This window comes from Mixophyes fleayi, chromosome 9 (genome assembly GCF_038048845.1).
Source record: "Mixophyes fleayi isolate aMixFle1 chromosome 9, aMixFle1.hap1, whole genome shotgun sequence".
NCBI lineage: Eukaryota > Metazoa > Chordata > Amphibia > Anura > Limnodynastidae > Mixophyes > Mixophyes fleayi.
In genome coordinates, this window is record NC_134410.1 from 126,624,599 (window position 1) to 126,696,168 (window position 71,570).

Below are 71,570 nucleotides of genomic sequence, written 5' to 3' on the forward strand. Positions count from 1 at the left end.
TCAGCATGTCGTTGGTGCTTCTTCAAATAAATATTCAGAGAGGACAACATAAGAATCTCAGAAATATATTCATCCTAATTCATATCATTCTGCCTACTCAAGGTATTCTGATTTCCCCACTGAAGTAGGTCCATCTTGATGGTTTCAAAGATGGATCCAATATTTAAGGGAGCATTGAGGGACGTGACAAAACGCAGTTCACGCACCTGGAATACTGTGTACGATTCTGGAGACCATATCATCAAAAGGACAAAAAAACTATTCAGTGATAGGCTTCTAAAATAGTGCATGCGCTATATAACAACAATTATCAGGAGAGACTACATGCTAAATATTATACTGCTTAGAGGACAGAAGGGAGTGATAGAAAAGTAAAGATATTAATAGTTCAGGATGGCCGTATTCTTTACAATAACAGAATTTCTAGAATAAGGCGACACGTTTGGAGGGAAAATGACTGAAATGTAATATAAGGAAGAACTTTTTTTTACCAAAAGAGTGATAGATTAATGTAATAATCTTTCATCATTTATGGTAAGGAGTCATACCCCACTCCCCCAGTCGGTACAACCCTATTTCTGTCTCCCCCTTTCCTTTAGTATGTAAGCTCTCACGACCAGGGCCCTCTTTCCTTGTGTTCTCCTTCTACTATTCCATCACCCCCTGTACCTCTTGACCTGCTTCCCTAGCCCTGTTTTCTTAAGCTTAGGCCTACACCCCGCTCATTACTACCATCACTCTCACTCACTGCCCCTTAAAATAATTTGATCTGCATTATCATGTTACCTGTATTTTTTATTCAATCAGTATGTTTGGTCGTTATATTTTGTTCTTCATGTATCATGTTATGTGTTATGGATCACTGCTTTCTGTATATGTCCTGGACGGCGCTGCAGATCCTTTGTTGTGCCTTATAAATGAAAGACAATAATAAATATAATAATAATAATAATAATAATAATTTGGTGAAATGTTTAGTATGGTATTCAATAAAGAACTTGGGCTAACAATTTAACATTTCTTTCTTGTATATTTGAGCTTATAGAGGACACATGATCCAGCTAGAAGACTCTCTTCTTCTGGAAATTCAAAAACGTAATAACCAGTTCCTACTCCCGATAATAGATAAACGCTGGCTATCCTATGGACTCATGAGTACTGTTTAGAGAGGCAGTGTTTAGGGGCACAGTCTTTGAAACGAGTATATCTCCAGGAATCCAGTGGATAAGTACCAAAAATACCTCACTTAGGTAAGGGACCTATAAGCATTACCTTCTAGGATGTTATGGAACAGGACACATTCCCAGAACTACTATGTAAGCCTGTAAGCGTGGACAGGAACCAGGCTCTAGTATCTTCTATGACCCAAGGTTTAGACTTAGCCCTCATCTATCTTCCATCTCTTCCACCAGAAACCATTTTCTACTTTTCTGCTGTTTCCACTTGTCTGTGATGCTGGTTTTGTCATGTAGGTTGAAAGCTATAGGGAGATCAGAAAATGTATCACTATTCAAATAAAAGCATAGTTATGACACAATCAAACATTAGAACTTCAGTCCTTATGTTTGCATGTAGTAAAAATTACACAGAAAAGCAGCATTGTTTATAATTCATATCATCAAATGTCTGCTGTATATTTTTATAATCAGGACAGATGGGTATATCAATGATATTGATTTTAAATATCAGCTAAAAAGCAGAAATGACTTTTTTCTGTGTAATGGTTTCCATGTGTAATAGGGCCACTGAGAGTCTGGTGAGGCTGGTACAGAGTACCCTGGACCCGAGCCTTGTTTGGGAGCCCGGCGGTGGCAGATTATAGTGGATAAAGGCCCCATTCGCTGAGCAAACTGTCCCGATTTAAGTAGGACAGGGGACTGTCCCACAGATCAGGACTTTTGTCCCATGATGTATAGAGTAAAATTAAAAAATCTTTATCGCCAGCAAGCACTTCAATGTTTCCAGGTAATAATAGGCATTGTACGTTTTCATATATCTGCACCTTAGTGCATGCTAAATTTTCAATGACAAATCCACCATTATTGGGGTTTTTAGAAAGATTGTAGCGGCGCCTCCGGCTTAGCAATATGGTGGCGAATGCCCAACATTACCTGATAGCAGCACCACATGGAAGCGGCACCCTCGAGCATTGTGCCCACCTCTGCTACTTCTCACCATAGCCCGGTCGGAGGTGGGGGCAGCATCCGCGGATACTCAGACTGGGAGTGGCTGTGACATCATAGCCAAGTGCCACACCCCCAGTGCAACACTGGAGCGGGGGAGGTGCCGCTTCATATGTAACAAGCTACTGGCTGCTTCTCCGTCATCGCTTCACAAGCACAGACGTACTACTGCACCGTATCTATATATTATCACAAATGTATTTGTTACAATTAACAGGATCGCCCAGGCTGCGTATTTTCATCACGGAACTCTATCGCAGTTTCATAAGTTTTGAAAGAGGAGCTACCACTGAACTATGCACTGCGACAATTGGATTCTCAAGAACAGGAGAGAGTGCGGTGCACTGAACTACAACTGATATCAATAATAATTAAAATAATCTTTATTAATTCACTGGTAACTCAATTTCCCTTAGGACAAGGTCAAAGAAATTTATATTACAAATCGAAAATATATATTTTTTAAATATATTAATAGGTGTTATAATAAAAATGTTGAAATCCATTGATTAAATTAAACTATATGATTATCACTTAATATTTATACAATATAATTAGAGGAAACTTTCCTACTTATTTACAGATCGATTAATTGTGTAATTCACACATATAGAGATTGTGGTTTTAATAGACCAGCATATCTTTTGTTAATCCTCCTAAAATCTTTAAATAAATCTCTGTTTTCGGTCATTTGCCCTCTAGTGGTGACTGAATAAGTTCACACATTGTGTGATCAGAACTGAGATTATGTTGCAGGGATAATTTTATATTTCACTTGGAGTTTTCAAAAAGATCACAATCCTATTTAATTACAGGGATAATTATAGGGAATCTATTTCTACTATTATCTGTTCATCAGAATTATCTGATCTTTTTATGCCCTTGATTTTTAACTATTATCTGTCAATTAGGTGATACAGAAGTTGATGTTGGTAAAAAGAGATAAGGCCTCAGTAAAGAGACAGATTGGGTTGTGGTATGACCAGATATGGGATTGTGACTTAATTTGTCCTGATTTTCCAATTGGGAATGTTAGGAGGCATGTCCGGGGACCAGCCCCAATATAGACAACCCCTTCAGATGAGTTGTCCACTTCTGGACAACTCCAAATATATAATATTACCACTATTGAATTCCTTTTACACAACAGGAAATAGAGTTGGTTGAAATATGGCAACACTCAGTTTGCATCACGTTTCGTCTGCCTCTTGCAGACTCTCATGTTGTTTGTAATTAATATGTTTTTTTGTTTTATTAGGTAATACACGTTTTCAATTATATTAAATAAGGTTAAAATTATTTTCTTGATTTAGTGAATTTATTATGATATGTGCATCATTTGCGCAGTTCAATTTTGTCTTTTAATTTTGTTATTTTTAAGGAGGACTTGCACTACCTCTGCTGAATCTGATGCCTCTTTTATTGTTTTTTTTTTTTTGTTTAATCAAGCACATGTACCTATTTCTAGTGCCCGAGATTATGCAGTGTTCTTTGGGGATTATAACTTTTAACCCAATTTTTTTTTTCCGGTGTGTGTGGGGGAGGGGGGGGGGGTGTTGTGAAGTTTTTCAATCTAATATCTATTAGGATGATTCTTATGTGTGTTGGCACTTACCCATGTTACATGTTAATCCAACGGCTCCCCAGCCCTCCCGAAACTGTGGAGACAGGCCACTTCATTCAGGTTCCAGGCTGATTTGCAAGGTAAAATATGTTTCTAATGTGGTTTATATCACACTTTTTAAATTCTCTAACATCCAAAAAATACAAATGTTGTTTGGTGATGAAAGTAAAGGCATGTTTCCTTTTTCTAAACATATACAAATGCATGAACCAGACATTTTTGACTGAAAAAAATGTTTACCTTTGAAATCTGCAATTATTTTCTAATCGGGCTGTAAGGGCTGCCTCTGCCCCTGCTGAGAATATCAGAGGTGAGTTTTCTAGCCATAGCACTTATAAAAATAATGTTGAAAGTTGACTGTTAGAGCTTAGCTGAAAAAAGACCAAACTAAAAGCTTTCATTGATGTACTACCAGGTCTTAGCTGGGACATGTCTGCTTCACCTGAAAAATAATCAGTAATCAACCATAGTCGGTGTTAATCATATATCTGACTCACTATGTGAATGTTCTTTTCTGCCCAGGTAAAGTACAAAAAGTAAGTGTTGTGTCTGTTTATTGATTTGAAGGCACCTGATTTGTCAATGTGTTCTAATGGAGATACCTTACATTACCTTTCATTTTGAGGATAACTGAGAAACAGACACCATTTTAGTAAATAGCTAAATGTGTGTAATTTATTCCTACAGACTTTATGACCCAGCCTTCAGCTGGAGCACAGGACTTGAAGGAGTTGCCTTTGTAAGCATGTAAGTATCTATAGTTAACAATGTTAGTCCTTTTAGGTTATTGGGGGGGCTCTGTTACAGTTAAGGCATCAGAAATTGTTGATTTTACAGTTGGAAAATACAGGTGTGTATAAAGTACACACAGTCAAGTAATATTTTATTTCAAAATGGCCTAAGGTTGATCTCTTTTTCTATAATATTTTAAACAGATAAAGAAGACAGTCATTATGGGTTCCAGTATGACCTGCCTTGCAACAACTCTAACCATTGGATAAAACCAACATTCACGTGTTTGTATTTATTTTTTTTATTATTAAAGGATTTTGTATGTACAGTTTGTTTTTAGTTTGTTTTATTTGAATAATGAAAAGGTGTTTATGAATAAATATAAATATTTGTAACTTCTCAATACTCATTCACCCATAACTCTATGCTGCTTTGGACACTGTTGAACACCCTCTTCTGCTAAACAACCTTCACTCAATTGTCCATCGTGACACAGTTCTCTCCTTGTTCACTTCCTACCTCTCAAACCGCTCCTGTAGTGTATCCACCTCTGGCACATTCTCCCTTTCACTATCACTCTCTATTCAGGTCTCATAAGGCTCCTTTTTTTCTAAATGTTGTACTTTAATATTGTACATCTCTTGTCTTGGGGTACTAATTTGCTAATTTGGCCTCCAATACCACCTCTACGCTGAGTACACCCAAATGTACATTGCTTTCCCTGACCTTTCAGTACTATCTGTTGTAAACCTCTGTCTTTCTGCATTCACAACATGGAGCCCACCAAAGAGAGTTGGTGGAGGAGGTGGAGGAAGCAGCGGAGGAGGTGGCAGAGGAGGCAGTGGAGTAGATGGCGGAGGTGCAGGTTGCTGAGGTGGAGGAGGAGGAGGGGGTGACTGATGCTCCTGTGGCTGCCACACAGGCGGTGTTGGAGGAGGCGATGGTTAAATGTAAGTATTTCCATTAAACCTTTGTCCTATCTGTATTCCTTTTGAGGCACATTGTAGTTGACAAAAACCATGATTAACCACATGCCATTTTCCCAATAGCTAGTTATCCATTCCATAGTTTTCACCCATGATGGCCATAATACTAATTTTTGGTGAATCAAGTAACCCCCCCCCCCACCCCTCTGGCAGCCACACAAATGTGTATATATAAATACATCTGCCACCCAAAATATTAATCCTCTGCTTAGTACTGTGTTTAGCATACCATTAACCTTTTCCGACAATGTAAAGTTATGTCATGTTATGTTATGTCAATGTAAATCATGCCTTTGCTGATCCCGTCAATGGGGTAAACAAAATACACATTTTGGAAGTAATATATGTTTGAAAAATTACCTAAGCATGCTATTTATTTATTTTTTTTTACAGCTCAAGAAGACACCCATGCTGTGGTTGACAAACCAGCCTCCAAAGAATACATAATGCATAATTTAGTAAAATATAAAAAAAAAATAAAAAAAATATTCTAAATTAATGAATAAAAAAATTAAATCTTTATAAACAATATTATTTGCAAAAAACAAATTTAAATATTTTCCTTTCAACTTTTCATGGTAATATATTTATTATAAAAAAATAATGTGTGTGTGTGTCTAATAATTAGATAATAGCAGTTCTGCACAATACACTCCGATTGTGTTTTTAAATGTGTAAACAAACCCTTCGCACCTCCCACATTTTCCGTTACGTAACACCATTTTATGTTTAAATAAGAAACGGGTATTAAGAAGCGGATCATCTTAAGATGAATTGACTGCTTGAGATCCGTTGCATCTTATTAAATGTCTTAAAATAGGGTGTCTTTGAACTTCCGTTCCTTGTTGAATCGCTACTTTCTTATCTCCCTATTTGTTCTTAAAATACACATTGTAACTTCCGCAGAAGATAAGATCACTAATGAATCAGGCCCAAAGTGTCACAGTGGACACATTTCCCCATAGCGGTGCCCATCATAGCATCCATATCTTACCGTCATCTGTACAGTTTAGATTTATGTGAAATACATGCAATACTAATCCTAAATAATCCTGATATAGATAATAATAGAACAACATATTAAGGCTGTTTAAGACTTATAATTTGTAAATTTGTGAAAATTTATAGTGCAGTGTGGTGGTTAAGGTTAGTTTAATGGTTTATAACTGTTTTTTTATCATTATCTAAAGTATTATCATTAATCTTAACTCATACTTCTATCCCAGTGTGATTAACAATGTAAATGCTTTCATACCTGAAATGTGGCCTTAAACTGGTAACTTAGCGCACCCATTGCTGTCCCATTCAAAGAATTAAAAAGCTGCTTATCTTTTTTGTTTTTATTGCATATAATTATATTTATATAATTTTTTTATTAAATTAGACCTGTCATTAGCTCTCAATGGCTGCAAACATATTTTGGGGCTGGATCATGATGAATTGAAAAGGGGCCTATGAATTCATTAAGAACTAGTGACATCGCTGAGACACTTTGCGCGGTGATATCACTAGATAACTGTGAATTGAAAGCCAGAAACTATATGTAGGTGACGGGTCCACTTCAATGTGGTTTACCCCACCATCAAAGTCAGTATAGATGGAATCATGGAGTAAAGGCCCCGAGCCAAAGTCAATGAGTTTGATATCTCCCGATATGGTGTTGACCAAGAGGTTTTCATTCTTAATGTCTCTATGGATGACTCCTTGGGAGTGGCAGTGTCAGACCGCCTCCACCACCTGCCAGAAGAGGCTACGCGCCACATCTTCTTCTAGGCGCCCCTGCTCCGTGATGACATCAAACAAATCCCGGCAGTGATCTGGCACCTCCATCACCAGTAGAAAACTTTTGGGTGTGTCAAACCAATCCAATAGTTCGATGACACCACGGTGACCTTTGACCTTGAGCATCAGATACACCTCCATGGGCACACGGGAGAAACTGCTCTGCAATTGCTAAAGTTCATAATAAGAACAAGAAGATGAACAGACCAAGATCGGGGTTGTGGAGGGAGAGTGCAGAGATACAAAACGCATCAAGCAGGGAAGAGAAAACACAGATTCAGGAAGTCAGTAGATACAATTAGGCAGATGTAGGATCATAGAATGGATTTTATAATGTATTAAAAGTGCTCCCATCACCTACACCGAGTGGGGGAAGCTGTTTTGTGGGCGGAACTAGTATCCAGGAAAATTCAGGCTATCAATCATGGTTGCCAAACATAACAAGATTTTACTGACAGTACAAAATGAGACCCGTTTTTACTTGTCAGTAAAAAATATAATGGAGTCCAGTAGGAAATATGGCAATCTCTGACTCTACTAAATTCCACATAGCATTTATAAAAATTAATGATTTGGGGTCAGAATGGTGTTATTAGCTCCTTATTTTCACCCCCTGGACCCCATTCTCCTACAAGATGCTACTATTTTCTCAAAATTGAGAAATGTATAAACAATATGACAATAAAACATGTCACATATCAGTAAATCTTTCTACTACACTCTGTAAAGAGTAATTTTAAGGGATGCAAACCTGCGATCAATTCATCAGGACATAGTGACATCACCGTACAAAGTGATGTCACACCTCCCTGATAAACTGATTGGCTGCATTCCCACGAACATTGGTTTAGACCATTTACTGGCTGCCTCCACCGTGTCCAGGCAACCGGTGTGCTCTAATGAGAGGAAATCCTGAAGCACAAAATAGTATATGAATAAAAAGTAGTGAATTAAAGAAGTAATGATAAGTAGCATTCTATAAAATACACATTTTTAACTCTAAAAATAATTACAGAGAAACATAGATAAAAGTCAGCGGGACTAAATGTAAAAGTCTTACCAGATGAACCCAGTCCATCACACGACTCTTGCTTATATGTTTCACAGCCACCTGGGGGAGCCAGAGAGCAATTAGAGCCTATCTGTACAGAGAGACCGTGAAAGAACAGCAGCCAATTCCTGCAACACTCACCTGCATGTGGTCTGTCAGTCTCTGTGCCCCGTACACCGTGCCAAAACCACCGCGTCCTAGCACAGCCCCCAACTTGTACATATTCCCGAAACATGCCTTGTCCTTACCTACAACAACATGATAAACCACATTACACCTGAGGTGTGCGGAAGCTGGATCTGGAAGATTTCTCAACGACGACACAATGAGCCATTCTGCAAAATTCATGGTTATTGCAACTATACTTCTCTAAATAGTAATGTTACCCTTAGAACCTTAAGTACTATAGACCCTCAGGGACAGACTTCTTGTGCTTTGCAATAGAACATGAGCAATTTATGTCTTTACGTACAGGCCTATTAATTAGCAATTCTGAAAGGCTGAACATAAATGCAAAGAACAAACACTATTGACTGTCGGTAGTCACGTGGACCCTCAGGCATGGGATATGTGAATCTTTTTTACTTTTACTTCAGTAACATTTGTATTATTTATTGCATTAACTCTCTTAGAGCAGACTGAGTTATGTACTTAAAGCAGCAACTTTCTCACAGCTGATCAAGTGATCTAAGCATAGAGGGGGGTATGCATCAACCCCCCCCCCCCCCTCTCCCCAAGTACGGACCTGGAGAACTCCGCACATCACTATAGGAACAGACTCTTGATGGCCATGTCTGTACGTATAACATTCTCATTTTAAAGTATCCAGTGTTTATAACGTTTGAGGCTGCCAACACGCAGCTTTTCTCCATCCACCCCTTACTAAATGTTACTTCTCCATGTTTGCTAATCGTCTCACCCTCATTAAGGTTTTAAAAGCAAAACTATGAAACTGAAGAGCTTCCAGAATTATAAAGTTTCCTAGTTTGTCCTGATTGAGAAACAATTGAGATCGGTTATTACCCTTTGTGGGTGTTGGTCTTTCTTCCGGCTCGGGGTCTTCACCAAAGACTTTGCTTTGTCGTCTCCTGCTAAATTGCAAAAATAATGAGAAGCTGTCATTGGACAATGGTGCACACACCGCAACCGGCAACTATTGTAGATTATAATGTCTCGTAAACCACCAGGACGGTAACATCAGTAACTTAGAAGATAAAAGTATAATTATATCATTGTTAGAACTTTATGCGGCTTCTGTGAGTTGCTATTAAGCTCAGAGCTATTAGGAGGCACGGAGCGTATATTTATGTATAATGCCTCTATTCGTCCCCCGGGTGTATCAATTCCCCCCATGCTGAGTAGACTCTTATTGCGTGACTCTGGGGCGTGACGCAACAGCTAAACACATGACTTCACAATACCGCTTACTATCACATCATACTTAATAATGACATGAATTAGTATGTGCATATTAATGTGCCTCTGCTATGTAAAGCACCTGGACGGCACAACGGGCGTTCTAGAGAAAGTAGGGGCCGAGCTCTGATTACCGGCAGCTCCGAAGGTGGAATAATCATCTACCTGTTTGGTAACTAAAAAGGCTCCATAAACACCCTGTAAAGGTGAAAGCCTCCAAGATTGCTCATTCTCCACCCCTTGAAGTTTATTAGAATATTTTGTCCTGTTAAATTATATCTTTAATTTGTATTTGTGGTTATAGGTAGGAGCACAACTGTCATCACCGATGTTATCCATGGACCATACTGATCCATACATAACCATCCGGCTCCTCTCATCATATGGAACAAACATTCCTTCTCCTCACTAATGACTCCACCTTACCGCACTAAACCACGCACATGTCCGTACCACCAAACACAACTGGGCAAGAGAAGGTGCAAGATGTCACACAGGAAAGGAAGCCGTTATTGTGCCGCACCGAGGCTGTAACAGTCTGGAGTGTAATAAGTCATACTTACCTACTTGTTGGATCTCTAAGGGGCAAATGCAGGAGGGAGACAACGTCATCGCGGCCACACCCTTCCCTGCTGTGCAATGCTGCAATTCCTGCAATTATACAGCAGGAGGCGATGATGAGATCTGTAAGAGCTGCCTCCTCTTCTGTGAAACGCGTGAGTCTCCCGGACAATCAGGAAGAGTAGGCGAGTATTAAAATGACTATCAGCACAGTGAACAAGACTATTGACCTAGTCCTGATTTCTTGATTGGCTGTTCAGGAAAGAAAGAGAATTCCGTATGAGAGAAGCAGGTAATAAACTATTAGATGTTTATGTAGAGAATGCATATGAGAGAATATAACATTATGGAGACAATTCATAGGTGTAATATTGGGATGTGTGTAAGGATAAAGGTGATTACACCGCTGTGATAGAGCAGCAGATATAGGGCAATTGCCGGATATTGCCGCATCGGTGGCCTCAAACAGCCGAGTGTCCCGATAATCATCCTATTATAATGAATAGTATAATTACCAGCCGTGGTGGAAAGTGTGAAGAGACGGCTGTCGGCCTGTTGTGTGTGATAATCTTTGACCGCGTTAAAATATCTCACTGACACTGGAAGTGGGAGATGAAAGACTCTTGTCCAATTCCAAAACTGATTCATAATCCTGTCGCTCAGTCAGATCTGTGTGTGGGTAACATAAGATGCCGGGCATAGCACTCCATCACCGGCATCATATTAACATTTATTAGGGTTCCCACAATACAGGTCATCAGCCCAAGGCTCCTCAGTTATTCTGAGCATGTTCAGGGGAGGGTGGGACTGAAAGTCCAAATGGGTCTACACTGTACCGACCCCCACACATGCACAGAAGAGAAAGGGTCTGGGAGTAGATGGCCTGGCATCTCCGCCCCCCCCCCACCCCCTCACTGCTTGGCCCTATAACCACCACACTCCCTGTAGTTCAATCACTGCCTGCAAACTCAGATGTCAACTCTGCAGTATTAGAAGAGCGTGTCCAGGTCGGGGGTGAGTCTAGCCAGGGCCGGTGGAAGGTTTATGGGTGCTGCACCCCTAACCCCGACCCCTACCACTTCTTACCTTACAGGCGGGAGGTGGGGGTGGTATTTCTGCTCCTCAGACTGGGATCGTGACATCACAGCTCAGCGCCACACTCCCAGCCAATCACTAACATAGAGGAGCATCACAGGTATGATGCTGCCGGCTGGATCTCCTCCATGTCAGCGGCGGCCACGTAGTGCGGAGAAGCCACAAGGAAAATGAAAATACTTAATTGGTGACATTATGACGCTCACTCAGTGTTTAAGATGACCCATAAACTATGGCGTCCTCGGTGACTACCTAAGTTCCCCTAACGGAAGCCTAAGAGAGAGAGAGTAACACAGATTGGGAATTTTTGCTTTGATCAATATAGAGTTACCAATTTCCTGCATCAAGCGATCATTATAGACCTCAGGTGTTACATAGTCTGCAAATATAAATACATTCAATTTAAATGCGTCTTCTCCAGCATTGAGCAAGTGACCTAGACCTCTGACTCAGCTCCCCCAAATTTTCATCATTCATAACAATCACAACACAGGAACATGGTAACACAATACACATACAATACAAACATAAAAAACATGTACGATGGAACTGAAACCCAGATTTGGCCTCTCAGTTGCATTATTTAAAAAAGGAAATTGTTCAAATAAAGTATTAAAAAACCCACACTGACGTACTCAACATTCTTTATAATCTTTTATATAATGTACTCTTAGCTTACATTAATAAAATTTGATTTCTCTATTTTAATAATTAAACAAAGCATAGTTTAAATTTAAATAATACTTAGTTTTTTTATGTTTTTTTCTCTGGTAACTACATCCTGAAATGACATTACTGGAATCCTGAGGCCAATTCTACTATGTCCCAGGTAATATATTGTATGCTGCAGGCATGTGCTAGCGCTTGGATATACAATGTAAGCTATATACCTCTGTAAAGAGACACTAATTACACTACATTACAAATACAATCAGACATGTGGGATTAATGTAATCAACTAAACAGCAATTGTCCCGGAACAAAGTTCCATGACTTGAAACTTTGGCTATATATATATATATATATATATATATATATATATATATATATATATATATATATAGATATATATATATATATATATATATATATATATATATATATATATATATATATATATATATATATACCTATATATATGTATATATATATATATATATATATATATATATATATATATATATATATATATATATATAAAAATACATATATACACACGTAGACTTACCCTTCCCTGGCAGTACGATGGAATCTGCAAATAAAGATATATTGAATTTAAGCACTATTAAGCACAAACAATGATTGCACAACATACATAAAATACATCTTATACATAATGTTTTGTTCAATTTAATGGCAACATTTGAAGACATTAAAAAAAATGTTTTCTCTACTGTAATAATGAAATCAACATAATTGAAATAGTACTTTGCTATACAAATGTGGGGTAAGATTGTTTCGGTGAACAATAAACATTTGCAGAAGACAGACTCGACATGCAGGTCTAGTTGGCTGCGTTGCAAGCCGCTGACAGGACTTCAAGAGTCCTGTCAGCTAGGTGAAGAAGCGACGGTGGGTTAAGACCGCCATCGGATGGAAGCGCTCCGCCGGGGGAACAGGGAACTAAAACATTACATTTTCTGTACTAAACGGGCTAATAAAGTAAAGTCAGGCATCACTGAGATTCCCCAGAGATTCCCCTCAAGAGTAACTTACAAATTACACTGTAAATTTAATGCTACGCCAGCTCAGCGCTAAGAGAAGCGGGTGACGTGCGGGCAACGGAATTAACAGTGAAAATGGCGCTTAGTCAAAGCAGCAAAAGAGGAATTGATCTCAGATCAACAACTTTTACCTCTGAGGTGATTTATAAAAAGAAAGTCAGAGAGATCAGTGGGCACAAGACTGGTATATCAGTATCACAAGGTGGAATAGCCCCTTACTAAGCAAAATTACAACCAACATCTAAATATCATCTACAATACTTCACATCATCCTGAAAACTTATATTGTATTCTAATAACATCGTTAACAGCTTTAAAATCTGTGGCCCGGTAATGTCTAAAGGAAGAGATGGAAAACTGACATTTAATGGTAACAAAAGCTTATGATTATGGAATGACTGACATATACTGTTATATTTGCTATAATGTAATGTCTTTGTTTTAAATATACAAAACAATTTTGGCAAAAGATAGTTATCTCAAGATGGTGGTTAAAGTGCAAGCATACAGATTATTGCCCACAGCTAAAAAAAATAAATATATATATATATATCATACTTGCCAACCTTTAAAAACTTAATTCCAGGAGATCCTGTGCAGGGAGGTGTGGTTGGAGGGTGGGAGGGGTGGGGCGCGGTGAATCGCAGCATTTTGGCCCCGCCCCCGCAACAAAATGCCGTTTTTGTCGTAGGGGCGGATCGCGCCATTTTGACAGCAAGTTGCCATTTTCGGGATATTTGCCTGCTCTCCCGGGAGTCCGGAAGACCTACCCGAATTTCGGGAGTTTCCCGGACATTCCGGGAGGGTGGCAAGTATTATATATATATGTATGTGTGTGTGTATATATATATATATATATACACAAGATGAATGTAATTGTATATTCACGTCCCAAAACAACCGCTTTGGGGAGGATGTTGGGTGTTTTCTATACAGCACTATCCTGCAGCCCTAAAAGAGGGACAATTCGGAGGGAATGATAGAAGCAGGGATTGGGGTCAGGACCCTGCAGGACAGTGACAGTTGGGAGCCGTACAGCGTAACTTGTGTCACAATGTCCGGCAGCCATTTTGTGTTACACGGCGGAGAGATGATCCCAGTGTGCAGCGTCCTGACCACCCTGCTGATGTTATCACAAGGAGTTCTTTAATTACCCCTTTACTTCCCCTCACTCTCCTCTAAACGTCTATGTGTTTTCTCTGCACCTGCATTTATTTTATTTTAATAGCAGTATAATACCTGTGCTCCGGGGTTCAGTTAGTTTTAAAATGGCTGCTGCAGAGATAGATGCCTCTGCTCCAGGGTTAAGGTACTTCCACTTTCAAAATGGCCGCAGCAGAGATAGATGGGAGCTTGTGGTGATGTAGTATCTGTACAGGAATAATAATGATGATTCCTGAGGTGTCTGTAGCCTGTACATCTGCTGTCAGTGTAGTTGAATTTAGATTTCAGTCATCTGTGCAAAAGATGGCGTCACTAACTGTAAATTTCCTGACATCTTATAGGAGTCATGTTTCTTGTCAGTAAAATATTTATTTGGAGCTGTTTTGGATATGGGTAAAATTACATTCTATTCACCAGGGGCACCAGGGCAGCTAATCACACTGCTGCAGAAACTGAATATATGCATCAGATAAGAATACAGCAATATAAATATACAGAAATATAAATATAGGGACAATACAGCTCTGACTGGAGGGAAATGCTTAAGACAACGGTCCTACAGTATTAAGATGTTTTAAGTGCAAGAAACGCTAAATGAGTGTAAAAAAAATAAGCAACATAAAACGTTAATTTAGCTGCTATTCATATTCTAAAACCATTTACAACATCTTAACATTTAAGTATTAGGACATGTAAGTTGAAATGTGTGAGGTAAAACGCGTGCAGATCATAGTAACTCATAAAACGAAAGTCGTTTTGTAAGTGATGGCGCACGGTTTAAGTACAAAAAAATAAATAATAATAATAAATACGCCAAATACAATACTTTGTAATGAAAATAGCTTACACCGTTGCAATAAAAGCATAAAACAACAGGGGAAAAAATTTACTATTTGTATTGTATTCAAATAGTTTAAAAAGAAACAAATTATAATGCCGATGAACCGATAAAACAGCTTTTTGAATGTAATTCACCACACATTTTATAGAAGACTTTCTTATTATAGAAAATAAATGTTTAACAGCTTTTTCTATGTAAGTCATCTTTATGTGTTTCCCTAAAATTCATAAAACAGAGATTTTATCTAATGATAGAAATTAATGTACTCCCCTTTATGGTGACTACTAGTGTGGGATGCGCCCATTAGGGGCGTGGCATGTAGTACCGCCCCTGGGGAGGGGGCGGGGTCTAGTCAGTGTCACAGGCATTGCTGGGTGGTGTAACTGGGCACAGTACACTGGGGAGGAGGGGGTGTGATCTCTCCCAGGCATGAAGTGTCAGCTCTTGGGAACTAACATCAATGTACTGTGGGTTTTACTGCAGCTTCTCAGCTGGTGCAGGAGGGGTTTAATGAAGGGAAATTCCAGCAAAAGCCCAACATTTCCCCTTATTATTTTTTTAATATGGCAGCAAGTAGTGACCCAGGAGAGAGGAGACACTGGATTTCCAGATACATCATATTAATGCTGTGTTTATTTCTTCCTGCACATTCAGGAGCCAAACAACCGCTGTGAGGAGGATGTTGGGTGTTTTCTATACAGCGCTGTCCTGCAGCCCTAAAACAGGGACAATTTGGAGGGAATGAGAGGAGCAGGGATTGGGGTCAGGACGCTGCAGGACAGTGACAGTTGGGCGTAACTTGTGTCACAATGTCCGGCAGCCATTTTGTGTTACACGGCGGAGAGATGATCCCAGTGTGCAGCGTCCGGACCACCCTGCTGACGTTATCACAAGGAGTTTTTTAATTGCCCCTTTACCCTCCACCAAATTGATTTGTGTTTTCTCAGCTCCTATGCACCATTTTTTAATACCAGTATAACCAGTATATACCAGTATAATGCCTGTTCTCCAGGGTTCAGGTACTTCCACTTTCAAAATGGCTGCCGCAGAGATAGATGGGAGCTTGTGGCGATGTAATATCTGATCAGGAATAACAATGATGATTCCTGAGGTGACTGTAGCCTGTAAATCTGCTGTAAGGGTAGTTGAATTTAGTTTTCAGTCACCTGTGCAAATGACGGGGGGGTTCTTTAACTTTTCCCAGTGGTGGTCCCCCAAAAAACAGACAAAAAATCCCAAAACAGACAGATCTGGGACCAGCCAGTTAAATTAGAGCAGGGTGATCCGAGATCAAGTCCAAACCACCTGGGCTATTATTTTTATTATTATTATTAATAATTTTTATTTATAAGGCGCCACAAGGTGTCCGTAGCGCCGTACAGGGACAAACAAATTACAATACAATGGGAGACAGCACAGTACAGTAAACAGTAAGCACAGTAACTCAATAAGCTCAATGCACAGCTAGAGAGGGCGGGGAAGGGGGAGGTTATTGGTGTGGGTTTGCCAAGGGTGACACGTCCAATCTTTCCTGTGGTCCTTTCATGTGGCGTAGTTGTCCTGCAATGGTTCATTGTGAGACGTTACCTTTCTCTGTAATTATCCTCTTGTTTCTAACGTATTTCGCTGCAGTCCTGAGAGGATTTTTTTTTAGTGTTTGTTTTGATTTTCCATCTATATGGTTACATTTACATCCTACTTACCTGTTGCAGAAACTGAACATATACATCATATAAATATACAGAAATATAGATATAGAGACAATACAGTTATGACTGGAGGGTGATGCTAAAGACAAAGGTCCTGCAGCATTGAGATGTTTTAACACGATTGTGGAAAAAAGCCACAAATGGAGTAAAAGTGACATAAAACGTTAATTTAACTGTAATTCATATTCTAAAATAATTTACAACATTTCATAAGTTTTAGGACATGAAAGTTAAAACGTGTGAGGTAAAATGTGTGTAAATTTATAATAACTCATAAAACTAAGTAATATTATAGAGATGGTGCACAGGTTAAGTAACAAAAAATCATAATAAATCATCAAAATAACTTTCACAGTTGCAATAAAAGCATTAAACAACAGAAAAAATAAACATTTGTATTGTATTGAAGTAGCTTGAAAAAAAACCAAATTTTTTTCTAACAAAAATGAACTAAAATCAGGGTTTTTTTAATGTAATTTACCATATATTTTACAGAAGACTTTCTCATTATAGAAAATAAATGTTTAACATCTTTTTCTATGTAAGTTGTCTTCATGTTATGTTTTTCTAAAATTTTAACTCTATAAAACAGAGGTTTTATCTACTGGCAAAAATTAATGTAACCCCCCCTTATGGTGACCACTAGTGTGTGATGCCCCCATTAGGGCGTGTGGAATGTAGTATCGCCCCTGGGGGGGGAGGAGGGAGTCAGTGTCAGGGGCATTGCTGGGTGGTGTAACTGGGCACAGTACACAGGGGAGGAGGGGTGTGATCTCCCCCAGGCATGAAGTGTCAGCTCTTGGGAACTAACATCAATGTACTGTGGGTTTTACTGCAGCTTCTCAGCTGATGCAGGAGGGGTTTAATGAAGGAAAATTCCAGCAAAAACCCAACATTTCCCCTTATTATTTTTAGATTTTTAATATGTCGGCATCCACTACATTTAGAGCAAGTAGTGACCCAGGAGAGAGGAGACACTGGATTTCTAAATACATTATATTAATGCTGTGTTTACTTCTTCCTGCACATTCAGGAGCCAAACAACTGCTGTGAGGAGGATGTTGGGTGTTTTCTATACAGCGCTGTCCTGCAGCCCTAAAACAGGGACAATTTGGAGGGAATGAGAGGAGCAGGGATTGGGGTCAGGACGCTGCAGGACAGTGACAGTTGGGAGCCGTACAGCGTAACTTGTGTCATAATGTCTGGCAGCCATTTTGTGTTACACGGCGGAGAGATGATCCCAGTGTGCAGCGTCCTGACCACCCTGCTGATGTTATCACAAGGAGTTTTTTTAACTACCCCTTTTCTCCCTCACTCTCCACCAAACATATATGTGTTTTCTCAGCTCCTATGCACCATTTTTTTTATACCAGTATAATGCCTGCGCTCTAGGGTTCAGGTACTTCCACTTTCAAAATGTCTGCCGCAGAGATAGATGGGAGCTTGTGGTGATGTAGTATCTGATCAGGAATAACAATGATGATTCCTGAGCTGTCTGTAGCCTGTGAACCTGTTGTCAGTGTAGTTGAATTTAGTTTCAGTTACCTGTGCAAAAGACGGGGGGGTTCTCTCCCTTTTCCCAGTGGTAGTCCCCCAAAAAACACACATAAAACCCCAAACAGACAGAACTGGGACTAGCCAGTTAAATTAGAGTAGGGTGATCCGAGATCAAGTCCAAACCACCTGGGCTACTGGTGTGGGTTTGCCAAGGGTGACACGTCCAGTCTTTCCTGTGACCCTTTCATGTGGCGTAGTTGTCCTGCGGTGGTTCAGTGTGAGACGTTACCTTTCTCTGCAGTCATCCTTTTGTTTCAAACGCGTTTCGCTGCAGTCCTGAGTGTTTGTTTTTTTTGTCTTTTTTAAATTAAATCATATGATTACATTTATATTCTACTTACCTTTTTTGCAGAAAATGAACAGATGCATCATATAAATATACAGAAATATAGATAATCAGATAAGAATACGGCAATATAAATATAGGGACAATACAGCTATGACTGGAGGGTAATGCTAAAGACACAGGTCCTGCACTATTAAGGTATTTTAAGTGTCAGAAGCACTAGATGATTAGTAAAAGTCATTGGGTGTTATTCTATAAAAGTGACTTAAACCACAACTGGAGTAAAAGTGACAGAAAACATTACTCTAGTTGTAAGTCATACATAATATATACAGGATTAGAACCCACTTATAATGATTCACAATTTCATTTAGGGTACAAACACAGCGTTCCTAACACGTCTGATGACGTTTTATAACCGATATTGACACTTTCTGATATACCTGAATCAATAAGCTGAATCTAATGTGTTTCTTCTCTTTGCAGATATATATATTTAATAATGCATTTAATATAATGCAAAGCATATATTATAAAATAATAGATTTATATACATCATTCATATTTAAAAATAATGTATACAAGATAGTGTAACATGAGATATGCATATCCATGGCTACAATTATGGCTTTGTGTACCAAATCCTACTTTACTGCTCTTATGATAGACACTGGACCATGTGTTTTTGGCAATGCTTTGACTACTATCACTCTATATTTAATTTACCTGTAAACCGGTGAGCAGATGAGTCTTCCAAAACTCCAGCTCACTAATGCTTTCATTGAAAAATAAAGTTTATGTCTTCTTAGGAAATGTAGTTATTGAGTCCTTCTCCAAACATGACAGCCGGTGTTCCTTGGTGATGGGTAGAGGGCCTTTACTTTCCCAATTATACCTATTCTGTCCAGTGTAGAAGAGACAATACTCCCATGTCTCAGCTTATACGATGTATGAGAATAATATACGATAATAGAACTGACCAAACATAGGATGTATATTTCCTATCATTTAAGAACACCATTGTAAGAGATATATATATATATATATATATATATATATATATATATATATATATATATTTCATAAATACACCTTTTGGATAACGATTTTAGTTGCAATTTATTTGGATGCAAAATTGATTTAAAGGTGTTTATTATGGGATCATACACAAATGGGATTTTGAATAAAACACAATATTGTCCGTAGAATATATGGATAAATGTGTATAAGGATATAAATAGTATGAAAGACGGGAGAATACACTTAGTATCATTACAATCACATCTTTATTCTTTCTTATCTTCTTTGTTTGAATCTAATGAGACAGATTATTTAGCTCAGATTCGGCTGCTGATGGTGACGTGAGTGTCACAATTGTTGATGATTTGGAGACACTTGTTGTAAGAATTCTTATCCTGTGAATGAATAAATCAAAGTAATGATAAATCAGTGGACAAACACCAGGAATATTAAATATAAATGGTAATAAAGCTATTATTAAAGATATAATGATATAAAGCAACCAACTGATGATAAAATATTGAACAACATACTGTAATAAATATAGACAGTAATTTATGAGTGGTGCTTTAATCTGTAAGAATCCACCATTAAATGAGGAGATGATATATAGTTGTTTGATTCAACGATTTGGATGATATAACTGGGATTTATCTCTGAATCAGTGGCTGTAAATATATTTAATGAAATGTATCTGTATACTTTGCTTCTCTAGACAGAAAACTTACATTTTAATTCCTATAATGTGTTTTTTATCATTTTCATTTACTAAACTTTATTTTAACATTTAGCAATGGCTATAATAATAACATTCTATCTGTAGGTACTTTCCTGTTATCTGGAGCCATTTTTCAATTTATTTTCCAGGGACCAGAAAATTTTAACTGTGTTCAAAAGTGACTCAAATACGTTGTCTTCTCCGACTTCCAGTCTCCAAATGAATTTGGCCAAATACAACTTGAAATGCTGCTACATTGTCCCTCTAAGTAATTTATTCCGCCATTTAGCGGATCCCAACATTTGTTCAACGCTCTGAGTATAGACATCAAGAATGACAAAATTGTAACGATGATTTACTTTGAAATGTTGAAATCCAACCTTTTCCAATTCTTCCGTCCTGCAGGCACGCCAACTATCCAAGTAAATTATAAAACCTCTTTTGATATTGTCCAACATCGCCGTCATTAATGTTTCCGCACTACGATCATCCACTTTTACCAAAAAGTACTTGTGCGTCTCCCGACAGAGTCCTCCGAAGATCCACTGCTGAGAGCGCACTCGGCTGGCATTGTTCTTACACTTAGTAAACAAGCTCTCGTTGATTTCTACGATTAATCGTTTGTCTCCAATCTTCTGTTTTGGCTGTTGATTGAGATACTCGGCGCAAATTTCTGAGATGCAGTTGTTTCATTCGATGGTTGTGTTTTTATTAATGCCCATTCCCTCTTTACACAACTTGATCGATGTCAATTCCTTGGCCCAGCAATAGAATAAGCGAACTGCTGTCACGAATGGTAGACGACTGTCTGTGAACCAATTTCCTTTGCCGGTGTTGACTTTCTTTCGACAAGTAGATTTTCTACAATTCCACGAACCAAACCAGAGCTTCATTTCCTGATTTCTTTGACACAGCATCCTAGCTGGCAGTAGTCCTTTCTTTTGCAAAAATGCCACAGCCTCTCTTTCGGTAGAAGGCAGAGTGAATAACTTCATTTATATATGTTGGTTGTATTTTTTTTTTCCAAACGATAACAGGAAAGTACCAATTTTTATCTTTTCATTTTTCTTCTAATTTTCATTTCATCTTCATTTTAATATTTTGCAATGGCTATAAAAATAAAATTATATATGTATCTGTAGGCATGATATTTTAGATGTAATTAATAAAAATTTGGATTTTAATATTTTATTCAGGTGGATCTTTGGTGTCTCCATTTGGAATATTCTGTGTTATTGTGGTGTTTATGACTGCCCTGTATCTCTGGTTAAGACAATACAGTTGATTCATCCATTCTGTCACTGCAGAGCTGCTGGAGTTCCGCCCCCACACCCACTCATGACACCTCAGCCTGTGGAGATCTCCCAATCTCCATCTCCAAATAACTGGTGACCCCTCACCCCGCAACCCTTGACCTCCCCTGCACCAGAGGCACAACCCAGTCTGCTCTTCTATATAATGTTGGCTTTTTTTTAACTTAAATTATAAATTTGAAAACGTGAAAATATTTTTCTTTCTCTATTTTAATAATTAAATAAACATAATTTAAAAAGTACCTCATGTTTTTAATGTTTTTGTTCTGGTAACGCCATTTTGAAATGGCATTACTGGAAGAGACTTCATGGTGGTACAAGTACCACCGCGATAAATAGACTCTCGCATGCATAAGGATAGAGGAGTCTTTGGCGGCAACACTTCACACCGGTGGGTAACCATTTTGATAGACAGAGCTGTTTTAACCAGTAGTGGGGATCCTTGCCATTGATAAATACTCCCCTAAACCTAAATAAATTGGTTTAGCACTATTTACTAAATAAAATCATACAGGTAATTGTTCCTCACCTTTCTCTGTGCTCCCAGAGTCAGGAACGGTGTGTGTTTGACAATGACTACAATCCTTCCTGTAATCTGCATCTCTAATCTCTGTCTCTCATTATCGGAGACTGAAACCACAGGTCAGCAGCCTAGATATATAACAACAACCCAGTATGTACTACCGTATATATAGCCGGCCAGTCTGAAGTGGTCTCAGTATATTTATTTGGCTTTAGAATTTCTGACAGCACTAAATTTATTGGTCACATCCATGTCCTACATTTTAGCTGAAAGTTGCTTGAATATAATTACCTACTGTCCCCCCTCACTTCCAGGGGGTATGAAAAGAAGAGGTGGGCGTTATTAATGATATTGGATGGATGGTTTCTAAGGCCTAGTACAGCGTATGCCCAGGGTCCTAATCTTCAATGTATTGAAATATAACAGGACGGCCAATGTAGGAGATGCTTTATGAGAACTTGTTGATTGATTATTGATAAAAGCACGATCAATCAGTTTAAATTCAGAAACGTCTTTTATTTACAACAACAGGACGAGTATGGGGTCTCCATACACAGACCTATTCATACAACAACAGGACGAGTATGGGGTCTCCATACACAGACCTATTCATACAACAACAGGACGAGTATGTGGTCTCCATACACAGACCTATTCATACAACAACAGGACGAGTATGGGGTCTCCATACACAGACCTATTCATACAACAAATTGATCATTTGTTGCTCTTGAGGCGTCTCACATGTAACAATTCCATATATACCTATCTTATGTATCTAGATGAGATCTTCATCAGACGTATAAAGGGCTTTACCGTAATTATGGGAGATGTTAATACATTTCTTCCTCCATCAACTGTGAGTTGTCTATAAGTGATGACAGTATGAGGAGTTTGGATGTGTTTGTCTACTGATTTATATATACTGACAAAGGAGCCGCTAGAGGGGACAGAGCTGAAATAATGGGCAACTATCTCTAGCTGCCGTCCACATGCCAACGCCTCTGTATCAACACCAGCACTGAATGACCTGGAAAAGAAGCCTGATTTCTGGCAGGGAAAATGGACTTGAACTACTGTATTGGGGGTATGGCCACAACAAATGGGGGGAGTCAGGGGAGGGGCTTTGTAGATGGGGGGTGGCCTATTCGGTCCCATTTTGATCACTTTGGAGTGTTTGAAACATTCTCTTATCCTGACCATTTGATGGGATCCAGGACTAGAGTCACAATATAATGTATACTCCTGCCAGGGGAAGTCACGTTGTCTGAAAGCATCTCGCTTGGAGTCCCATGTCTTGAACACACAGATTTGAGTTTCATAATGATAGTGTGTGATGTTTTATCTGAGGTTTAGGATTTCTGGATGTTTAGAAACATTATCCACAGTCATCAAAACTGCATGTCCTCCAATCAAAAATTCCAGTACACAACAAGTGCCAAGGAAGTGTTAGCACATCATGTGACAACGTAGTATCTTATTGGTTGGATGGTGTCTTCTTGACAGACTGTGCCACCATTGGTTTAGTGTCCATGGATTACTCTGACCATAGCAGCCCCCCATTACGTTTTAGGGTGCCAAATGCATGATGGGGCTGTATTTGTTCCAAGACTCAAGGTCCTTCCAGTTGATAGAAGAAAAGGCTGAGGTGTTGCTGGATGTTGTCTAACTGTAATGTGTATATTTAGTTCCATACGGTTCAGACGTGTAGCAGTTATTATTTTATTGTTAACTAATAGCATAATTTACACACATTTACATATATATTCCAATAATTGCGTGTGTTTGAAAATATAACTTTGAAAAATATAACTACACATGATTTATAATGATTATTGTACACTACACATAGAGCATGCAATGTCAGTTTTTAAATTCTAATACATGACATGAACAATTAAATTATGTCACAGAGACCTGCTGGTTCGTAGAGCACTCAGCTTGGATACAACAAGCCAATCTGCGAAATACATGGTTATTACATTAGAACAAACACAAACAATAAATGTGTGCGGGGATTAAGGGTTCCTGTTCCCCGCACCAGCCGCGTCGGTAAGTCTGCAGTGGGACTTAGGCGGTGTTGGTGGCCACGCTGCACAAACTGATACCTTGGATAGCTGGCTCTCTCGCTCTGAGACGTAAATAGCACAATGTCCGACCGGCACCACAGCCAGGAGCAGCCGTCAGCAAGGCACTGTCTGTGTACCGGCGGCATGGAAGGTGAAGTGCTAACTGTGGGTGCAGCAGGGTTCTCCCGTCACCGCTTTCCACCAACACGTCCCTTCCCACCTCCCCCGCTCCTGTGACTGGTCACTCCTCAATAAGCGATTGCAGTAGGAGTGCAGCAGCGTACAAACGCTGCCTCTGGTGGCGGAATGGGGCAAAACACCCCTGTATGAGAGCAGTATATAGGAGTACAACATACAGGGGGCAGCAGATGGTACTCAGGTTCACTTTATCCCGTCACAACGTGGCACAAGAGATACATAGATCTGATGAAGCAGCCTACATGATTTTGTTTGGTCAATGTCACCAAGTTGACCAATCATTGAACTGTGTGTGGACTTGTCATACTCAATCTAAATACAATCCAATAGGATCACATTTGACCTGGTGTTGGCATAAAGTTGGGTTACAAGACAATCACAACGCTGTCAGTGTTCCACGTGGGAGTACAGGTGGCCATATCTGCATTCTGATTAAGTCATTTGATGCGGAGATGAAAAGCTGGATCCGTGCAGTTTAGCCAGACAACATGCGCCAACCAACCAGACTGAAATGTGTGGGGGAGGCTTGAGGACAGCTGGGTCCAGCAGAACATCTAACTACTTTGTACCACCCGGTATGGAATCCAATCAATGTAATCACACTAATCAATCAGTCAAATTATGCTAATGAGACGAGCATTGCCCCAGTTCTGATTTCTTGTTTAGCTGTTCGGGATAGAAAGAATATTCCGCTGGAGAGAAGCAAATAATAAGCGGTTAGATGTGTATGGAGAAAATGTAACATAATGTGTAGACAATGTTAGTAACTTACCGCATGAGGATACAAACTGCATAAACCCGCTGCCGGACCACTGATGGATGCTGCCATGATTGACTTCAGCAGAGTGGTCAGATTTGGGATATCTGGTCAGGAAAGAAAGAGAATTACGGATGAGAGAAATAATGTTACTTCTCCATGTTTGCTGATCGTCTCACCCTCATTAAGGTTTTAAAAGCAAAACTACGAAACTGAAGAGCTTCCAGAATTATAAAGTTTCCTCGTTTATCCTGATTGAGAAACTATTGAGATCGGTTATTACTGTTTGTGGGTGTTGGTCTTTCTTCTGGCTCGGGGTCTTCATCAAAGACTTTGCTTTGTCGTCTCCGGCCAATTTGCTAAAATAATGAGAAGCTGTCAGTGGACAATGGTGTACACACCGCAACCGGCAACTATTGTAGATTATAATGTCTCGTAAACCACAAGAAAATAACATCAGTAGCTTAGAAGATAAAAGTATAATTATATTATTGTTAGAACTTTGTGCGGCTTCTGTGAGTTGTTAATAAACTGAGAGCTATTGGGAGGCACAGAGCATATATTTATGTATAATGCATCTATTTGTGTCTATTCACCCGGTGCTGAGTAGATGCTTATTGCGTGACTGTGGGGCGTCACAGAAGTGTCACCAAAGAAAATATTTGACTTTAAAGTGCTTTTAAAATGTGACATAATGTTAGTAACTTACCACATGAGAAGTAATCTAACTGACAGCGATAATGCCAGTGCCTCTGCTGTGGAAAACAGCAACGCTTTGATTCTTGCGTATATATCTGTTCAGGAAAGAAAGAAGATTCCGGATGACAGAAGCAGGAAATAAACTGTTAGATGTTTATGGAGAAAATGCATATGGGAGAGTATAACATTATGGAGACAAATCATAGGTGTAATATTGGGATGTGTGTAAGGATAAAGGTGATTCCACCGCTGTGATAGTGCAGCAGATATAGGGCAATTGCCGGATATTGCAGCATTGGTGGCCGCAAAACAGAGTGTCCCGATAATCATCCTATTATAGTGATTAGTATAATTATCAGACATGGTGGAAAGTGTGATGATGACGGCTGTCGGCCTGTTGTGTGTGATAATCTTTGACCGCAGTAAAATGTCTCACTGACACTGGAAGTGAGAGATGAATGACACTTGTACAACTCCAAAACTGATCCATAATCTTGTAGCTCAGCCGGATCTGTGTGTGGGTAACATAGGAGACCGGGTATACAATGTAAGCTATGTGCCTCTGTACAGAGCCTCTAATTACACTACTTTACTAATACAATTAGACATGTGGGTTACATTTAATCCAATAAACTTTGAATCTTTGCAAATATAGACTTAGCAATTTCCTGCATCAAGCGATCATAGTACATTTCAGGTGTTACATAGACTGCAAGAAAAAAAAAAAAAATTTGAACACTGTTAATCACATGTGTTCTCCAGCATTGAGCTAATGAACCAGACCTTTGACTCAGCTCCCCCAAATCCTCATCATTCATAACAACCACCGCACAGAAACATGTTAACACAACATACATAAAACACACACACGTCCGTGTTCCATGGATATGAAATTCAGATTTGGACTCTAAGTTACAATATTTACAAAAGGAAAGCGCTATGATAAAGTAATAAAAAGCAAACACACCCACACATAATCAACATTCTGTATAATATACATCCTAAACAATGTTGGCTTTTTTTTAACTTAAATGAAATAATTGAAAACATAAAAAAAATAGTTTAATAATTAAATAAACATAATTTAAATTGTACCTCATGTTTTTAATGTTTTAGCTCTGGTAACGCCATTCTGAAATAGAACTACCAGAATAGACAGCATGGTGGTGGTACAAGTACCACCGTGATAACTAGGCTGCCCCATGCATAAGCATAGAGGAGTCTTTGGCGGCAACACTTAACGCCGGTGGGTAACCCCTGTGATAGGGCTGATTTTCGCAGTAATGGGGCTCTTGGATATTGATAAATAGACCCCTAATCCTAAATAAATTGGTTTAGCACTAATTATTAAAATAAATTCTTACAGATTAATTGTTCCTCACCTTTCTCTGTGTTCCCAATCAGAGGTAGGAACACTTTAAAAATTAGAAAGTTAATTTTTGCTATTAGATATATATTAGCTATATATAGTTAGTCTCTCCCAATCTGAGACTCAAAGGTCAGCAGCATTAATATATAACAACTACACCAATCCGCTATGTAATCAGGAGGTATATAGTCAGCCAGCCTGGGATCATTATATTTATTTGGATTTAAAATTGTTGACAGAACTAAAAATATTTGTCACATCCATGTCCTAAATTTTAGTTAAAAGCAGCTAATGGTAATTAAATAGTCGCTTCTGTCCCCCCCTCACTTCTGTAAAGAGGTGGGCGATATTATTCATGTTGAATGGATGATTTCTAAGGTCCAGTATAATGTATGTCCAGGGTCCTAATCTACAAATGATGAAATGATCACAGGGTGCCCAATGTAGGAGGCGCTTTATGAGAATGTATTGATGAATTATTGATAAAAGCACTTACAATCAAGTATTTTAGATTCAAAAATATTTTTTATCTACAACATGGGATAAGAATGGGATCTATTTATGCAACATATTGATCATTTATTTTTCTTAAGGCATCTCATACATAATAGTCAGTAGAAGCTGTTGCTGGATGTTGTCTAACTGTAATGTGTGTATCTAGTTCCATATGGTTCAGACGTATTGCAGATGTTATTTTATTTTTAACTACTATCATAATTGGCATATATAGTCCAATGATTTATTGTGCTTGAAAATATAATTTTGAACAATATAACTACACATGATATCAAATAGTTATTGTACAATACGCACAGAGGATGTAATGTCAATTTATAAACTATAATACATAACATGAACAATTAAAATGTACATATATTATGTCACACAGACCTGTGGTTGTCATATAGATTTACACCCTGGTATTGGTGGATCCGGTACAGCGCTCAGCCGGGATACCACACGTCATTCTGCAAAATACATGGTAATTACATTGCAACAAACACAAACAATAAACGTGTGCGGGGATTACGGGTTCCTGTTCCCTGAACCAGCCGCGTCGGTAAGTCTGCAGTGGGACTTAGGCGGTGTTGGTGGTCACACTGCCCAAATTGTTACCTTGGATAGCTGGCTCTCTCGCTCTGACACGTAAATAGCACAATGTCCGACCGGCACCACAGCCAGGAGCATCTGTCAGCAAGGCACTGTCTGTGTACCGGCGGCATGGAAGGTGAGCTGCTAACTGTGGGTGCAGCAGGGTTCTGTTCTCCTGTGACTGGTCACTCCTCAATAAGCGATTGCAGTAGGAGTGCAGCAGCGTACAAACGCTGCCTCTGGTGGCGGAATGGGGCAAAACACCCCTGTATGAGAGCAGTATATAGGAGTACAACATACAGGGGGATGCAGATGGTACTCAGGTTCACTTTATCCCTTCATAATGTGGCACAAGGGACACAAGAGATACATAGATCTGATGAAGCAGCCTACATGATTTTGTTTGGTCAATGTGACCAAACTGACCAATCATTGAACTTTGTGTGGACTTGTCATACTCAATCTAAATACAATCCAATAGTATCACATTTGACCTGGTGTTGGCATAAAGTTGGGTTACAAGACAATCACAACGCTGTCAGTGTTCCACGTGGGAGTACAGGTGGCCATATCTGCATTCTGATTAAGTCATTTGATGCGGAGATGAAAAGCTGGATCCGTGCAGTTTAGCCAGACAACATGCGCCAACCAACCAGACTGAAATGTGTGGGGGAGGCTCGAGGACAGCTGGGTCCAGCAGAACATCTAACTACTTTGTACCACCCGGTATGGAATCCAATCAATGTAATCACACTAATCAATCAGTCAAATTATGCTAATGAGACGAGCATTGCCCCAGTTCTGATTTCTTGTTTAGCTGTTCGGGATAGAAAGAATATTCCGCTGGAGAGAAGCAAATAATAAACGGTTAGATGTGTATGGAGAAAATGTAACATAATGTGTAGACAATGTTAGTAACTTACCGCATGAGGATACAAATTGCATAAACCCGCTGCCGGACCACTGATGGATGCTGCCATGATTGACTTCAGCAGAGTGGTCAGATTTGGGATATCTGGTCAGGAAAGAAAGAGAATTACGGATGAGAGAAATAATGCTTTTAAAATGTTACATAATGTTAGTAACTTACCGCATGAGAAGTAAAATTTGTCTGACAGCGATAATGCCAGTGCCTCTGCTGTGGAAAACAGCAACGCTTTGATTCTTGCTTATATATCTGTGCAGGAAAGAAAGAAGATTCCGGATGACAGAAGCAGGAAATAAACTGTTAGATGTTTATGGAGAAAATGCATATGGGAGAGTATAACATTATGGAGACAAATCATAGGTGTAATATTGGGATGTGTGTAAGGATAAAGGTGATTCCACCGCTGTGATAGTGCAGCAGATATAGGGCAATTGCCGGATATTGCAGCATTGGTGGCCGCAAAACAGAGTGTCCCGATAATCATCCTATTATAGTGAATAGTATAATTATCAGACATGGTAGAAAGTGTGACGATGACGGTTGTCGGCCTGTTGTGTGTGATAATCTTTGACCGCAGCTCCCCCTAATCCTCATCATTCATATCAACCACTGCACAGAAACATGGTAACACAACATACATAAAACACACACAAAAAAAACACGTCAGTGTTCATTGGATATGAAATCCAGATTTGGCCTCTAAGTTACAATATTTAGAAAAGGAAAGCGTTATGATAAAGTAATAAAAAGCAAACACATCCACACATAATCAACATTCTGTATAATATACATCCTAAACAGTATTGGCTTTTTTTTTAACTTAAATGAAATATTTGAAAACATAAAAAAAAAATAGTTTAATAATTAAATAAACATAATTTAAATTGTACCTCATGTTTTTAATGTTTTGGTTCTGGTAACGGCATTCTGAAATAGCACTACCAGAATAGTACAAGTACCACCGCGATAACTAGGCTGCCCCATGCATAAGCATAGAGGAGTCTTTGGCGGTAACGCTTAACGCCGGCGGGTAACCCCTGTGATAGGGCTGTTTTTTGCGGTAATGGGGCTCTTTGATATTGATAAATAGACCGCTAATCCTAAATAAACTGGTTTAGCACTATTTACTCAAATAAATTCTTACAGGTTAATTGTTCCTCACCTTTCCCTGTGTTCCCAATCAAAGGTAGGAACACTTTAAAAATTAGAATGTTCATTTCTGCTATTAGATATATATTAGCTATATATAGTTAGTCTCTCCCGATCTGAGACTCAAAGGTCAGCAGCATTAATATATAACTACAACAATCCGCTATGTAATCCGGAAGTATATAGTCAGCCAGCCTAGGATCATTATATTTATTCGGATTTAAAATTGTTGACAGAACTAAAAATATTTGTCACATCCATGTCCTAAATTTTAGTTAAAAGCAGCTAATGATAATTAAATAGTGGCCTTCTGTCCCCCCCTCACTTCTATAAAGCGGTGGGCGATATTATTCATGTTGAATGGATGATTTCTAAGGTCTAGTATAATGTATGTCCAGGGTCCTAATCTACAAATGATGAAATGATCACAGGGTGCTGTGAGAGACATCAATGTTATGAGCTTTTGAATAATGCATTTTGTATAATTTAAATGCTGTATGTGTGTAAAATAGTCTGCAGAGCTGCAGGCTATTTCAGACATAATATGACTTATGCTATCTTATCTTCTGCTTCTTTCAACATGTTTCTTCTCAAGAAAATGTGCACATCAAGCAACTTCTGTTCCAGGAACCCACACCCCACAAACCCCCACCTGAGGCCTACGTGACTGAGATAAGGACATCTGCTTTTTGGAATGACCACAAACTGCTGACATGTACAAGCTGCTTTCACAAACCTTGTACTCTTATCTTTTTTCCTGTTTTACTATGTATAAATAAAGTTACTCTGACTAAGGGCTGGTCAGAACCAGATTGAGCTTCAGCCTGATATCTGAACTTGTCTGTCTCTCTATCGATCGATACCCACAAGACATAGCAGCCGGAGTTCAGGAGAAAGGACCCATTTAGGTCATCTCTGACAGTGCCCAATGTAGGAGGCGCTTTATGAGAATGTATTGATGAATTATTGATAAAAACACTTACAATCAATTATTTTAGATTCAAAAATATTATATATATACAACATGGGATAAGAATGGGATCTATTTATGCAACAAATTGATCATTTATTTTATTTTCTTAAGGCATCTCATACATAATAGTCAATAGACGGTGTTGCTGGATGTTGTCTAACTGTAATGTGTGTATCTAGTTCCATACGGTTCATAATTTGCATATATATAGTCCAATGATTTATTGTGCTTGAAAATATAATTTTTAAAAATATAAGTACACATGATATAAAATAGTTATTGTACAATACGCACAGCGGATGTAATGTCAATTTGTAAACTATACTAAAATGTACATATATTATGTCACACAGACCTGTGGTTGTCACATAGATTTACACCCTGATATCGGTGGACACTGGATCCCATTGTATTATTATTATTTCATTAAACAGTGACAGAAATATCCAATGGTTTTCTATGGCTTCACATATAAATCACAGTGTGAGCTGATGTATTCCACAGGGGCATCCAGCTGTGGAGGGCGGAACTACAAGTCCCAGCATGCCTAGGGCTACCACTGACAGACTGTGAACGCAGAACAGACCGCAAGGCATTGTGGGAGTGGTGGTCTTTCCCGCCCTCTCGGCGGATGGCAAGAAACTACAACTCCCAGAAGCCCGTGGTGCCGCCTGTGACGTCACGCGGGGTTAGGGACGTCTCGCGAGAGCAGCCTGTCTTCCCATCATGGCGGCGGCCATAGAGGAGCTGCTGGCTGCCCTGTCTGGCTCTGGAGATCCCATAGAGGAGCTGAGGACGCTGAAAACAGCGGCCCTGGCTCTGCCCCTGAGCGCCCTGAGAGAGAGGGGCCCCCAGCTCCGCCTGGGCGGCATCTTCTCCCTGATGGACGTGGCTGACAGGTGGGAGATTCCCCATGTACCAGAGACATGACAGCTCTGTGCAGTGATCTGATACATGACATGTCTGTGTATAGTGATCTGACACGTGACATGTGTGTGTAGTGACCATATAGATGTCATGTCTGTGTGTAGGGACCAGATACGTGACACGTCTGTGTGGGGACCTGATATGTGACACGTCTGTGTGGGGACCTGATATGTGACACGTCTGTGTGGGGACCTGATATGTGACACGTCTGCGTGTAGGGACCTGATATGTGACATGTCTGCGTGCAGGGACCTGATATGTGACATGTCTGCGTGTAGGGACCTGATATGTGACATGTCTGCGTGTAGGGACCTGATATGTGACATGTCTGCGTGTAGGGACCTGATATGTGACACGTCTGCGTGTCTGGACCTGATATGTGACACGCCTGCATGTAGGGACCTGATATGTGACACGCCTGCGTGTAGGGACCTGATATGTGACACGTCTGCGCGTAGGGACCAGTAATGTGACACGTCTGCGCGTAGGGACCTGATATGTGACAGGTCTGCGTGTAGGGACTTGATATGTGACAGGTCTGCGTGTAGGGACTTGATATGTGACATGTCTGCGTGTAGGGACCTGATATGTGACACGCCTGCGTGTAGGGACCTGATATGTGACACGTCTGCCCGTAGGGACCAGTAATGTGACACGTCTGCGCGTAGGGACCAGTAATGTGACACGTCTGCGCGTAGGGACCTGATATGTGACATGTCTGTGTGTATGTGTAGGGACCTGATACGTGACACGTCTGTGTGTAGGGACCTGATACGTGACACGTCTGTGTGTAGGGACCTGATACGTGACACGTCTGTGTGTGGGGACCAGATACGTGACACGTGTGTGTGGGGACCAGAAATGTGACACGTCTGCGCGTAGGGACCAGAAATGTGTCACGTCTGTGTGTATGTGTAGGGATCTGATACGTGACATGTCTGTGTGTAGTGTATGTAATGCGCTCACGTGACCTCTATGTGTACCTCTATATCTCATGTAGCTGCCCCATGTGTTTACAGAGAACAGACTGCTCTGTGTGTGGCCATATTGGAGAGATTCTTCCAGGCTCTGGAACCAATTCACATCGCCAGAACTTATAATGAGGAACTTCGGAGGGGATTGTATCATACTGACGATTCTGTGAAGCTCCTAGCCATATCACAGGTATGTGCTGGGAGGTCATTAAATTGTGACCACATAAATACATTTCTTTGGAATATCTGGGAATCCCAGTAGCAGTTTTCTGGCTTTGTATCTTTCCAAAATCCAGCTCTGGTGTAGGACAGGGCAGCTCTGTGTGCTGGGACTATGGCAGAAATCTACATATTCCATAATGCATTACAAGCGTAAAGAAGTATTTGTCTCTCCTCTGTGACGTCATCTTGTGGTTGCCTGTGCATCTGCTAAAGTTGAAATCCTTCTGAAAGCTGCAGAGAATGTAACAAAACGGAGTATGAAGAGACAAAAACACCCCATTAATGGCTTACCTGGCACTTTCTGCTAGAAATAGAAAGTGAGTGAGCGTCGGATCCTACATATATCTGTGTTGGCGTGTTCTGTCGCTCACTTAAGTTCCTTCCGGCCTCAAAGAGATAGGCCATACCTTCTACTAGCCTTCAGCATCTCTAAGTGGGCCACCTGGCTCCCTTACACACGCCACACTGTCCCCTCTACAAGTGCCTTATCCCTTGACACCCTCTTCCCTCCTAAAGTGATGAGAAATAATGTTGGTCTCTTACTTGATTGTAGCAACTTGTTTAAAATAAAAACAGAACTGACCCCAAGTTATATAGAGTTTTTAATTTATTTGTATTCAATTAAGCAACAACCAAATAAACCTTGAAAACTAAAAATGCTAATAATTTATCATTTCTTTGTACATGATCTTTTTATCCTATATGAACAAATCAGGGCTCATGCAGTTATTGTCTCGTTGCATGGCTCATCTCTAAGATAACTAATCCTGACCTCCTGTCCTGTAGGTTGGGAGAATTGTGGAGTGTCCAGAGGCTATAACAGCGATACTGAACAGCTTGGACCTGCTGAAACAGATCATCCTGTGTATTGGAGGGGACAAGATTTCTGTAGCTAAGGAGGTGCGTTTTCTATACACAGCTTCGCTGTATCAACATCATGTGATATTGCAGCTCTGGAGATTTGTCAGAGGTATCGCCGTACCTGTTGGGTTGCTCAGATAATGAATTATTGGGTTATGGCTTATACACCAGTGACGCAGATAGCGGGAGATGGAAATATATTGGAGAATGCAGACGTTTGGTGTCAACAATCTGCCGCAAAACAGTAGAAAGAATATACGGTGGGTCATACACCTTGTAGGTGAAAAGAAAGTAACGTAACCACTGTGGGGTAAAATCTAATTGGGACCCGTTCCTGCACATCTTATTGCACAGACATTATTTGTTTGCAGAATTTACCAGATTGGAAAAGACAACAGTGGGCAGCTCAGTGGTTAGCACTTCTGCCTCACAGCATTGGGGTCATGAGTTCAATTCCCGACCATGGCTTTATCTGTATGGAGTTTGTATATTCTCCCTGTGTTTGCTTGGGTTTCCTCCCACACACCAAAAACATACTAATAAGTTAATTGGCTGCTATCAAATTGATCCTAGTCTGTGTGTGTGTGTTAGGAAATTTAGACTGTAAGCTCCAATGGGGCAGGGGGTGATGTGAGTGAATTCTCTGTACAGAGCTGCGGAATTAGTGGCGCTATATAAATAAATGGTGGTGGTGATGATGACATGTGCAAAATTTAGGTACCTGTCGGTCAGTACGTGGTAAACATTTTATCTTCCCATAAGACATCTCCTTTGGCTGAAATCACATCTTCCAAACATCTCTTGGTCCTAGCTAGTACCCTTGTTAGAACTCTTCTAGTCCTCACAGATCTGTAATAATAGTCTGGGGACTGAGAAACATTCGAAAGCTGTAATCTTTTTTTCCTGTACGTACTTCATGGTTGAATTTGAGGTTTGTTTTGCTGAAACATCCATCCTCTTCTCATCTTCGGTTTCTTCGCTGGCTCTGGGCATTTAGTTTCCAGGATTTGTGGTTCAATCGAATTTTCCTTCCACTCTGACAATATTTCTTGACATACTATTATTCTGCTTTGGTATTTGCTTCTCCTGCATTGGTTTAAGGCCTGTTGAGTTGGGCTACAGTAGTTTTTAGGTCTGTAAAAAAAAATGAGAGCACACTATAACTGAATATCTCTTCAGCAAATCTACAGATGGCTTCTCTTTAAAAGCATATTCATCTTTACTAGAGTTTGCTTTCATGGAAAGGGTGGACACGGCTTCTTTGATACATAGATAAAAGATTAAAAATAATTTGTTTATTTTCAATTTTAAAACAATGTTTTCATTTGGTCTTTAGGCGATTAAATCTCTTTCGAAAATCGCTCATACCACGAGTGGGTTAGATGTGCTGTTTGGGACCAACTTGCTGACGGACTTAAAGTCTGTTATGACGATCAGTGATATTGTACGATACAGAGTGTATGAGGTAAGATTGCTGGACGATTACGTATTTATCAAACCATTGTGGTGACTGATTATTGCTGGCTGTGATGGTTATTCACTGAATTACTGCGGTTCTGCCATTTATCTGCCGTGAGGTTTATTATAGCAGAGGGGTAAATCAATCATATAAGTTATAATTACTAAAATCAGCGTGTGTGGCCATCTAACAGCCCGTAGTCACACCGTCAGTGATCCAACTGCTCGGCCCAAGCGTTCAATGACTGTATCACATCCGATTCTCTTGAACGATGAATGGACCTTCAGGTTAGATCTGTCTCATACCTTACCTTACTATGACTCCCCATTGTATCAGAAGCCGTACATCCCTACTGTGAGCCAGGGTGTGATTTGTGCCTCATGTTTCAGCGATGTCACTGGCTCCTAGTAAGATAGGCTGCATGGGTATGAACATTGATTCTGTTCTCACAATGGTGGGTGACCGGTCCACGTTTAATATCTACGATTGACTTATGTTTCTTCTAGTTATTGGTTGAGATTTCGTCTGTGTCTGCAGAGTCTTTAGACTTCTGTGTAAAGAGCGGGATCTTACCTCAGTTACTGGAAGAACTGACGGGAGACGACGTTCTGCTCAGGTGAGGTCACAGATCTGCTACATGGTATATAATATCCTGACTGCCACACATTCACTTATATATCACTATATTGTTAATATCTATTAAGACTGAGCTCTTTCACTGAGTTTAAGCATCTGCTGACTTCATGATGTAGACAAAGTACAATTTGGTCAAGCATAAAGGCATTATTCATCGGTTTGTTCGAACATTAGCAGGAAAGTCTAGTGTGTAACATAAAAATGCTCCCACCATGACTTTATCTGAATCATCTTCTGTACTGACATAATCCTGAATTAAACTTACTAGTGAATGTCTCAATGAAGTAACCTATATTGCTTTAATTTTACCATAGATGCGGGGCTGGAAGTGGGGTGGTATGTGCCCGTTTGATATAGCAGCACTTCTTGTCCCCATTTCTTTGAAGTGGGTCACATACTTTTACCTGCAGGGAATGTTGAAAATAAGACTAAAAGACGACGCTCTCTCATTTGTCTACAATGTAGTAGAACAACTGCCATTTTCTTGTAGCGCACCTGTAGCAATGTGTGCTAGAGTGGCAGCCATTTTCTTGTAGATCTGTTTCCTGATGGATAAGTATGTCACTGAATAGAACATCCAGCAAATCGGTGTTGTGTAGAGGAGAAGTCCTCACAGGTATAGGGGATAGAGCAGTAATGGGAGAGAGAGTGGGGGCAGCAATAACCAGACACAGGAGAGCTGGACCACAGACAAAACACAAGTAGGAATGAGTGGTGATTGGGAATGCACAGACACAGATTTAGGGGGAAATCGGGAGGGGACTGAAGTATTAAAAAAAATAAAAAAATAGAAACTGCTGTGTTGTAAAACAGTAGGTGGATGTGTTCTCACCAATTACCTGATAGTGTTGTTTATATATCAGAGTATCTGTGAATAGATCAAGAGATGTCTCCAGGTGAGACTGACTGCTGTGCCAGTAAGGAGACCATGCCCTAAACACAGAGATTCAGGTTATAGGACAACACCCGATACACAACTACACGTATGGAGCAGGTATACGGCTTGTCTGATTTAACATAAAATCAAACTTCGATTGTAGTGGGACAGTGCCCCCCCGTGGTCATAAATCAATATCAATGGGAGCAAATTTAGGCTGCTTTTGGACATTAGTACTCTTTCGTATAAGATCTCTATAAAACATATTATTAAACTAAGCAGAGTTTGTCATCTGTAACTTTTAAAGACCACATTACATTTTTATACAGTATCTACAGAATAATGCCTCATTCCATATTATTTTCCTGTATTGATAAGTAGGTATTTTATGCAACAGTATGAATGGTATTTTCTGTCTCTTTGGTAGAGTAACCTGCACAGAGACGGTCACCATGTTGGCTGGCTCACTCCACGGGCGCCAGTACCTGGCACAGCAAGGAATCCTCGATAAAATATCCAATATGATCCTGGGGGCAGACTCTGATCCCTTCTCGGGCTTATATTTGCCAGGTGACCCTCTCAACTTTAACAATTAAAGTGTATTGTCTGTTATCGACAGTTACCAGACTTCTAATACACAAACTGTTCTAGTCATTTGTAAATATATTGTTTTTTTTTTATTTTAAGACACTGTATTGAATGTTAGGGGGGCACAGACTTTTATCTGCTGCCATAGATGATTAGTATGATGGCAACTTGTATTTATCTTTATCTGTGAAAATGAGGGAATGGCTGAATTCAGCTGGCAATTTAGTAATCTTAAAAGGAAGCACAATATGCCATTGTCCTCAGCACGGTGGCGTAGTGGTTAGCACATCTGCCTTACAGCACTGGGGTCATGAGTTCAATTCCCGACCATGGCCTTATCTGTGAGGAGTTTGTATGTTCTCCCCGTGTTTGTGTGGGTTTCCTCCGGGTGCTCCGGTTTCCTCCCACACTCCAAAAACATACTGGGAGGTTAATTGGCTACTAACAAATTGACCCTAGTCTGTGTGTCTGTCTGTCTCTGTCTGTGTGTGTGTGTTAGGGAATTTAGACTGTAAGCCCCAATGGGGCAGGGACTGATGTGAGTGAGTTCTCTGTACAGCGCTGCGGAATTAGTGGCGCTATATAAATAAATGATGATGATGATGTCCTCAAAATACTAATTATGTGATTGTGTTTTTAATAGGATTAGTAAAATTCTTTGGTAACTTGGCTATTATGGACAGTCCCCAGCAAATCTGTGAGCACTACCCCGCGTTCCTCACAAAGGTCTTTGATATGGTCGAGGGCCACGAAAACACTCTGATAGGGGTCGCCGTGGACACACTTGGAGTTCTGGGCTCTACCATAGAAGGAAAACAAGTTCTGCAGAAGACGGGTACATTCTACTTTCTGAAAAGTCACTTACTAAAAATGATTCCATTGATCAATTAGTAAGAATGTGCTTATTTGTGATAGTGTTGCTCTCTCTGTTTCACTTGCGCCCTCTATTTCGCTTGCTTGCTCTTTCATATCTAATATTTCCATCGCTATCACTGTATAATAAACCATTGACAACACCACACTTGCCTCCGTCTCCCAAGACCGCTGCCTTGGTGTCGCCCTTCACTCTGCTTTAATGCTCAAATCTGGTCTCTCACGGTCTTGTTGCCTCCACCATCAGAATATTACTATTGGCCTTTTCTGGTCCAATATGCAACCAAAACGCTTAATCCATTCTCACCCCCTCTCGCCATAACTTCTGCAACCTTCTCTTATCTGTCATTTCTTTTATCTATCTGTCCCCTTCATCCTATCCTAAGTGCCCTGACATGGTTGATCTTCCTCCCTTGCTGCTCCACATCCACTGTTCATCCCTACACTAGCTTCCCATTTCCTTCAGAATCCAAATTACTTGCCCTCAACAACCCTGCCTTTTCATACATCTCAATCCATCTCTCTGTCTCCCTCGTACCATCTGAGATTGGCCACTGACCTACTCCTCGCCACCTCTCACTTCTGCCAAGACTCTGCCAGTCTACCTCGTTACTACAGCCTAAACTACTTCCACCTCACACTGTTGAACACCCTCGTTACTGTCCCCAATCTTCATTCTGATCCCCACTCGCTCCTCTTGTCTTAGTGTTGCCTCTTTCCCACTGGATTGTGAGCTCTCTCATGGCATTTAGTTCTTTTCCCAAAATTTGTTTCAGGGTTTAGATCATTTTGTGAATTGTTTCTGTAATCTGTAACATTGTTTCCTTTTCCCGCAGGGATCAGATTTAATAACGTTTGTCGGAGAATCGGACAACATGCAAAAAATGCCCCCACAGAGCTGAGAGTCCGATGTTTAGATTCCATCTCCTCCCTCATGTTCCTGCCAGTAAGTGTCTCATAAACTGGTTTTAAGAGAGGTCACTCGGCTGTGTTTTACAGAAGTCAAAGTCCCCCGAAACTTCTGTTAATACACTCTAAAGTTTTGTGTGTTGGTTCGTTGACCGGTGTCTGTTCAGTTGTGTTTAGAACTGGCTTGAAGGCTTCAAGCATTTGTAGACTTGGCCAACACTGGGTCTGTTGTTGTCTGCTAGAGAATAGATTTCTTACCTTGCTTTCTATATATGAGCTATACGAGACACCATACAAATGCTCAGTGCATTGCTGAAGCCATGGGTTCGATTCCAACCAGGGCCTTATGTTGGTGGAGTTTGTATGTTCTCCCTGTGTTTGAGTGGGTTTCCTCCCGGAGCTTCGGTTTTCTCCCATAGTCCAATAACATACTGGTTGGGGTAATTGGCTTCTGGCGAAAATTAAACTGTGTGTGTGGTGACTTAAGATTGTAAGCTCCAGTGGGGCAGGGACTGATGTGAATGACTGACTACATATTATCTGAACAGTGCTGTAGAATATGTAGACGCAATATAAATAAAGGATATTAAATTTGTTATTCTGCTACCATTTAATTATTATTAATAACATAATATTATGTATAGCTTGTAGAAAGTATTGTATTATGGTCTACAGAATAATGTCCTATAATAACCTTCTTCACCAGCTAGATGAGCACACTGATGATCTCCTAGCAATGTCTGAATCCTGGTTTAAATGCCTATCGCCCCATCCCATGGAACTATTCCAAAGCATGGCCACCCAGCCATTCCCCGAACTGCACTGCGGCGCTCTGAAAGTCCTCACGGTAAGCTCACAAAGAGATTCTCCATAATCTCCCAACACATTTGTGTAAATGTCCTCATATTCTGGTGTATTGTACAGTCAAAGCCCCGTTTTATGTTTCTAAAGAGATTCGAAACAATTGGTGTAAAATCTGCGAACATATAAAGAAAAAAAAGTTTCTAAATGTCCCGACTCCAAAATAATCATCGAAATAAAAATCAATCTTCTATTACCTGATCAAGTCCTAAATATGGTTCATACAATGATTTGTATAACTAAAATAAGAATTTACTGGGCACTACTTACTGCAAGCAGTCTTGGTGCCATAGCAAAATTTGATTGGAAAGACCTACAGTAGTCCCAGATTGCCAGAGGTGGTAGATTTTATAGAACACCGATTTCCACAGCACTGCACACACACACTTTCACACTCCGTCTTCTTGTTCATTTGAGCTTACAATCTACCATTAGCTGCCAGTGGTTTGTCCTGATGCTATTTCCCCTGAGATTTACAGCAAATGTGTCTCTGCTTTTATTGCTCATCTTAAACTCTGCCATCCTCTGTAACCCGTCTATCGGTTCTGGTCTCTCTCCTTCCCAATAGGCTGTCGCCAACCAGCCCTGGGCACAGAAGATGATGATTGACAGTCCAGGGTTCATAGAATATGTCATAGACCGAAGCGTCGACCCGGACAAAGATTCAAAGGATGCCAAATTTGAGTTGGTAAAAGCTCTGGTGAACTCTAAAACCTCAATGGAAGTGCTTGGCAATCAGCATTACCTGAGACTGCGCGCCTATCTCCGGGAGGGACCCTATTATGTAAAAGCCGTTTCTACCGTGGCCGTAGAAGGGTCGGAATAGGGGACAGCTGGCACAGAACTTTCCTGGACTGTATTATAACCAACCTCTGGCTCGGCAAAAACAGAACCAAGAATGTGACGACCAATAAAGCGTTAGTTATAGATTTATAGAGAATCCATGTTGTTTTATATACATTACTTCTCTCCTCTGCATAGTTCATGTTTACTTTCTGTAGGAAATATACAGCTTTCTAATACTCTGGGTGCTGTATTGTGTTTATTGCTGCTTCAGTTACAACCATCCCTGGTAATGGTAAGTACTGTATAACTGCCACAGTGATTTACTTACCATGAGCTGGAGGAGCAGTGTGATAGGCTGCATTCTTAGTGATGTCATTGGTTCCTCAGGCAGGGAAAGGCTGCATTCTCAGTGATGTCACTCGTTCCTCAGGCAGGGATAGGCTGCTGATTGGTCAGTGATGTCACTGATTCCTAGGGCAGGGATAGGCTGCTGAATGCTCAGTGATGTCACTGATTTCTAGGGCAGGGATAGGCTGCAGCCTGCCCAGGCTCAGTGGTAGTCAAGAAATAGGAGAGCACTGGATAAAGATTGTGTCCAATAGTTCTAGATGTATTTTATTACAACAATTATTTTAAAGAATAATAATAATGACATCAAGATGATGCATAAAAGTCATTTATCAGTAAAGCTGCTAAATTAAAATTATCATTGAACTCTGAAAGAATTTCCTTTCTATGTTAGAAGCTATAATTACACATTGAACATTGTCCACAACTGACCATTGATACCTTTATCCACTTGCGATATGAAGAGGTTTTATGCCCTAATGCTGGGTCCATACATCAGATGTCCCAGTTCTTTGTTACTCGTTTGTTTGTTCTCCAAGATATTGTGAGTCAAAAATTCAATCTCAATTTATAATCTAAATCCATTCTGTCTCTATTAATCTCAATTTGCCATTCAGCTTTATTGAGTTTGCCACCACCCATACCTGCAACATCCACCCCAGTTTTGTGCCTATCGATTTGGGCTAAAGTGTGTTTAAAATTAGATGCCTGATTCTCCTAATCACTAGGTCCCTAATCAGCAGGCTGTCAGTCATACCTCTATCCCAAGCTGATTTATGCAATTAGCACGTTGGTGTTAGTAATTTTTATCAACGAAAATATTAAATTGGGGAAAGAAATATTATTTGCAGTAAAATGCGTAGCTACATTTGAGGTTAAAATCATTGAATAATATGCATCCAATGTAACATTACTTTCCATATAAACCAACTATGATCTGTGTATCTGCTAACAGCCAGTATGTCTGCTAAGTGGATTGTTGGCATAGATCTATGTTGGCTCATATTTCCCACTGCTAGTCCCCTGTGTTTAATATAAAACACAGCTGATTTGAAAAAATTCTGCATGAGAACAGACTGCATATAATGTTAGCTGTAAATGCTAAAGTCCCAGTACCCTAATTGTACACAATATAATAATGTAATGAAGTTTCATATACACATAAGAGAATATTGTTTGGACAGTTAATAATACATAGTTGCATTTTCAATATAAAATGTAATCAAATATACATTAAATCAAATACACCAACATCCGTTGTTGTTCCCTTTTTAAAAAATCAAATGGGAATCGTCTTCCCAGCAGTAGTCCGAATGGAAACATCAAGTAATGGGAATAGAAAGTCACAATTTATTTCATGTATTATAGCCCCCATACCGAGTTCTGTTAGCTGGAGAGGTCAATATGCAATCGGCCAATCAGAAGCAGCTAGCTAGTGTTGCCAATAGTCATCATTGTGTATAATTGCACCAGACCTCGTAAGAAATTTGCCTCCTAAAAGGCGGGTCTGCAAATATTATACATAAATGGGAGGATTTATACCAGACTAAATCTGTTCATCATGCTCGTCACTCTCTACAGCAGGTTCCCATGATGGAAGGGAGGTGCTTATCTAGCAGAGCAGTAAAGTACTGTTTGGACTGGTAGATTCCTACACAAGTGATGTCACAGCAGCTCAAATAACTGCAGAATCAGGGCTTGTAAACACTGCTCATGAGCAGAAGTCTGTGTGCCTAGCAGTGTGCAGTAAATATAGAGTATAGGTATAGTAAATGTAACCATAGTGGACAACACTTTAGTAACTGTACTATGTTGAAGACAGTACCTAGCAATATGCTATAATTATTCTGATAGTTAATTATCTACAGATAGCTGGTCACAATAAGTCACCATTATTTGTGTTTAGTGACAGCAATTTCGCTATGATCTCCCTGGTTCCCGTACTGATTGAGTTGTTATCTAAGCTTATGTTTGTAAGCGCACTGCCAGTATTGGACGCCAAGGTTTCCATGATGGCACGGCCTCCTTCCTCCCCAATCTCATTGCTGTCCAAGTCGATGGCGAGCAGCCGTCGGTTCACCTGTATGACCTCTGCCACCAGCCTGGCCCCCGCGTCACCGAGGCTGTTCTCATCCAGCAGTAGGTGGGTGAGGTTTGTGTTCGTTTTTATGGCATCAAACAGTTCCTGCCAGGAGTCCCAGGTCAGGACGGCGCTGTGGGCCAGGCCCAGGTGTCGGAGAGGTGGATTGAGCTGAAGGAAGGAGGCTACACTTCTGAGACCTTCTCTGCCCAGCTGATTACCCCCAATGTCCAGTTCTGATAGCTGAAAGCGAGAGATACTGTCTATTCTCCATAGCTCTGATAGACCTCTCGTAAGGGTTGTTATGCCTTCATCGCCTAACTGGTTCCCATATAACCTGCAGATAAGAAACAGACAAACTGTATGTTATATGTATGTCAGGAAAGAATTAGAAACAATGTCAAGATATACATTTTATTTGTTACTGTAACATCAGCCCCAGCCTCACGTTATAGGATCCAATTGGACAGTGCTTAGGCCAAGATCAGTTCCAACTTCCGACATGCCCAATAATTATCTAATCAATTCCCATCGGATTATTATCTGGCATCAAAGTTGTTTAAGGTGAGGCAATAAGACGGCTGCGTTAAGACAGTGAGTGTGACCATGATACATTCTCACTGCGTTGTCACTTATAGCATATAATGTACTAACAGAAACATGTAGGGAAGGGATGATACTGTACATTACATTAAAAATGTGCATCATTTGCTCAAATAAGCTTTTTGATGGTGGTTCTGTACCAGTTGGTTAGCCCCTGGGAGCCGTAAGGGGGTTGTAGCCGTTTGCAGCAGGATATACTGAGTAATACATTTGGCCCTGGAAAGCGATGAGATAGGACACGTCAATCTCTACTCACAGGACACTCTTGATAGAAGGTTTCTTCCGCAGCAGGTGGATGATGGTCTCTGCTCCATCAGGGCTGATATCATTGAGGTTTAGGTTGATACTCTCCACCTCCGACTTGCTGCCCGCGATTGCTGGAGCCAGGCGTCGAAGCAGCGAGTCCGTCATGCCGGTATTCCTAAGGACCAGCTGGTCCACTTCATCACACTCTCGGAGGACAGTCGTCAGGTCTGAGATCTGTTTAAAGGAAACGGTGATCAGAGAGGAGGAGACAAGACTCCCGCAGGTCCTGGCCTTTATCACAGGACCTGCTATTGTGGTTAAAACTCAAAATGGACCCAAGAATTGGTGCAAGGATATGTTTAATAATTTACTATAGTTCTCTAAGCATTACATTATTATATTGATTGTGTCCTTGTGTTGAAAGTAAACGGCAGAGTCTGCGTTAGCATGAGATGATTTAGGAATCTTATTATCTCACCTGGCACACAAGATCATCTTCACCCGCCACCTCCGCTCCTGATATATGACTGCAGGCATCCGCTATCTCCTCCCCATCCTGTATCTGCCTCTCTGCTGCCACCTGCTGCTCAGGCACCGGTAGTGATCTGACATCGTTGGAGAATGCAGCGGCCCTATGATTTGCTGCATGAGAAAAAAAAAATACTTTGGTTAAATGGGATATTTCAAGATCATTTTATGGCAAATACACAGACTGCCACCTTTCCTACTTCTTTCATTGTATCACATTCCCATTACATTTTCCATACCGACACTTCTAAATATCCACTGCGACCACTGCCTGCAATAAAACTCTTTTCCCCCTATACATGAAAGGGTTACCTGCGGACATAACATTGCCACTGAGATAAGGTTGCAATAAAATATCAGATTTATCTTTTTGATTGGGAATCCACTGATAAATTTGCCCCATATATTGGGTGTATTTTATAGTGTATAAAACAAGCTGGTGGACAATCACTGGTCATTTCAATACCCAGGGCCTGATTCATTAACAAATGCAAAACGAATGTAACACGCGTTTTTTTGAAAAACGCAAGTACGTCGGGTATACGCACGTCTGTACTCAACAAGGAGCGGAACTGAAGATATGTTTGGTGACGAACAGGGGTCTAGATCCGCTCTGCTCCAACAGACAATACACTGCAGGATACGTCCAATACATAATGGAGGATGAAAATCAGTGAAACCTTAAAAGCCAAGTAGAGACCCCTCTAACCAAGTGCCCTTCCCTCCAAATATCCCGTCTCACTCTGAGGATCTTCAAAATTTGACTTTTACACTGGTTGTTAGGATTTAGGTTCCTGCCCAATTTGGTGTATCATTTTTACATTGTTTAAGTTTTAGCCACGAAAGAACGCACAGAAGAGAAAAAAAAATCAATTACTGTCACCTGTTAATAATATAGTCATTAATATCAAACCATTAAAAAATAATAAAAAAAAGTTTTTTTCCCCCCCATAACATACATTTATCTGGATGTTATTAATGTCTACTGTTCATAAAATGCATTTTTACAGTTGCTCCTGATTACAAACACATGTTATAGCTGCATACACAGCCGTCATCACTAGTAATCAGCACTTACACCTGACCTGTAGCTGGTACACAGCCGTCATCACTAGTAATCAGCACTTACACCTGACCTGTAGCTGGTACACAGCCGTCATCACTAGTAATCAGCACTTACACCTGACCTGTAGCTGGTGCAGGTGATAGGACAGAAAATCACGTACCTTAGAGACGCCCAAAGCTTGAATCGGACGCTGCTGCGTGCATACACCCATTTCCCTCCCCGTTCCGCCTCTAAATTTGTAGGCTATCGTAAGTGTCCTTTGTGCTTGAAGATGAATTGGAAGCTGCTGTGTTCTGTAACGTATGCTCAGAGGGTGTGTGCAGAGTAATTGTACGCAATGTATCGCCACTTATGCTCTGTAAAGAATCAGACCCCCAGTCTGTGTCTGACACGGCCGCCATCGTTTTGGAGACTGCTCCTACTTAACCTACGTCTGTATATGGATACGGCTTTTACAACTATTTTAATTTACTATACCGCTCAATAGTCTTCATGTCATGTTACGTTACACTGGTGTAAGGCAACTGGTGGCTGTGTTATCCCATCTGGACACCTCCACGTTGTGTGAGATTCCTGCAGAGAGGCCCATACCGTGACTCCCAATCAATGGAACCCAGAAATAAGTTCTGTTTGTAAGTGTGCTCAGAACACGCTGCTCTGTGACATACCTGTGGAGGCGTGGGTTCCACTGCTGTCGCTGGAATCACTCAGTTCCACGTCTGAGCGCCTGCTCCCTTCTCCCAGCGCCATCGCTAATTTCCGGTGAATTGATTGGGCTGAAAATAACAGTGAATATTGAAGGTGAGTTACTGTATTAGTACATAAGAATGTCACAGAACTTACAGCACAACATATAATTCCAGTAATTTCAGTATATAATATTATTATTTACATATACAGTATATATATATATATATATATATATATATATATTATTGGGTCTGTATAGAAAGTAACTGCACCATATGGTGTCTTTACTCACTGCCGTCATGTTGCTCTGCATGAAGTCTGACGCTATCCGTGCAGTGTTTCTGCGCTGAACTCGCTGTTCCTGAAGGCGTTGAGTATTGATCTTCCTGACCTTCACTGTAACCTCTGGTTTCACCAGGTCTCTGAGTCGCTGCTAATTCTGCGTTTCCATCATTCACTGCACTTTTCCCAGAGTGCTCCGCTTCCTTGTCCTTATGCTGCCCGAGTGAAGAAACATTGCCGCATTTTCGAGAATCTGGGATGGTTATAAAATTAAGAGTGATAGTGATTGTTTTTATTATAGTTCTGACCAATATTATTGCAACCCACTGTCAAAGATATTTTATTTTGGATGAAGACAATTTATTAATATGAAAATATTTACATTGTTTTATCTTATTTTAGTATATTATTAATATTTGATGTGGTATTATTATGTCACATGGATCCTTGTGTGTGAGCTGATGAGAGGGATATGAACAGGAATGAACGAGTTAATTCAAAGAACAGATGTTTCTAATCAGAGTTGATGAACAAAGAGTTGCATGAATTTCTCCAGTCTCCATTGCATCCAGGGAAGCCATAAGGATCAAGATACGCCTATACACCTTCTCAGCCAATTGTAATATGACATTTGTAAATTGTAGTACAACCTACTTTTGCTGGTATTAAAAGTAATTGTCTGGTGTGGGAGAGTTTTCAGAGACTGAAAATGAGAGTGATATTGTCACAGCGCAAGCTTTTCTTTTGTAAATAAACAATGATATAATTTTATTCTTAAAGTTTCTTTTGCTGAAGAAATTAAATTATTACTTTAACACCTTCCTCACTTGCAAAAAAAAAAAAAGGACATCTGACCATCAGATCATAATTCCCTAATCTCACTGTTTATTACAGCTTTGGTGCTTAGGGCCTCAGATGTGGGAGTTAATTGTATATTGTTTAGTATTACTATGATATAAATCTGGCCAAGTTTTCACCTGTGATCTTAAAACCTCCCGCCTATGAGGATCTCAGTGGGTGGTGCCTGCCACCTCTCTGTCATATTATTGGTCCTTTCAGGACATGACCAATTATGTCACACACATTCCTTGCCATCTGATCACGCCCCAAAGCTGCAAATGTATTATTAGAGGACTATCACAACTCAATTAGACTAACGGTAGATCTCTGGGAGGAGACAAAGGAATTTTCTGTAAGAGATAGAGATAGTTAATGGCACCTCTACTGAATACTGTGCTCTGCAAGTAGACTACAATCAACATCATAGGAACACATTTCAGTTTTCTGAGTATTGTATTGAAGTGGAGAAGACACGACAGGATTGTGGACAATCTTACCTCTAAGGTGGGGTTTCCTGGGTCTCTGATATTTGTTATACAGTTTATTCTCTTGCTCGGAGTCCGACTCTTCCTTTGGGGTTGTCTTTTTCTTCACCCTCCTCCGCCTCCTGGCAGGGGGCTCGTGGACCTCTGGGGTGGCGGGCTGTTTGTTGGACGGAGCGGTGTAGAGACTTTGTGTGCTCCATGTCATTAACTCCATTGTGCCCATCGTCTTCTCTACATTTCAGTGAAGAAACATCACCAAGATCAGACATCAAAATTGGCTTAAATTTGCTGCTGCTTTTCCATAATATTCACCAGAAAGAGCCCACGGGGGAATTCACCCCAGATAAGTACCCAGAGGAGAAGTAACTCTATTGAGGGCCGTAAGTAGCTCCAAGTATCTTATGTCTCGCCAAAGTTGTAAGTGAATACATACCCTTCTCTTGGCTGGTGACAGACCTCTCACAAGTCCGAGCCACTGAACATTCTCCTCCCGGTTTTATCTGATATTTCTTTTGACTGTTAAACTCCGCACACCTGGAAGATACAGAGATCCGGTAACTCCTCGTGTACACCGGGGTGTGGATGCTGCTATCTACACTGTTCTTGTTGGAGATGCAGATGATTGTGTTATCTGCCAGCGGTGAGGGGCATTGAATTCACTGCAGTGGCCTAGTGGTTAGCACTCCTGACTCACAGCACTGGGGTCATGAGTTTGATTCCCGACCATGGCCTTATCTGTGTGGAGTTTGTATGTTCTCCCTGTGTTTGCGTGGGTTTCTTTCGGGTGCTCCGGTTTCCTCCCACACTCCAAAAACATACTGGTAGGTTAATTGGCTGCTATAAAAATTGACCCTAGTGTCTCTCTCTCTCTCGGAATTTAGACTGTAAGCTCCAATGGGGCAGGGACTGATGTGAATGAGTTCTCTGTACAGCGCTGCGGAATTAGTGGCGCTATATAAATAACTGATGATGATGACTGATGCAGAGTTGTTGGCAAAATGAGAATAAATTGCTCCAAAAATAGAGCATGGAAAAATAGCGTATTTCCATCGATGCGCAGAGCTGTACAAACTAGGCAACATCCACTGATTGGGGCAGCCTTGCCACCAACCTGGGTCAGCATCCAGCAATTGCCCTTCCCTGCCCCTTTATTATTGTAGTGCGTTATTGCCGCGGAGACATACCTGTTACAAGGCTTCCCTCCGCTCAGCTGGGTAATTCGGAAACACCCTCGTCTCCCCTGCTGAAATCCCACATGGTTACGGTACTCGCAGCACCAGCTGATCCGAGCCGCTATGAGTCCATTGATGTAGATGCTGGCGCTGAATGGATATCCATAGTGACGCCTGGAGATTATCTGGAACGTGTCTTAGATATAGGAGACAAATGCATCGTTATACACGGTCACATAGTGTATGATAAAGTTATTTCGTGTTAGAATGCTGGACACCCCTGGGTATAATACAGCAGTCACATACAAATCTTCACAGGAAATAGATGTTTATAATCAGCTGCCTATAGCTGGCTGCGCAGTTGTGTTCTAGAAGCAGCTAATCATTTGTCAGTTACTTCTATAGAATCTCTATCTACTGTCCATGAACGCTGCATGCAGCGTTTCCTCCTAGCACAGCAAAACGCTGCTGAAATCCAGCTGTAGAGAATTTAATGTGAAACGTTCTAACCTGTCAAATTGCTCATGGAAAGGCTCTTAAAACATTACTGAGCTTTTATAAGTCTGTTATTACAGCTTTTAGCTACAGTGATAAGAGCCATCTATCTTCACACTACTGGAATACCTGCTCTGTCTGTCCCCTCCCTCTGGAGATGCCAGGATAATAATCAACTCCAAGGGCTGTAAGAGAGATCTGATCTGATACAGACCTAGAAATGACAGCTGGCTTCAGGTAGCTAGAGCATGGTGGCACAATGGTTAGCATTGCTGCCTCGCAGCCCTGGGGTCATGAGTTTGATTCCAACCTGGGCCCTATCTGTGTGACGTTTGTATATGCACTCCGTGTTTGCGTGGTTTTCCTCTGGGTGCTCCGTTTTGCCTCCCAGAGCCCAAAAACACACTAGCAGTTTACTTGGCTTCTTCCAAAAAATGGACCCTTAAGTGTGTGTGTCAGGGATTTAGATTGTAAGCTCCGAGGACTGATGTAAATGACAAATATTCTCTGTACAGCGCTGCATAATATGATTGGCGCTATATAAATAAACAAGTATTCTTATTATTTGTATCCCAGCAGATGGTGGGATTCCGAGACCGATGTATTATTGCAGAGAAATGGGGATGTATAGAAATATAATTAGAAGGTTGATTCTAATTAAATCCATTCTTTATAGCTTTGAAAGCAAAACCATTTCTGGAATAAAAGATGAGGTATTAATGTACAGTAACAGGGCTACTGTATTGGTCATTAAGCTGAGTTTTATGGAGCTTGGTATTGCAGGCCTATGTGTCAGATTAGTATAGGCTCTAACGAGGACTGACCTCCTGGGCTGACATAACCCTTAAACACGCAGATGCTCTCTCCACCGCAGACCTGCTGGAACATGCTCAGCTCGTCCTTTGGCTTTATCACCTCGTTCGTCACCGAGATCCCTGTTCCCAGGTATTGCAGACTCATTCTCACATTTGTTGGTTTGTTTAATGCTTGAGGGATTATTTTGTTATTTGAGTCATAATCGGTCTGTGAAACCTGATGGAGACAACATGCACATCACAATTTATTCACAATAGTAATAATAAATTATAATAATAATAATAGTAATATACTTATTAAAAAATAGGCAATTCTGAAGCATATGTACAGCAGAGTAGATGCCCCAGGCTAACTGATTCACTTTAAACCCTTTTTAACATATTTTTCTTGAATTTAAAGAGAGAACGTAAGTGTAAGGCTGGGTACACACTACAGGGTTTTTAGACGATTGTCGGGCCAATCAGACGATAAACAACCGTTCGGCCCAATATCGCATTAGTGTGTACACTGCAACGATGAACAATTGTCACTCCAAAGCTCATCGTATCGTTTCATTTGATCTTTAAACCGGACTTAAAATCTCGTTCAACGATGGAACGATGTTGTTCCATTCCTGCAGTGTGTACGCACTCAGGACCGGCAGTGTACATAGATCTCTATGGAGTGTGCAGAGTCAGGATCTTTTCAGCCGATGGTTATGACAGATGAAGATCACAGATCTGACGGTAAATCCTGTAAAACGTGTACAGTGTGTACACAGGGATCGGCTGCTGATCGGGACTTTTTTTTTTGTCGTTAAATTGTTAAAGATGTTGCATTGGGAGATATTTTCTGTAGTGTGTTCCCAGCCTAAGTGTTTGTAGTTTACCTGATATCCGGACTTGGAGAATTTCTGCTGTGATGGAGAATTTAGCTGCGAAGTCCGTTTCGTTACCGAATTGTTGCCAGAACTCTTTAGTAAATTAGGGATGAAGGGCGCTGAGTAGTCGATGCTGAAGTTCATTGTGTTCATGATCATGGATGTACATTTCAGATAAAGACACGGTAATTGACCCATGATCCCGGGATCTTTGCTGATCATGTGATCCAGCCACGTGTAAGTCTGCAATTCAGATAGACATCAATGAATACAATGTTTATTTGTGTGGGGAAGTCCAGTGTTGTTTGTTTGAGTCTATACATCAGCAGCAGCAGCTATTTATATAGCGCCACTAATTCCGCAGCGCATCAGTTTAAAGGGCACAAATAAACCTACATAATATATTTTTTTTAGTTTTCCAAAGAATAATACAATATTAATCAAACATTCCCTCAGGACTCCTTTTTCTTTTCAAGTTATAAACATGTAACTTACTAAATGTCATAATTAGTGATTGTACTCTGTATACAGCGCTGTAAACTCCATACAGGAGCTCAGTCTCCATCCAGGTTTAAGCTTAGATAGCACAGGAAAGTAATTTATTACTGTGGTGTATTACCAGTTTGTAACACTAGGTGGCGATACATAGATAAAAGATCATTGAGCCCTTACGAAAAAGTTTGATCTTTATGCTGAATAAACTGCCTGTTTGATGTTACTTCTGGACCCCTCTCTGCATCATGACTATTCCACAATAATTACCAGTAAATAAATACAGTGTGTGCCCAACTCAAAATACAGAACAGAGACCGATTTGCAATATCTAATTTATATACTTTATATAAAAGTTTACGATATTAACTTATGTATAAAGAGTGCTTGTTATAAAGGTAAGATATGTGTGATAAGGTTGTAATTGAATGGAAATATTTTTCTAATATGTATTGTTGTTAATGAACGCTGCATTTGAGAACCTAGATGGCTGATAACATAGGACAATAGCTTGAGCTCCACTGCAGATATATCATTTCTGCTTAAGTTCTGTATTTGTTCATAGTATGTCTCATCTTACAAGGGCCTCTTAAGGTTCTTGTCCCTTTAAAGTTCTCATCTAAGTTTGAGCCTTTAACCAAATAAACGCATGACCCAGCCCTGGAAGGGAAGAGCTTCCAATCTGGGGAAATAGTAGAGGGAGTGCCAGGCGGATGGGGATGGGAGACTGAATAAAACCTATGTCTGGAACCAGGAGGGACTCAGTGATTGTGAAGCTGGATGTCAGGACTGGTGAGAGGTAACGCTCCTATTGGACTGACCCAGGACTGCCAGAACTAGGGATGCTCACTCATCCCGTGAACTGGTTTTGGTTTTGGATCTAGATTAGCTTCGTGTTTTGGTTTTGGCAAAACCGACCTTGTGTGTTTTGGTTTTTAGAGAAAACCTAAAATATGCTAAAATCACATATTTTTGCTCTTTTTTTGTACCTACATTATTATTAACCTCAATAACACTAATTTCAAATCATTTGCAATCAATTTTGACCACCTCACCTTTCACAATATTATTTTCATACACTTTCGGACAAATACTGCAGGGACCTGGCTGGATGGTAAGCGACAGAGCGACGACACAAACACACGGCAGTTCCTAGCACATCTAGGACACATTGGTACACAGCAGTGGCAGAAAAGAAATATAGTGCAAGATGGAATTGTCCTTGGGCCCACCGTTATTTTGGATCTTAAAAAGGAATCCAAAAATCGCGAGATCCGAGGACGTAACGATGACTAGCTACAAAGAATCAAGTCCAAAGCGGAGTCTTTGTCACTAACCAGTGTACAGTCTCCATCAGTTGGTAGCCCGGTATAGTAACAAGTGTGTATGGCCTAAATAGCACAAGGAAAAGCGTGGAAAGGATGCAAGAAAGCAACAAGGTATCCCAGGAAGAGTACAGAAGTAGTGATTGTGTGGTAACAGCTTTAATACCCTCCTATCGTGGAGGTATGACATAATACACCTGTCACATATTGTGCACCGTTATTAGTAGTGATTGTGAATAGTAATTATTGATATGCCATACTGTCCTTTAACAAAAACATTCTGGGCCGGGGGCATTAAGGAAAGTAAGGCAAAAAAAGAAGTAAATCTTCTCCGGGACAAACCATGTTACAATGCAAGGGGTGCAAATTAGTTTATTATTTTGCACATAAGTTACTTTTCATGCACCACACAAATACTTGATATCTTTATTTTTACACTGAAATTTAAAGTTGATCTAGGACATGCCCTACCCCCACTATAAATCTGTCCCCACATTTTACATTTACCTCCCCCCTCCAATGCAACATGGTTTTGCCCAGGTGCAAAGTTACTCCTTTTTTATGCTTTGCTCTCCTTAATGACTCAGGCCCTCTGTTTCTGCATTGTACCCTTCCAGCATGAAACCAACACACTCTACTTCATACATGGTCGTTAGTAAAAAAATGTTGTTTAAAGGTGTATCCCTAAAGGTGTATCCCTCCCTTAGGATGTAAGCTCGCTTGAGCAGGGCCCTCTTCCCTCCTGTCTCCTTACCCGTTCTTCTGCTCCGTGTCTATTGCATCTGCCTGCCTGGAGTTTCTGAAGTATTGGTACTTTTTGTTTATTGTTCTGTACTGTTATACCCTGTATAGTCTACTGTTTGTAGTATGTGCGGCGCTGCGGAAACCTTGTGGCGCCTAACAAATAAATGATAATAATAATAATAATAATATTGCCTCTAGAGCAGCGATGGGCAAACGGATACACTTTGGAGGCTGCAAGGGCCTTAATCTCAGTAATAAGGTAAAACAACACATATCAGCAGCATTGTACACACGTGTTACACGCTATAACAGATAAATGTGACAATAACCCAGGAAGGAGCTGGGGGCCGCAGCTGGAGGCTCGGAGGGGCCGCCTGTTGCCTATCACCGTCCTAGATTGACACTAGAAAAGAATCAGTCTGAATTGTACGTGTTGTCTCAACTAATCTGAGAAACCCGACACAGCCTGGGCACGGTACTAAGACCTGCAGCTCAGAAAGGGCAGACTTAACAAGACACTAATGTATGGATCAATTATGTATGATGTTACCAGTTCACCTTGACATGTTCATGCATCGTGCGTGAGAACAGGAGCTTAATGAGACACCCTCGAAAAACCTCCAACCAGCTTCTGTAATCTCCACTACTGTACATTTAACCCTTCTAAAAAGAAAATCAGAAACGTCTTTTATAAAGATACAATGTAGCAAAGGTCACTTGGGTGATGCTAATTGTGAGTACTCTGTAGACTATAAAGTAGCAGTGTTACTCCCAGCTCTGTGTTTTATTCTTGGTTACATCCCCATTCTGGTATTCTTACCACCTTTATAAATGATCTGTATAATATGTATGTTTTTGGGAGGGGGGTGTTTTTTTTTTTGTTAGAACACAGATGTGATTTCTATGAAGGCATTTCCCAGATGTCAATCTGTTATGAAATATTATGTATGATTGTGACTGGACGAACCCTGGATCTCTATCAGTCTTTGTTCATGAATCAACCAACATCTTTCAGTATTATAATGATACTTCATTATAATTATATTATTTGGAGCCGTCTCCAGGTATTAGGGTTTGCAGTTTGGTGTGGGGCTTTCCTTACATAAAATAAAACAAAACATGTTATACTACTATCACAACTACACACATACACCCTCATACTTACTGTCAGACATCTGGGCAAACCCTAAACAAGGCTTAATGTACACCAAGCCAAAGAGCGAGTACTCACAGCCTGTGAATCATTGTATCGTTCAAGGGTTAAATAACAGAAGAACCTTATGATAATTATGTACTGTACCTTACAGGTATTACACTGACTGGGCAAATTAAGATATTGGCTTTTGTGTCCCATAGTTTCCCTATCCTGAAATCCCTTATCGCAAATGATCCTACCTGTGGATGAAAATCCACAATCTGGGTCACCTATATTTCATTATATTTTTTTTCTGTTTACCCCCAATTTCCTAATCAATATTATTTAAAATTTATAGTTGCAGGTCATAATCAAGTGGCTCAAAGTGGAGAGATTTTAAAAAGGAACAATGATTCACACAACATTAAGCAATATTCACTAATAAGTTCTGTATGGCTAGATCCATGATTCCCATTTGCTGCCTTATTGTACCGTCTAGGGATCAGCATTTAGGAATATTATACACAGTCCACCAATGATCCTTACTTACCTCACTTGGCCTTTTCCTGGGGGGACCATTATCCTTCGGGACCCCGGGTCTCATCGCTGGCTCCTCAGTAATGTCCCAGACGCAGAGTGGTTGCTAGGAGTCCGGAGAGTTGATCCTTAGAGTCGCAGCTCTCTCTGCTTGACTTGATACATTGTTACTGACTGGTATAAGGATGACAAGCTCCAGGTCTCCGTATACCTTACCTTGTAGTGGACACAGTCACTGAGTAAAGGACCATTATATTCATTGTAAGTGGAGATTACATTATAGACATCTGTATGGAGCTCTGTTGCTGCTCATGTTCTGCAGCATTAGGTTTGCAAGGAGCTGACTTTATATATATTTTTTAATTAATTATAAGTCACTGCCTCTTACTAAATTAATAGGCTGCATTCGCAGGAGTATTGGTCCATAAAATAGCTGCACTCTCTGTGTGTAGGTGACAAGGGCACTGTGTAGCCACAATACACTGAAGCGCTCTGTATTATATAATCAGGTATACTTTTTAAGTGTCTTGATGGATAACGCAAATGTAATTGTGTGAGTGCTGGATAAAGTGTAATTCCATTATTTAAAAAAAAAAAAGTTAAAAATTGTGATAGGACCGGATACTTTACCCCTGTCTCACTGCTAACTGTGCTTCATGGTGTTCTTCATAACTGCTGCAGCACCTCTTTGCTGGTGACTGTGGCTGGTTTAGATAAGAGGTAGCTGTTATCTATAGGGCACAGGAATACAGTGGGTAATAAGCGTTGTGTAGGATCAGAGGCAAACTCAGGATTTGTAGAGGGGGGTTTCCACACCACGCCGCCAGTGGGCGTGACCAGCATGCATGGGGGCGTGGCTATAATTTTAGACAGTACTTGGCTGCTCTCCAGCTCTTCCTATCCCCATAATATACATGGGCAATGCTGCTTGGACTACTGTTAGGTGCACGCAGCTCTCCCTTTTCAAGCAGAGCCATGTGAAGCAGGGGCAGGGTCCAGCCACCTCAATTATACAGTGCCCCAGGCTTGGAGGGGGGTTTCCAGGCACTAGGAATCCACCCCCCCCCCCCCTCGGTTTGCCTATGAGAATCTTCTAGGAAGAATGGCGTTTAAAGGGCTGTTACATATCACTATAAGGTAGCAATGGTACACTCAGGTGCAATACAGGTTTGTACATGTACATGGGGTTTGTTGCCCTTTTTATACAGTTTTTGCAGTTTTTTTGGCAAGGGCTAATACATCTTCCTCTCCCTTTGAATCAGTATATAATCAAGATATTATATTTCTTGCATACTTTCACACATTTAAACATTGCGTTCAGTGATGGGGGGCTGTTCTTCCCCTCTGCCCACGCACACTGCCAGGGTGAGGAGGTCAGGTCAGGCCACTCGCCACCCTGCTGCTACCAAGTCTGGGCCAGGAGATTTAATCTTTAAATCTCACACCCAGAATACTTCCAGGAGACCTGCTCCAGAATCCAAAATCCCCCCTCCGCCTCTTCCTAGTTCTAGCTTATGTTCCCAGGAGGCGGAGCCAACCAGACCCCTCATGTCAGTCATGTCTGGGAGTTTAACAGACTCTTGCACTAGACCACCTATGTCTCGGTGGCCATGTCACTCACTTAGGGCTAGATTTACTAAGCTGCGGGTTTGAAAAAGTGGGGATGTTGCCTATAGCAACCAATCAGATTCTATCTTTCATTTATTTAGTACCTTCTACAAAATGACAGCTAGAATCTGATTGGTTGCTATAGGCAACATCCCCACTTTTTCAAACCCGCAGCTTAGTAAATCTAGCCCTTAGTGTTTTTAGCGAACTTAGCGCTGTCAGCTGACATTGAGAGGCAGCTTGTTACCTCTGCAAAGCAATCAATATGTTATTAAAAGCAAATGGTGTTTGGTTCTGTGTTTCTGTGGATCCTGGGTATTACATCCACCCCTGTGAACACAAGACGGGTAACCCTAATATGTGCTTTGTGCCCGACTGATGGAATTCGGGATCTCAGCTTCCTATTTGTAGCCAATCAGGCCATGGAAAAAGATTCTGTATATAGTAAAAATAAATGACACATTTGGTGGCAGGCGCTGAATAGTCCAATGTAGCTGTGTGAATGAATGCAGCCTTTCTGTATTAGGTCAGTAGCAGATGTACAGACGTATGATTTTACCTACCGCACACTTCACCGGCCAGAGACTCAGCTTCGTTCTACAGAGTAAACACAAGCTGGAAAACACAGCATTCTCCTGTGAGCCTCTGCTGCTTCCAGCTCCTGAATCTGCCTAAAGAACTGGTTACAACTCCTGCGTCCAAAAACTGCTTAAAGACCATGGGTGTCACTTAGAGTTAGGATCAAATCCAGCTAAGTTATACATTTAGTGATAGTGAACAAACCACATTGCAGTGCCAGGGGTACAATTGCCATTTATTTGTGCGTGCGGTGAGAATGCCGCTGCTTCTGCAGGCAGTCGGGCACGTTACTCATATGCTGCAGTTTAAAGTTGAGCTAGGACATGCCCCCTTTCAACTCTAAACCCCTGTAGCAACATGTTTTTGCCAAGGAGCAAAATTGCACCTTCTAGCTGGATTTACCTCTAATGACTTCAACATTGTTCTTGACGGTCTTTGTGACCTCACCTCCTCCCCATTATCACTCCTCACTTCTAGCTGCCACTCCCAGGGGCACACTTTCTGGAATTCACCTTTTCCACTTTCTAGTGAATATTATTTATTACCACTTACTCCTTCTGTCGCTTCTGCTTCACAATCTCCCAATCTTCAACTGCCCCTCTCTACTGCCCTCTTCTGACTGATTCACATACCCCTCTGCATTCCCTATACTCTCCTCCCTCTCATACCACATGTCTCCTTCTCTCTAACAACCCCTTCAACACATTAATCCACCATCCTCCTGCTTATATCCACCACCCCTTGTTCATAACATCTCATCATCATCATCACCATTTATTTATATAGCGCCACTTATTCCGCAGCCCTGTACAGAGAACTCACTCACATCAATCCCATCTCAGCTCAGCCCTTTCCTTCATTACACACTGCCCCTATTGTCACCTGCCTGCACCTTCTAAATGCTCTGCACCCTGATACCTCTCCCAAACTTTCACAAGTTGTAACAACTCTGATATCACCTTCCTATGATCTCACCCACTTCCTCCTCCTACCAATATGTCCACCACGTGATTTCCATAAACACACATCCACCTGTCACCTATTCTTCTCTCATTCCCCCAGCCTCTTTGTCATTAGTGAGGCTCATCTCTCCCTCCCTGGCACTGCTTCCCCTGCAGCTCTCTCTTCTTAGGGTCTCTCCCTACTCTCACTCGTCATCTCTTTTGACGTCATATCCCGCACATCACAATGGAAACCTCCTTGTGTTCTCACGTCTCTGTTCCATCAACAGCTTCTCCAACACTCCTTTCCTTCTGCCTCACCTGCAGCCAAATCTTTGCGCACAAAGTGAAACTTTATCACCCTCGTCTCGATCCTTTTCTCAGCCTCACATGTAACGATTCTTTTTCTTATTTACTTCCTGTCTTGTCCTGATACAACAGTCTCTTTCTACAACACTAAACTTGTCACAACCCTTGGCAAGGAGGCTCCAACCAAATCATATTGTCACATTGTCTCTAATATCCACACAGTCTAACAATCCCTGTTGTCTTTTTGTCACCTTCAACAACTCAATTCTCTACTCTTCACCACTACCCCTTCTTAACTCACTGCTCTTGACGTCTCCATCGCTACTTCAAAGGTAAAATTATCACCCAATACCCACCTTCTCCTCCACTCCGATATCCACCCTCTGTTATTTCTTTCCTGTTGCTGAGGACAAGGTATTTTCACTCCTCTCTTCCTCTTCCCTCTTGACCCCATTTCCTCACAACTCACCACTTCCCTTCTTCCCAACGCTTGCCCACATTTAGCTCACCTCTTCAACCTGGCCCTCGTTTCCTTTCATTATTAAATTAAGCAAGTCTTTCCTCAAAAAAAAATCTTCATAACCTACCTGTCCAACTACAGCACTATTATTCTCCTCCTCTTTGCTACCAAAATACTTGAGAGTCTGTATACAACTGTCCAACCCACTTTCTTTCCTCTCACTCCCTGCTTGCCCCACTGTAATCTTCCGCCCTCTACACTCCACTGAGACTTCCTCACTTAACTGACCAACAATCTGCTCACAGCTTAGCAAAAGGGTCATGTCTCCATTCTCATCCTCCTTGACCTCCACCACTTTCGATACAGTCGACCACCTACTACTCAGGCACGCTGTTCAGTCCCTTGGCCTTCAGGATCTCCTGGTTCACCTCCTAGCTTTCTGAATGCACCTTCGATATATTTACTTCTGGCACATTTTCCCCTCCACTCCATGTATGTGTCAGGGTCCCTCATGGCTCTGTTCTTGGCCTTCTGGTTTTCTCTCTTCATAACAATTCTCTTGGTGAACTGATATGTTCATTTGGCCTCCACTACCACCTCTTTGCAGACTACATCTAACACTACCTCTCCCCCTCTGACCTCTCTCTTTCTCTTTTCTCCCATGTGTCCACCTTCCTCTCCAACATCTCCAGTTGGACGTCCCAATGTGACTTAAATCTCAGCATCTCCAAAACTGAGCTTATCATTTCCCTCTTCCCGATGTCACTACCCCCGCTCTAGTCTCTCTCACTGTTGACAACATAACACTTTCCCCAAACCCATATAACTGTTACCGAGAGCTCATCCTTGACTCGACCCTGAGCTTTACTCCAAACATTCAGTCTCTCATGTCAACTCTTCCCTGGAAATTTTGCCAAAATATATGTCTTTCTCACTCAGAACTCTACAAAAACCCTTGTCCATTCTCTCACTATCTCTCATCTTGACTATTGCAACCTCCTTATATCAGGCCTTTCCCTCACCCAGCTTTCTCCTCTACACTCTGCAAATCGCTACACTCGCTCCCCATATCCTCCAGAATCCAAATCAAGCTACTCACCTTCACCTTTAAAAACACTTCCCCTCATATATTCCTGACCTTGTTACAAGATACTATTCCTTCTGCATGTTACCTGTCCTTGCCTCCTCTCCGGTTACCACCTCTCACTCCCACTACCATCACATCTACCATGTGGCTCTTCACATTTGGAGCTCCCTTCCCTGCCTACCCCACCAAACCAAACTCTCCAACAACCTTCAATCTTCAAAGCACTCTCCCGAAACCCACATTTTCACTATTGCCTGTTATAACCCAACCAGCTACCATCCCATCCCGCTAGCTCCTATTGTCCAGTGCCCTCTCTCTCTTGATTGTAAGCTCTCACGAACTGGGCCCCCTCTTCCCTCTGTCTCATGTTCACATAGTCTCCATTATTCTGTTTCTACAATTTGCTTTTTTGTATGATTTTTTGTTATACTGACTGTCCGGCTCTGCTGAGTTTTGTGGATCGTTATAAATAATGATGATAATGATGAGAAAATTATATTCTCTAACTTGTATTTTACCCCCATTATGAGAAACAAACTTTTGGAGATGCGGAAAAATTAGGAATAAGGAAAAGTGACAAATATATATTTATTTATTTGTTTATTATTATACATTTTTGGGTTGTTAAAAAAATACTCAGCAATATTTTTCCTAACTTTATTAAACGCAAGATTTCATGCTGCAGTGGTCCATACCTTAAATCACAGAAAATTGAACATTTCCTCCTCGATTTTAATGAATTTCGAATGAAAATCTTTGGGAGGTCTTTTACATTCAATAAGCATTCTTGTTGTGCGGCTATTAAACTATTGAACTGGCGCAGTCATGAGTTATGGGCTTACCTGTGAGAATGAGCGCAGTCACGAGTTATGGGCTCACCTGTGAGAACGGGCACAGTTACGAGTTAGGGGCTTACCTATGAGAATGGGCACAGTCACGAGTTATGTGCTTACCTGTGAGAACAGGTGCAGTCATGAGTTATGGGCTTACCTGTGAGAACGGATGCAGTCATGAGTTATGGGCTTACCTGTGAGAATGGATGCAGTCACGAGCTATGGACTCACCTGTGAGAACGGGCACAGTCACGAGTTAGGGGCTTACCTATGAGAATGGGCACAGTCATGAGTTATGGGCTTACCTGTGAGAACAGGTGCAGTCATGAGTTATGGGCTTACCTGTGAGAACGGATGCAGTCAGGAGTTATGGGCTTACCTGTGAGAACGGGTGCAGTCATGAGTTATGGGCTTACCTATGAGAATGGGCACAGTCACGAGTTATGGGCTTACCTGTGAGAACAGGTGCAGTCATGAGTTATGGGCTTACCTGTGAGAACGGATGCAATCAGGAGTTATGGGCTTACCTGTGAGAACAGGCGCAGTCATGAGTTATGGGCTTACCTGTGAGAACGGTGCAGTCATGAGTTATGGGCTTACCTGTGAGAACAGGCGCAGTCATGAGTTATGGACTTACCTGTGAGAATGGGCGCAGTCAGGAGTTATGGGCTTACCTGTGAGAACGGGCACAGTCACGAGTTAGGGGCTTACCTGTGAGAATGGGCACAGTCACGAGTTATGGGCTTACCTGTGAGAACAGGTGCAGTCATGAGTTATGGGCTTACCTGTGAGAACGGATGCAGTCAGGAGTTATGGGCTTACCTGTGAGAATGGGTGCAGTCACGAGTTAGGGGCTTACCTATGAGAATGGGCACAGTCACGAGTTATGGGCTTACCTGTGAGAACAGGTGCAGTCATGAGTTATGGGCTTACCTGTGAGAATGGATGCAATCAGGAGTTATGGGCTTACCTGTGAGAACAGGCGCAGTCATGAGTTATGGGCTTACCTGTGAGAACGGTGCAGTCATGAGTTATGGGCTTACCTGTGAGAACAGGCGCAGTCATGAGTTATGGACTTACCTGTGAGAACGGGCGCAGTCAGGAGTTATGATCTTACCTGCGAGAACGGGTGCAGTCATGAGTTATGGGCTTACCTGTGAGAACGGACGCAGTCAGGAGTTATGGGCTTACCTGTGAGAACGGGCGCAGTCATGAGTTAAGGGCTTACCTGTGAGAACGGGCGCAGTCAGGAGTTTATGGGATTACCTGTGAGAACGGGTGCATTCATGAGTTATGGGCTTACCTGTGAGAACGGATGCATTCATGAGTTATGGGCTTACCTGTGAGAATGGGCGCAGTCATGAGTTATGGACTTACCTGTGAGAATGGGTGCAGTCACGAATTATGGACTTACCTGTAAGAATAGGTGCAGTCATGAGTTATGGGCTTACCTGTGAGAACGGATGCAGCCAGTAGTTATGGGCTTACCTGTGAGAACGGATGCAGTCAGGAGTTATGGGCTTACCTGTGAGAACGGATGCAGTTATGAGTTATGGGCTTACCTGTGAGAACGAGCGCAGTCACGAGTTATGGGCTCACCTGTGAGAACGGGCGCAGTCATGAGTTAGGGGCTTACCTATGAGAATGGGCACAGTCACGAGTTATGGGCTTACCTGTGAGAACAGGTGCAGTCATGAGTTATGGGCTTACCTGTGAGAACGGATGCAGTCAGGAGTTATGGGCTTACCTGTGAGAACGTGCGCAGTCATGAGTTATGGGCTTACCTGTGAGAACGGTGCAGTCATGAGTTATGGGCTTACCTGTGAGAACGAGCGCAGTCACGAGTTATGGGCTCACCTGTGAGAACGGGCACAGTCACGAGTTAGGGGCTTACCTATGAGAATGGGCACAGTCACGAGTTATGGGCTTACCTGTGAGAATGGGCGCAGTCAGGAGTTATGGGCTTACCTGTGAGAACGGGCACAGTCATCATGAGTTAAGGGCTTACCTGTGAGAACGGGCACAGTCACGAGATTTGGGCTTACCTGTGAGAATGGGCGCAGTCAGGAGTTTATGGGCTTACCTGTGAGAACGGGCACAGTCACGAGTTATGGGCTTACCTGTGAGAACAGGTGCAGTCATGATTTATGGGCTTACCTGTGAGAACAGGTGCAGTCATGAGTTATGGGCTTACCTGTGAGAACGTGCGCAGTCACGAGTTATGGGCTTACCTGTGAGAACAGGCGCAGTCATGAGTTATGGACTTACCTGTGAGAATGGGCGCAGTCAGGAGTTATGGGCTTACCTGTGAGAACGGGCACAGTCATGAGTTATGGGCTTACCTGTGAGAACGGGCACAGTCATGAGTTATGAGCTTACCTGCGAGAACGGGCGCAGTCATGAGTTATGGGCTTACCTGTGAGAACAGGCGCAGTCATGAGTTATGGGCTTACCTGTGAGAACGGGCGCAGTCATGAGTTATGGGCTTACCTGTGAGAACGGGCGCAGTCATGAGTTATGGACTTACCTGTGAGAACGGGCACAGTCATGAGTTATGGGCTTACCTGTGAGAACAGGCGCAGTCATGAGTTATGGACTTACCTGTGAGAACGGGCACAGTCATGAGTTATGGGCTTACCTGTGAGAACGGGCACAGTCATGAGTTATGGGCTTACCTGTGAGAACGGACGCAGTCATGAGTTATAGACTTACCTGTGAGAACGGGCGCAGCCATGATTTAAGGGTTTACCTGTGAGAACGGACGCAGTCATGTCTTTTGGACTTACCTGTGAGAACGGGCGCAGTCATGAGTTATGGACTTACCTGTGAGAACGGGCACAGTCATGCGTTATGGGCTTACCTGTGAGAACGGACGCAGTCACGAGTTATGGACTTACCTGTGAGAACGGGCACAGTCATGCGTTATGGGCTTACCTGTGAGAACGGACGCAGTCACGAGTTATGGGCTTACCTGTGAGAACGGGCGCAGCCATGATTTAAGGGTTTACCTGTGAGAACAGGCGCAGTCACGAGTTATGGACTTACCTGTGAGAACGGCCGCAGTCAGGAGATTTGGGCATGCTCTCTGATACATGCAAAAGACAGGCAACAACCATTTTTCTTACAGTACTCATTCATAACAAGTTTACTTAATTCATAATAGCCACTGAAAGAAAAGCACATCTAGCAAACCTCACTGGCATTTAGTATACAACAAATTGTATTTTTATTTTCTGAACGCACCCTCTCATGCACCCACTACCTTCTCTGTAGTAGAACTTGCTCTCTGTCCAGACATGACGGGATATATATAGAGCCGCCTTGTGTTTCACTCTGCTCCAGCTTAACCCTTACACCAGTGATCGGTGCGAGAAAGCATTAATATCTCAGGCTGGAGAGTAAGGAATTACAAGCTACAAGTAATGTGGAAGTTAGGAACAGTGCTCTCTCACAGCGACGTTATCTGCATACAGGAGAGAAGATGGGCTGGTCTGTAGACCTTAATGAGGGAGGAGATGTAGCTGGAGAGGGTGGTATAGAGAAAGAGGGCAACACCCACATGGCAAGGAAGATAGCTAATGAGTGCGCTGGCACACCAAGCTGAACTCGCCTCCCTCCACCGTCCACCGTCATGAGGGTACTAGGGGCATTGTCCAGCACCTGACCATGGGGAGCTGGTGTCAACGTTTCCAAGCACCATCTCAAAGTTGGCTTCGCCCAGGCTGGATGCCAGTGCTGCTGGTGAGTTGCTGTGATGTGAGAATACATTTTCCATTTCCATCCAGGCAGGATATCTTACTCTGTAGCCCTCGCTTGCCAGTAGACGTGTACAAACTGGCACTGGAGGGTTAAAGAGTGTGGAGAGAATTTCTGGTGACTGACAGAGCTGGCATCTGGTGTCCTGGATCAACACTCTGAATGCCGGAACCCTCGCAGCTCCAGCACTTAGATGTTATTACTGCCCGTGCAGTCTTCATGTCGCTCATTATTACTGGATATAAACCTGACAGGGAGTATTACATTCAGATCACATTATTGATTTCTGTTGCATATTATAATTGTTGTAACACTTTGAAAGAACATTCCTATGGCAGATAAGGAGGAACTCAGAAAACATTCATCAGTCGTGTTTCTTAAATGTTATATAAAGTTAAATATAACTGAACAAAGGTTTTCGATGTAGTGCTGAGTTTTGGGGCTTCTCTCTTTTAGCATGTTGCTATTCGTAGGGGTCTTAGCCACAGACCATACCTTGTTATGGGCTGCATTATCATATCACCAGCTATAGATTATAAAACAAATTACAATATATACAGTATAGATATCTAAAAAGTAATATCCACAGGCTACCACTAATGTGGAATATAGGAATACTACAGAAATCACAACGGCATTATCTGCATACAGGAGGGAAGATGGGCTGGTCTGTAGACATTAATGAGGGAGGGGATTTGCCAGAAGCTGGAGAGGGTGGTATATAGTAAGAGGGCATTGTTCTCATGGTGAGATAGCTAATGAGTATGTTGGCACACCAAGCTAAACTCACCTCCATCCACCCCTTTCCCACCAGAGTGAATGTGGCTAGAACTTTGATAAGATAAAATGCGGATACAATGTGCAAAGATAGAATAGAATGTGCTCAAACATAATGACAATAGAATGTACTCAGATAGAATGTGCTCAGACAGAATGTGTTCAGATGAATTGCAGACATTATTTGCTGGGACAGAATGCAAATAGAATGTGCTTGGATAGAATGTGCTCAAATAGAATGTACTCGGATAGAATGTGCTCAAATAGAATGCTCTCGGATAGAATGTGCTCAAATAGAATGTATTTGGATAGAATGTGCTCAAATAGAATGTGCTGAAATAGAATGTACTCGGATAGAATGCGCTCAAATAGAATGTGCTTGGATAGAATGCGCTCACATAGAATGTACTTGGATGGAATCTGCTTAAATAGAATGTACTTGGATAGAATGTGGTCAAATAGAATGTACTCGGATAGAATGTGCGCAAATAGAATGTACTCGGATAGAATGTGCTCAAATAGAATGTACTCGGATAGAATGTGCTCAACTAGAATGTACTTGGATAGAATGTGCTCAAATAGAATGTACTTGGATAGAATGTGCTCAAATAGAATGTGCTCAAATAGAATGTACTCGGATAGAATGTGCTCAAATAGAATGTGCTTGGATAGAATGTGCTCACATAGAATGTACTTGGATAGAATGTGCTTAAATAGAATGTGCTTGGTTAGAATGTGCTCAAATAGAATGTACTCGGGTAGAATGTGCGCAAATAAAATGTACTCGGATAGAATGTGCTCAAATAGAATGTACTCAGGTTGAATGTGCTCAACTAGAATGTACGTGGATAGAATGTGCTCAAATAGAATGTACTTGGATAGAATGTGCTCAAATAGAATGTGCTCAAGTGGACTACTGATAGAAAGTGGGTAGCATGGTGTCACAGTGATTAGCATTACTACTCCACAGCTCTATGACAACCACTAGTAATAGATTAACTTTTTTGTGAGGGCACAATTTTTTACCCTTTGTTTAGATATATTTGTGTATTTATTTTATTAATGCCTGTGCACGGATCACCATCAGCACATATCTTGCACCAGGAGGGAAGCAGATACAACAAATACGCCTCCACTTTCACCCCTACATACTACGTAAGGTTCGTGGAACGCCCTTCCTGTACATGGGCTACACTAGCCCACCCCGTTCCCTCCCACGTTCCACCTCGCTAAACATAGAGAGGCACAACGGACAGTTACGTCTAAGTCTGCATACAGTCTGTACTTATATAAATCTTGGCGATTTCTCAGCAGGTCTCCCCTGGCTATTTGTTTGTTTAAATATTGTACTAAGATTACAAAAGCCCCAACTGCCTCTCACATTACTGATACCTGAGTGTTACTTGTATTATACTGACCATATACTGACTCTACAGAAATAGCCAACTACCAAATGCATCATTCAATGTAAACTCTGCTGAATACATAATCTGTGCGTGGGCCGCTTATTTTTCAGGTAATGATTGGGTCGTGCTTGATGTACCCCGTACTAAGGAGCATTATTGGGCAGATTCACACCGCGGTCACTGGAAGTTACCTCCCTGGGACTCATTCTTTGGCTTTCATCAATTGCCCCAATGAACAATTAGCGAAAGACATTGCCAGGTGCATACGATCTTCATGGCTGTTGGGGTCATAAATTTATTTGTTTATTAAAAAACGCAATGTGTTTATTGTCCAGATGAGCGTATTATATAAATGCTGATTATGAACAGTGTAAAATGACCAAGGGGCAACTGGGGGGGCGTGACGTCACATTTATAGTCTGCAGAGGCGGAACTAGCGAGCTGGGGGGGGGGGAAGGGGGGAGGAACGAACCCCCTGACCGGGCCCCATTATCTCCATGGGCCCTGATGCAAGGCCCCAGCCGGTAGCTCAGCCACTGCTAGGCTGATAAACCAACACAATGACTGCCTCTACTGTATTGCAGGATTTAAAGCTATAGCACAGTTTCTGTACAATACATGGTTTGGAGAAACGACGGGGCCCAAATTGAGATAGACGATTGTTAAGTCACTAATATGTCATGTCCGTTAACCACAGAGCAGGTGCATGTCTGTATAATGGAGCAATGTGTGAATCATGAAGCCATCGGTAAACAACACATCTAATACAAACTCTGGTTTCCTCAGGGGCATTTTGGAGAAAAAATTGGCCGCCAGCGTGAATATTATGCCAAAAAGCTCATCACTGTAAGTACGATATTAACGTAGTCATTAAAAAGTCGAAATACTATTATCATGGTGCAGACTGCTCTGAGCAGGATCCCTTTTATTCCAGATGACAGATAATGTATAATCATTAAATTATCAGACGAACAACTGCATAAGGCCGGACGAGATGATTGTCCTGTTGTATTTGTTGCTGGAGTTGTGTGAGGTCACCAACAACAGCTGTGCGGTGTGAACGACTAGATTTTTGCTGGGGAACATAGGTTTGCGCTGTAAAGTAGCCGCAATTGCGGAGGAGGCGTAGTTTGTACAGGCAAAGGGAAAGAGTAGGCACTGCCGGTGCGCCATATTCAGCGGAGCAGTGCAGAAAGAAATATTTTATTTTGCAGAGCGAGATTATTGTATAAATTAAGACGAAGAGGGATTTTCATGGGCGGTACCTGCACAGAATAACACAGAATCTATAAGGGTTAAAAATGATCAATCTGAGTAATAGTAACACAACATATATATAAATTTACACCATGGTGAAAGGCCTAGCATACACTTGTACAGTTCTATTAGCGGAGAATTACTATGGAACTGTGCTGTGCATTCCTCCTGTGTGTACAAATGCTAGCTGGACTTTATTGGGTCTCTTGATATATATCAGAGGCTTCTTCCCCTTGATATCTACTTTTCCACTGCCTAACAAGTCAAGTGACCTGTTATTAACCATGAAATGTCCTGACAGCTGTCCTCACTACAGGATGACGTATGTTGGACTATGTTTTGGTAGCTAACTGGATCTTTTGAGTATTTTCAAGTCCAACAACAAAAATGATCCATCTAACAGCTCACACATCGAATGATGCACTAGAGACAACTTTTTAAACTATTTAAGGGTGCTCACGTTACCCTCTCCCCTCCCCCATATCACTGACAAATGCAGGCACTGCTACGGCTAGCGGCAGCACAAGTTTTGGGGTGCTCAAGCCACCCACGAGTTAATATGTTCTCTATAGGAGGCCAACCTACCAACCAAAGGATACAGCAAGTGGTCTTTCATGCTAACGCGTCTATTCTAAGTTGTGGTTTAAGCTGCAGAATCGTCCTATAAAAGTTAATAGCACTATTTATAAAACCGCTCTTGATAGAAAAGCCCATACAAAGGGAATTGTTCTGCTCCGAACCTGTATTTTTATATACGGAACAGCTGAAACCATCTGCTGCAGTGTACAGTGCTGGTACCATGTGAGAGAAACCTTCCTGACATAGAGAGGAACAGCGCACATTACCCCGAAGCTTTGTTTATTACCATACAATGACCGGTCAGATTCATCTAACTGACCCTTCAAAATCTCCTGTGTACCGACCGCTCTTCTTAGTGTTATTTTCAATTTAGACATATAGAAAAGTTACACAATAAATATATTGTATGGTATTAGCTCACCTACTGTTCTCATATATTTGTATTTTATAGATATATTTGGAAGGGAGAAATAGAAGAATCCTCCGAGGTACTTTTAGTAAGTGCTTTATTTAACGTTAAAGAGCAAGTAAAGTCGCTAAATGTCATTAATATATGCCACAGGCGGTGTATTACTGAGCTGTGTAACATACATGAATTAGCTGAGGGTGTTTATACTATGAGTAAAAATGTCCACGGGCTCTGTCACTCCCACCATGTTTTGAGGGAGGAGCTTCTCTAGCTGGGCAGACACAGAGCGACTAACAGCTTTGCAGACTTGCTTTGTAGAAATAACACTGCATGGATTGGTGGATTCATAAACAGGGGTGGGGCCAGTGATGTCACAGAAGCTCACATGACTGTTTTCTCTGCTTTTTAAGCTGCATCGGTTCCCATCAAGACTCTGTCCTTAAAATGTTGGAGCTTCAGCTGTCTGTAATGGAGGGGGGCAGCTAATACTATACAACAGATATGTCAGGGTAACCGTGAACAATGTATTTTAACTTCATAGTTAATTTCTGAACATTTAGGGATAACTGAATTTTAAAGACACAACATAAAAGGTGTTGTTTGTTCTTTTCTGTTTCTATCCGACACTAATCTTACAAGGATAAAATGCCCTTGGAATGTAATTAATTCTGGCAGAGAATTGTTCTGTCACCTGACTGGGAGAGAGCTGAACGGCTTATAAAAAATTAATTCAGGATCACGTTTTAGCACTTTTTAAAAAAACAAAACAAAACAAAAAAAACATTTTCAAAGGGAACTAAATCAGATATAATCCAAACTCTGAAAAATATACATTTATATACATAGACATAATAAGGGTTATTATAGATATTCCATATCTACTAGTACATATGCATATGTAAATTTATGTCACTATATTATATAGGTATTGCGTTATATGTTATCAAGAAACAAACAATTCTTAATAGGAAACACACGATCAGTAAGACAAAGATTATGGTCCCTGTTCTATAACATCTCTGCGTTTTTACTGTTTTATTATTGAGTAAATATCCCTATTTTATGGAGCATTAGTTGTTATCCCTGAATCATTTCTCGCTCCGTCTCAATAGGTCGTCACTGTTCAATGAGTGATAGATGGCGGCATTATCACTATACATATTATATAATATATATATATTATCTATAGCTCACATAGGTGCTGATTTATCAAAGGGAGAAAGCCCTATTGTGGGTGAAAGATCAGCTTCCCTGGAGATAGGGCTATTAATGGCTTCCTGTACATGAAAGGATTACCGCCACTAATAGCGTCAAGATTCACCAGCACGTCCGTC

General features: G+C 41.1%; 5 protein-coding genes and 1 long non-coding RNA gene across 9 annotated transcripts in view; 2 read left to right on the top strand and 4 right to left on the bottom strand.

Moving 5' to 3' along the window:
* Positions 1–6,615: 6,615 nt before the first annotated feature.
* Positions 6,616–15,162, bottom strand: LOC142101299 (serine/threonine-protein kinase pim-1-like). The gene is made up of 8 exons (XM_075185661.1): positions 14,394–15,162; positions 12,659–12,682; positions 11,762–11,809; positions 10,338–10,587; positions 9,382–9,449; positions 8,500–8,606; positions 8,368–8,418; positions 6,616–7,478 (listed from the first exon to the last, which is right to left on the bottom strand). The coding sequence occupies exons 6-8, from the start codon at positions 8,578–8,580 to the stop codon at positions 7,245–7,247; spliced, it is 366 nt and encodes a 121-aa protein (XP_075041762.1). The 5' UTR covers positions 8,581–8,606; positions 9,382–9,449; positions 10,338–10,587; positions 11,762–11,809; positions 12,659–12,682; positions 14,394–15,162; the 3' UTR covers positions 6,616–7,244.
* A 4,735-nt stretch (positions 15,163–19,897) lies between these two features.
* LOC142101300 (uncharacterized) lies at positions 19,898–28,603 on the bottom strand. 2 transcript variants are annotated; one of them, XR_012678979.1, is made up of 5 exons: positions 28,269–28,603; positions 26,019–26,103; positions 25,593–25,668; positions 25,325–25,416; positions 19,898–20,126 (listed from the first exon to the last, which is right to left on the bottom strand). It is a non-coding gene; the product is annotated as an uncharacterized LOC142101300 (long non-coding RNA). The 2 variants fall into 2 exon arrangements; XR_012678978.1 differs by lacking the exon at positions 19,898–20,126 and adding an exon at positions 24,146–25,218.
* Positions 28,604–32,028: 3,425 nt separating this feature from the next.
* On the top strand, positions 32,029–41,728 carry PSMD5 (proteasome 26S subunit, non-ATPase 5). Its single transcript, XM_075185662.1, has 10 exons — positions 32,029–32,418; positions 33,466–33,610; positions 34,429–34,542; positions 35,840–35,968; positions 36,469–36,578; positions 37,903–38,045; positions 38,707–38,898; positions 39,773–39,882; positions 40,552–40,692; positions 41,275–41,728. Exons 1-10 carry the CDS (start codon positions 32,246–32,248, stop codon positions 41,530–41,532), a joined length of 1,515 nt encoding a protein of 504 aa, XP_075041763.1. The 5' UTR covers positions 32,029–32,245; the 3' UTR covers positions 41,533–41,728.
* A 1,972-nt stretch (positions 41,729–43,700) lies between these two features.
* On the bottom strand, positions 43,701–47,113 carry LOC142101905 (leucine-rich repeat-containing protein 73-like). Its single transcript, XM_075186336.1, has 4 exons — positions 47,032–47,113; positions 45,248–45,411; positions 44,780–45,003; positions 43,701–44,257 (listed from the first exon to the last, which is right to left on the bottom strand). The coding sequence occupies exons 1-4, from the start codon at positions 47,111–47,113 to the stop codon at positions 43,717–43,719; spliced, it is 1,011 nt and encodes a 336-aa protein (XP_075042437.1). The 3' UTR covers positions 43,701–43,716.
* Positions 47,114–47,336: 223 nt separating this feature from the next.
* Positions 47,337–52,328, bottom strand: LOC142101728 (uncharacterized). Its single transcript, XM_075186120.1, has 6 exons — positions 52,012–52,328; positions 51,152–51,359; positions 49,845–50,028; positions 49,094–49,194; positions 48,673–48,891; positions 47,337–47,588 (listed from the first exon to the last, which is right to left on the bottom strand). The coding sequence occupies exons 1-6, from the start codon at positions 52,222–52,224 to the stop codon at positions 47,338–47,340; spliced, it is 1,176 nt and encodes a 391-aa protein (XP_075042221.1). The 5' UTR covers positions 52,225–52,328; the 3' UTR covers position 47,337.
* A 12,715-nt stretch (positions 52,329–65,043) lies between these two features.
* Positions 65,044–71,570, top strand: part of LOC142101302 (protein CutA homolog) — a 9,597-nt gene continuing 3,070 nt past the window's right edge. The window contains exons 1-4 of one of the 3 annotated variants that reach the window (XM_075185664.1): positions 65,044–65,793; positions 68,102–68,250; positions 68,778–68,837; positions 70,279–70,315. In XM_075185664.1, coding sequence (XP_075041765.1) covers positions 65,719–65,793; positions 68,102–68,250; positions 68,778–68,837; positions 70,279–70,315 — 321 coding nt within the window. In that variant the 5' untranslated portion in view covers positions 65,044–65,718. Of the gene's footprint in view, positions 65,794–68,101; positions 68,251–68,777; positions 68,838–70,278; positions 70,325–71,570 lie in introns of all 3 variants that reach the window. The other 2 variants (XM_075185663.1, XM_075185665.1) reach the window with 2 other exon arrangements.

What these genes read in the sequence shown, in the direction of transcription:
- LOC142101728 (XM_075186120.1), bottom strand. Translation starts at nt 52,224, where the DNA reads ATGATCAGCAAAGATCCCGGGATCATGGGTCAATTACCGTGTCTTTAT. An exon ending in TCTCCAAGTCCGGATATCAG is followed by an intron (nt 51,360 to 52,011) that starts GTAAACTACAAA and finishes TGTCTCCATCAG; the next exon opens with GTTTCACAGACCGATTATGA. An exon ending in CAGGAAACCCCACCTTAGAG is followed by an intron (nt 47,589 to 48,672) that starts GTAAGATTGTCC and finishes TAACCATCCCAG; the next exon opens with ATTCTCGAAAATGCGGCAAT.
- PSMD5 (XM_075185662.1), top strand. Translation starts at nt 32,246, where the DNA reads ATGGCGGCGGCCATAGAGGAGCTGCTGGCTGCCCTGTCTGGCTCTGGA. An exon ending in ACAAGTTCTGCAGAAGACGG is followed by an intron (nt 38,899 to 39,772) that starts GTACATTCTACT and finishes CTTTTCCCGCAG; the next exon opens with GGATCAGATTTAATAACGTT. An exon ending in GCGCTCTGAAAGTCCTCACG is followed by an intron (nt 40,693 to 41,274) that starts GTAAGCTCACAA and finishes CCTTCCCAATAG; the next exon opens with GCTGTCGCCAACCAGCCCTG.
- LOC142101905 (XM_075186336.1), bottom strand. Translation starts at nt 47,113, where the DNA reads ATGGCGCTGGGAGAAGGGAGCAGGCGCTCAGACGTGGAACTGAGTGAT. An exon ending in TGGAACCCACGCCTCCACAG is followed by an intron (nt 45,412 to 47,031) that starts GTATGTCACAGA and finishes TTTCTCATGCAG; the next exon opens with CAAATCATAGGGCCGCTGCA. An exon ending in AAGATGATCTTGTGTGCCAG is followed by an intron (nt 45,004 to 45,247) that starts GTGAGATAATAA and finishes TCCTTTAAACAG; the next exon opens with ATCTCAGACCTGACGACTGT.
- LOC142101299 (XM_075185661.1), bottom strand. Translation starts at nt 8,580, where the DNA reads ATGTACAAGTTGGGGGCTGTGCTAGGACGCGGTGGTTTTGGCACGGTG. An exon ending in GACTGACAGACCACATGCAG is followed by an intron (nt 8,419 to 8,499) that starts GTGAGTGTTGCA and finishes TGGCTCCCCCAG; the next exon opens with GTGGCTGTGAAACATATAAG. An exon ending in TGATGGACTGGGTTCATCTG is followed by an intron (nt 7,479 to 8,367) that starts GTAAGACTTTTA and finishes TATGAACTTTAG; the next exon opens with CAATTGCAGAGCAGTTTCTC.